A 72,089-nucleotide genomic window follows, 5' to 3' on the forward strand; every position below is an offset into this window, starting at 1 on the left:
CACTCAATAGGCTCCGAAAAGTTGTCTACTTATCCGGTGATGACTTGAAATGTGCCCGCGCCACACAAGCGTATTACGATGATGCGACGATCAAAGCAGCACAGACGTCTGTGGCGTAGCACGGTTAGCGTAAGTGGCAGGGACGGCTGGAAACTAGCCATGGCAGCAGTCGTAAAATGGTAGCGTGCCAGAAGTTCCGGGTCGCTCAGCCGATGATTTAGAGAAAGGTTCGGTGCATCCTCGTCGTATCCGCTTTCGTGAAAAGTTTTGTATACCGGTTGAACGAAGTACACACAGCGAGTGAGAGATGCGATGTCCGCCATGTTTGCAAGTGGAGTGGCGGTCATGGAGTGGCGGTCAAGGAGCGGCCAAGGTAGCGTCGTCGCCGACTCAAGATTCTGGTGCAAACTAGTTTTCTACGCCGCCGGAGGAACGATTCGAGTGGAGGTTGCTTTCCGAAACGAAAACCAGGCCTCGAGGGCCGCTTGGATTAGAAGTAGGAGTGAAGGCGTGTTTGTGAATACGGCGGTTTGTTTCGAGCCGACACCTCGCACTATTCCTTTATAACATGCCAAGTGTGGGGGATTAAAAGCGCTCACCGAACGAATTACAAATGTGGAATAGTTGAGTATTCCCTTCAAACAGGTCTGGTCCGCTGATCTGCACAAAAAGACTCCTCGGCCGACCTGGCGCACATCAAAGTTGTTCGTAAATTGTAGTGATATCAGGGGTTTGCAACCTAATGGAGCCTCTATCGGAAGGCACAAGAGTAACAGGAAATCTACTGATGCCATCTCGAAAGAAAGGGTCCCGGCGAAGATCGTCTCTATAAAGGCTGGGTAATTGGGTGAAGTGCCTTGGCCAGGAGATGTCATGTGCACCAAACCACCACCAACATCCTGCAAAGAAGAAAAGAAAAATGCCCCCTTCCCCAATGCAGAGTAACAGGCCAGATTTTAAACATTCTGGCCCACCTCTATACCTTTCCTTTCAATAAATCCATCTATCTCACAATACGAAATTCTATCTTACAATACGAAATGGAAAAAAAAAATCAGTCACCGCCTGGCCACAGTGGTCTGCGTAAGGCGTTGAAAATGTATTCCTTTTGTGGCGTTGTTACTAGACTCTACTTCTCGACCAGACTCGGCGGAGTTTACATAAACCTAGTAACCAGTTTTTGATACGATAAGTCAACTGAACGCGGCCAAACGGTGTCACGTGCGTTTGACGTGCGAGTATTTCCTTCTTCAACGCAGCACTTACCTTTCTTCTTATTGAAGTATAATGCATTCTTTCTTCGCATTTTTAAAATGGTTCAATTTGGTAATTTGTTTTTGTGACTAAGAGTCGTACAGCATCCTGAACATGTAGTGTGTCGCAATTGGTGTTTAAATTCTGGAAACATAAAGAGCAGCCTTTTCGTTAACAGAACCTCTTCTTTGGTTGGGCTTAATGATAGGTAGCAAGGTAGAAAGTTGTTGAAATGAGTTGCTACCTGTATTTGACAAAATGGCTATTTTTTATTGCCAATATTAGTAATCAGTTTACAAGGAGGATATCCCTCCCCTGAAAAAGGCGCCACATGAGCCCTCTGGTGTGTCTCGACGTTGTCAGACAAAATCGAGCTACAGCGTTCAGTACGTTATTAGATTCTACATGCTCGCCAACGGCACCATATTCGCAGGATTGCATCCCTCGGCTCAGCACTTGGAGAGCATGTCGCAGATATTTGCACTCTGTTGAGCCGTGCTCAGGGCGTGCCTCGATATTGCGGAGCCAGCCGGTGCTACTCGGAACGCGCAAAGCGGATTCTGCTGTCATGGACATCATTTGCTCTGCTTTCTTTGACTCGATAGCGCTGGTCGAATGGAGGAGTTAAGTTGAGTGGACCGAGTTTACACAAACCCGCCTCGCATTGAGAAGAAGAATCAGCAGAGGGCTGTTCTGACTTTCGTTTCAGCCTTATCTTTCCAGTTTGCTCGCACGCCGCTCTCACTAACTTCCCGTTCCTCCGTTTCTCCTCACGCGCCTCAGAAATTATTTGATTTTTTTCTTCAAAAACTTTCAAACAGCGGTGTCACCATCGCGAATTTTGCAACGTGGTAATTCCTGCACGGTCGGCAAAGTAGCCGCACACCCGAAAGCAGTGTGTTTGTTTTTGTTGAAAACTTGCATCGGTCGTCGGCAGCGGCGGCGGCAGCAGCCGCAGTGACAGCGGCAGCGCGAGCCTTCTGCAGGACACAACCGAAATTCTTCTGCTTGCAGTATTGAAACCATACGCCGTAGATTGTCGGACATATGCCTAAACTATTTCCAATCGGAGCGCTCATAAAATTAAATACAAAACATTGAGCATTAAAAGCCGTGCAGCGCAGTTTTGTATCGATTTAGCGCACGACAACTAAAGCTGTTTGCACAGCAGAGATGTTGCTAGATTCATTTATACTTCATGGTTGCCATTTTAGCCTGAAGACTACAAAACACGCAATGGTACGTTTCTTTGGAGCTTGCAGCAGAACAGCATATTTAGTTTCCCTTTCGGAAATCAAAGTGAGGAAAACCAAAATTTCCTCATCTCTCCAGGCGACGGTTTGACTGGGCTGGCTGGCGCTGCCATTCTCCCGTCGACTACATGTCATGTTGAAAATATTGCTTTCTACACTCACTCCCATTGGCCCACTGTCTCCACTCCACCGCGTTTACATGCTTCCTGTAGCGGGGTCGAGCGAGTCAACTGGACGAGTTGACTGGGCTCGGCTCCCCGACCAGACTCGGTGGCTTTTACATGAACCTAATAATGGGTGTTGGACCCGATAGCTAAACGCAACGCGGCCAAACGGTGCTGCGTGTGTTTCACAGGCGAATATTTATTTCACGCAAACAGCCCCCAAGGTGGCGATAATATACATTTAGTGCACCGCCTGAAAAGTGAACAAGTATGCTGGCAGATGTAGGCGGGACAGAGATTGCCCTGTCATGCAGTCGTGTGATTCAAAGTTGATCAAAATAGCTCTTTGGGACAGTTGGTTCATACTAGCTCATAAAAATACCAGTAAACCACGGAGACAGAAACAGAAAACGACAGAACGGGCGCTGACTACCAACTGTTTATTCTCGGGAAAACCAAGCACAATATAAGCCAAAACGCAGACCATGTTACCACTGGGAGGAGCGAAAAGAAAAGAAAACACAGTAAATCATGTCATGTGTGTACAGCGCTATCGTTTCATAAACCGCATCAAGACACTCTCCACATTGATCTTTCTAGCACGAGCGCTAGAAAGCAAAAAACAGAGATGAAGATAGCATGGCATCACTGCACGACACATGAAGGATAACCAAGTTGAAAAAGCTAACAACGGCGTGACCTAGGGGTGGTGTCAGAAACAAATGATAAAGACGAAAAAACGAAAAAAAGGACTAATGAGCAGGTGAACGCGCCGTAAAGAACAGCGAAGCAAAGCAGAGTCACAACCTAAAAGAAAAGATACACCATTATACCATCTTTCGTGAAGCCAACGACAACCAAGGCGAAATAGGGGGATCAAAAAAGCACTAAGACAAGCCAGGTTACAGTTGATAAATAAGAGGATTGACAGGCAGAAATTTACTATGCGCTTATTCAAAGAAACTTAAAACAATGAACACAGGGGTTTAGCAATAATCCAGGTAACGCATTTCTTTGTCGTGTGATGAAATCGATGGAGTGATGACAGAAGAGTCGCCTGCCTCAGCAGTGAAATAAGCCTCGATCATCTCCATTTCATGTTTGCTTTTTGCCGTCCCCAGGAACCACGTGCTCGCTATTATCGGTTCGCATTTGTGGCCAGCCTGGTTGCAGTGATCTGAAAGGTTCCACCGCATCTGTTTATTACATTGAGGAAGTGCTCCCTGGCCCTAACATTAAAACACCGTCCCGTCGGCCCTATGTACGCTCTACCACATGTGAGGGGTATACCTGATAAACAACTCCGGTACGGCAGTTGATGTATCGTTCTGCATGCTTAGTAGTGGATGACGCCTGTCTAGCCTTGTCATTCAATGCACATATCTTCGAGAACGTGCATCTTTTTAAAATTGTGGGACACCTTGTGAAGGTAGGGGATTTATGTCACGCGGTTCTTCTTCGTTTTCTTATCCCTTTCTTTTAATCTTTGCTGCATTGCCTCGCACAGATTCACTTACCATCGACGGCCGCTCGTATTGAAAAGCTATGTGTTTTACTGACTAGTATTTCTTTCACGCAAACAGCCCCCTGGGTGGCGACAATATACATTTAGTGCACCTGATAAGAGTTCTTAAAATACAAGGCCATTAAATATCCAAAGGCCATGAAATACCCAGAGTAGCAGAATACAAATATCTGGGGGTATGGGTAAACGAAGGATTGGCATACATTGAAAAGCATAGGCAATCAATTAGGGAAAAAAGGCGAATAAATGCCGGGATAATGAAACAAATTCATTGTGGGGATACAACAGGTATGAGGTGTTGAGGGGTATTTGGAAAGGAATTATGGTGCCCGGGCTTACTTTCAGAAATGCGGTTTTGTGCCTAAAAGCAGAGATACAGTCAACATTAAATATAAATCAGAGAACCGTCGGACGATTAGCACTGGGTGCCCACGGCAAAACAACAATTAGGTGGTACAGGGAGATATCGGCTTGGTGACTTTCGAAGTACGGGAAGCTCAGAGTAAAGTATTATATCAGGAATGCCTGAGTAAATTGGACAGTAACAGATGGGCAGCTAAAATATTTAAATACCTGCACCTAAAAAGTGTTGACTCACAATGGAGGAAAAGAATTAAGAAACTAACCAGTAAGTATATGCTGGTAACACGGACAAAGAAATAAAGAGCGTTAAGTAATGGGTGAAAAATACAAAAGGTAAAAATTGGATAAATTCAATGAAAAAGAACCAGAGTGTGAAGCTATACCGAAAGTAGAAAAGGCGGATCAGGAAGGAAGCTTTCTTTGATAACTCAAGAGGAAGGGCGCAACGTTTTGAAGCTAGATCAGGGTGCCTTAGAACACGCAGCTACAAAAAGAAATTTAACCATGAAGATGACACATGTGCAGTATGTGGTAAATCCGCAGAAACAATTAACCATCTTATACTCGAAATTTATGGTCTCCCTCCGGAAGTCGATGTAGGTGCAGTCACTCTTCCTGAGGCACTGGGGTCTAGAGATACCAGCGGCCGGGTGAATAAACCTGCGGTGGAAGCTAGCAAAAAACGATTGGAAGATTGGTGGCTTAAAAGCAGAAAAGTAACATAATGTCAGTAATGGAGAAACAAAAATTCAATAAATAATATGATAATATAGTTACTTGATCTAAAACAATAATTAAGATATAAAGAAAAAAAAATGAGATGATAGCAACTGCTACCACACCGTTTCAAAGGGAATGCTCCTATATTTCATCCATCTATCCATTCAGGCACCTACTGAAAAGTGGAGGTGCATGCTAGCAGATGTAGGCGGTACAGATCGCCCTGTCACGCGGCCATGTGGTTGAAATTAACCTGCCATCGACAGCTCCTGGTTTTGAAAAGGTAGATGACGCCTCTGAGAGCTGGATTGCTTCTTTGGTACTGTGAAAAATTTGTGCATTCCCCCTCCCCCCCCTCTGTTTTTTTCAAATCGATCGACTGAAAAACCGCCCTGCCCTGGTCGCAGCTAAACCCTCATGTAATTCCCAAGTGTGTGGTGATATCCGAACTCTAGGCCCAAATCCAACCAAGCTACCTGTCTGTAGAAGCTGTCTGTCCGTGCCCTGCCCCAAATACCTTAAAGATTTCAAGTGCGCGAGAACAGCCTTCGACGTTCTCGATGACATGTAGTCCTGAAATATCAGTTAGATTTCAGCGTGATTACGCCGTGAATATTATTGACGAGCATATTAGAGAAACCTAAGAAATAAAAGCTTCAAGACTAGCCTGCCTCCTCCTGGGTTAAGGATTGACAAACCCTCTTGGGTTGTTTCTGTTGTTTGAAGACCTCCGAAAAGAAAACAAAACAAAGTAAAACAGCGCTGGCGGTATTCCTCACCTAATAGTCATCGAAGGCTTCATTCAATAAACGATTAAAAATTAGGGTTCAAAACTGGCTAAATACAAATTTTTGAAAGGGTTAATAAGAAAGCACAATCGAGGGAAACTCACACTCCACCATACAAGGTATGACTCGATAGCGTTAACAGAGATTTGGTTTAGCGCGGCTGCCCACCGCTACCACGCACCGACAGCATAGCACGCGTTGATTGGTTCCTGCGCGTAGAGTCCGCCGGTATTTGACGGGAACTTTGCTTGATCTGTCGCCCTCCGGGTGATCAGCGCATGCGTATTGACGCTCACGTGGTAGCGGTAGCGCTAAACTAAATGTCTCTAATGGCTCCCGTTTGCGGTTTACGTTGAGGATCTTTGGTCGTTCGCGTATATTTCCGCAACTTTTCAAGTGTTTATTTGTACTTTTTGACAGCCGCCGACATGCAGTCTTAGCAGAGTGATTCTTGCGCGAGGATCGATTCTGTCCCTTGTTTTAAAAGTTCGTGCTCGTCGTCGCGAGATGCTACTTTATCGTTTTCTTTACTGCGCAAGATGCGTCGAGAGGCATCTAGAAGATTCCTGTCGCTCGCGGGTGTTTCTGTAATGTTCCAGATTACGCTAGTGATGGTCTGCGGCTTTATCTCGATACTTATCTGCCCGCTTTAAACAGAGCAATGACCTTTGCGAAGAGCATTATTTGTTCGACGACCGCCTAGCACGATTGTTGCTTTCGTCGCCACCGAATCGCTTAGCTCTTTTGCGGGCGCAAGTAAGCTCAATAAAGTGTTTCTTTAGTACACTCCCCTAGACGTTTCATTTGTGTCATCGGTCTTGTCACCACCACGTGACATCTGGTGGAGATTCTGCCCTTTGAGATTCGCCCTACCCTTTCAAGCGAAGGACTCAGCATCGTTCCTGTCACCTGGGGGACCAGCCTGAATGTCACCGAGCCAGACACTGACTTCGAGGGCTCCAAGCCGAATACGGTCTGCTGCCGGATCCCGTTCGACCCCGCAAGAAGGCTCCAACAGTGACAATGGCCGAGTCTAGAGCACCGGTTCTTTTCGTGCAGCCCCAGGTGCCCTCGTTTTCCAAGGAGTACCTACTGAAAATGAGGAAGACTGGATGGACCTTTTCGGCCGCGTGGTAGCATCCAGTAGCTGGAACTACACTTCGAAACTCAGGAAAGTGTACTTTGCTTTTCACGCACCTGCACGAACCTGGTTCGAAAATAATGATACTTCATTGAAGGACTGGGAGACATTAAAAGCGAAATTTGTGATGGCCTTTGCTAGTTCCTTAAAAAAAAAGAGAGCTCAGGCCCTTCTCCAATAAAAAATTCAGCTCCCAAATAAGCCTGTCTTGCCTTATGTTCAAGTTAAGCTTCTCTTCGGCCTCTCAGATCCCGGCATAACCGAGGAAACGGAGGTAAACCTAATGATGAGCAGTATGAAAGATAAGCTACTTGCAGGGCTACTTCGCCAGACGCCAACGACTGTTGCCAAGCTCTGCAAGGAGGCAGCAAATATCGAAAAACCCTTAGAAGCAAGGACGCGACTCTACTACCGGCCTCTTGAAACGCTATCTGCAAGCCACTACGACACCACATCTACAAGCGGAGATAACCTCCGTGAGATAATCCGTCAAGTCGTCCGTGAAGAACTGCGCCGACTCCTGCGGCCGCAAGCGCAGCTACAGGTTGCGTCGCTCATGGACATCATCTGTAAGGATGTCCATCAGGCGCTGGGTGTTGCTCAAGCGCCGGCTCCGACTGCTCCAACACAAGAAGCAACAGCGATAAATTACGTTGCTGCATTACGTCGTCCTGCGCCTGACGTGACTTTCCAAGCCCTCACCGCTACCGTCCTATTCCTGAAAGCCATCCCTTGGTCCCCACCCGCTAAGCCTACCAATGATCTCCAAGCCCAAGGAAGCGCGACGCCTGGAGGACTGCGAACAACCGGCCATTATGCTTCTACTTTGGGGAGTCCGGCCACATTCTACGCCACTGCCCGTACCGACGAATTGGCCTCTGCGTATTTGCAGCCCACGCCTCACAGCCCCGCCCCGGTCAACCACCGCAAGAAATCGAGAACTATCTGCATAGCGGTGAGTGCGCCACCAGGCCGTCGATTCAGGTCCCCTCACTGTACAAGGCCCACTTTGCATCGCCAGGCCACAACTAGGATGGCAGTACGAGGAAGGTCCTCAAGCCCCCGTAGAGGAAACTAAAGGTAGCAACCTTTGGAGGTGAGGTCGCTTCACAGTGAACTAATGAAGATCCTTTGCCACCGACGAGTAACGAAAGCGCCACGGTTACGCTGGCGTTTGTTATGAAGACGCCCTCGACGAGCCCATACTTGAAACTGATACCACCGTTATGCACGACGTCAACATCCACGACTACGCGACCAGACTAAGCTGACACCGCCGCCCAGCGAATTGACGACGATGTCCCCCGGCCGCGACCTCAGCTCAAGACGAAGCAGAGATCGAACACCGAACGCAACATGCAATACGAGGTCACGAACATGTAACCTCAAAATTCTTGTCGACGGTCGCACGGGGACCGCCTTAGTGGACACCACAGCCGACTATTCTGTCATCAGTAGAGCCTTCGCCGCCGAGCTCAAGAAAGTGATGACCCTTTGGGATGGCCTGCTGATTCGTACCGCTGGTGGTAACCCTATTACGCCGTCGGGGCGATGCACCGCCAGGGTTAGAACAACTGGACGTACTTTCCTGGTACGTCCTACCAGCTTCGTCGTCCTACAGCAATGCTCGCACGACATGATCTTGAGTATGAATTTTCTGAAGAACATCGGGCGATCATCGACCTTTGCTCAAAACTCAAGCTACCGATGGACGAGGCCATGCCTGCTGCGAGAACTTCGACGCATCACGTCGCTCGCAACATTCTCGACGGAGACTTGACCATACCACCCCGATCAAGCGTCTCGTCCCTTTGGGTACAAAATAAGTCGAAATCGCTGAAGGAGCCTTCGAAGGAAGCATCCAGTTGTTACTGGATAGCGGACTGGGCATCGCAAGAGGCATCGGCCATTTCCGGAATGGACAAACTTAGGTGCTGGTAACCAACTTCACCGAAGAATAAAGGCATCTCAACAAGGAGACAACGCTTGCCTTTCTGGACGAATTAGCAGACATAAGCGATGCACTCGCCCTCCCCGACAAGCTCACAAGTGACCAAACTGACCAAGCCACCATCTCAGGTTCAATATCAATCCAGTACTACCCCGAAGCAGGCGAGACCAAATAAAGGTCATTTTTCAAAATTACAGCGAAGGCATTTCGTCAGCTTCGAAAGCGCGACAAACTCCTTTGGACAAGCACCACATCGTCACAGATGAACACGCCAGACCTCTGCGCCATAGACCCTACCGTGTATCCTCGCGAGTACCCCAGGCCATACGTGATCAAGTACAAGAAAGGCTTCAGGACGACGTTATCCAGCCATCAATGAGCTCCTGGGCGGCGCCAGTGGTTTTCGTAAAGAAGAAAGATCGGCACCCTTCGCTTCTACGTCGATTACCTACGCCTGAATAGCATAATGAAAAAAGACGTCTACCCCGTCCCTCGCATCGACGACACACTGGACCGGTTATGCAACGCTAAATACTTCACATCGATGGACCTGAAGAGCGGCTATTGGCAAACTGAGGTCTACGAAAGAGATCGCGAGAAAACTGCATTAATCACACAGGATGGCCTTTTTGAGTTCAAGGTGATGTCATTCGGCCTCTGGTCCGCACCAGCGACGTTTAAACGAGTAATGAACACTGTGCTGGCGGGCTAAAAGTGGCAGATTTGTCTGGTATATTTGAATGATGAGATCATCTTCTCCTGAAGCTTTGAAGACCACATGAAAGGCTTCGGACAGTGCTCGAAGAAATCAAGACATCAGGCCTAATGTTGAAACCAGAGAAATGCCACATCGCTTAAGAGGAACTACGGTTACTAGGTCACATCGTTAGCAAGGATGGTATTCGCCCTGACCCGGAGAAAACAGCTGCGATCGCATAGTTTCTACAGCCAACCGACAATAAAGTTGTACGCAGGTTAATTGGGCTGTGCGCTTACTATCGGCGAATTTTCAGGAATGTTTTGTGCATCGCCTAACCATTGACGCAGCTTACAAAGGCCGACGTACTTTGTAAACAGGAAGCGCCTCAATATGACCTTTTCAAGGAACTTGCACCACTTACAGTCCCCTCCTATACTCGGACACTTCGATGAAAATACGGAGACAGAAATTCATACCGACACAAGCAGCTTTGGCCTAATCGCCATTCCTGCTCAGAAAATGGACGGACAGGAAAAAGTTATTGCGTACGCTAGCCGTTCCCTGTCGAAAGCCCAAGCCAACTATTCGACTACGAAAAAGAACGCCTGCCTTCATTTGGGTCACATCCAAATTTCGCCCCCATTTGGACGAACGACCATTCAGTGTTGTGAGCGCCCACCACGCTCTGCGCTGGCTTGCCAACCTAAAAGATCCCTCCGGCCGCCTTACGCGACGGAGCCTACGTTTTAATGAATTCGACATCACAGTCGTCCACAAATCTGGCCGAAAGCGTTCCGATGCAGACTGTTTGTCACGAACCCTCGTTGACGCGCCACCGAAAGACGACGACGAAGACGCCTTTCTTGGGACCGGTAAGCGTCAGCAGTTTTGCACAGCAGCAGCGTTCAGCCCCTGACTTTAAAGCCCCAGCTGATTGCCCAGATGGCAAGACCGCTTCTCCTGACTGTGTTCAGGTGTCAGTTGGCGTCCTTGTTGCACAACAATGTCCAAGTGAAGATCTTCGCACCCAGCAGAACGCATATGTCCTTATCGAGCCGAGCGAACTACGAAAAGAAATTTGGCAGGCTCTGCACGATGAGCCCACGACAGGATATCTCGGAATGGCACGTACGTTGCATCGAGTTCAAGAGAAGTATTATGGCCGCGGTTACCTGGCGACGTCGCACTATACGTGAAAACGTGCCATGAGTGTCAGAGACACAAGAAGCCTCCAATTAGACCGGCTAGACTACTGAACCCCATACCACCCCCGACCAAGCCATTTCAGCAAATTGGAAGGGGTCTCCTCGGCCCCTACCCAACTTCATCTACAGGTAACAAGTCGGTCATCATGGCCACCGATTACCTTACCCATTACGCTGGAGCAAAAGCACTGCCTAATGGTACGGCAGAAGTACCCAAGTTTTTCGTCGAGCGCATTCTCCTCTGACATGGCGCCCCCCAATCGCTCATCACGGACAGGGAACAGCATTTACAGGTGAGCTTACTCAAGCCAGCTTGCAGTACCGCCAGACAAGGCCCCGGAAGACCACCGCCTACCATCCGCAGGCGAACGGATTCACGGAACGTCTGAATAAAACTGTAGCGGACATGCTCGCTATGTACGTCGACGCCGAACACAAGACCTGGGACACCATCTTGCCCTACGTGATCTTCGCGTATAAGACGGCCATCCAGGAGACAACCGGAGCGACCCCGTTGACGCTTGTGTATGGAAGGAAGCCCGAGACAACGCTTGACGCGATGCTGCCGCACGTAATAGAAGAAGACATCCTCAACGTCGCCGCCTACCCGCAGCGTGCAGAGGGAGACAGACGACTTCACATCTGCGCATTAAAGACCAATAGCGCATCGATACCTGATGATACAACTTACGACGACGACGCCACGCAGAGTACGAGCTAGGATACCAAGTATAGTTTTCGACTCCAATTTGACGTCATGGACTAAGTTAAACGTTACTACGCCGTAACTTGGGACCATACAAACTCCTTCAGCGCATATGACAACTTGTTTACGAAGTCATCCTCGATGGCATGACCACATCCAAGTGGCGCTGGGCGCGTCTAGAAATCGCCCATGTGGTGTGCCTGAAGTCTAATTTTGTGCGCTAAAGGACAGTAATTTTAATTTCTTGTTTTTTGTTTACCTTTTTGTCTTTGTTTTGTAAGCATCGAGGCAGCGCCTTTTTACGGGGGGGGGGGGGGGTGGAGTGATGCCGGAACGATTCAAGTCTTTATTTGTTCTTTTTTGTCAGCCGCCTGCATGAGGGCCTTGTCCCAATAATTCTAGCGCGAGGATCGATTCTCTCTTGTTTTTGACCATTCTCGTTATCGCGAGATGCTGCTTTATTATTTTTGTAGCACAAGATGGGGGGGATTGAGAGGAATCTAGAAGATTCCCGACACTCGCGTGTGTTTCTGCAATGTTCCAAATTACGCTAGTCACGATCTGCGGCTTTCTCTCGATATTTCCTTGCCGCCTTTAAATTGAGCGTTGGTGCGTGTGAAGAGCCTTCTTCGTTCGACGACCACCGAGCACAATTGTTGCTATCTCCACCACCGAATCGCAGAGTTCTTTCGTGGGCGCAAGTCACCCCAATAAAATATTTGTTCAGTGCACTCCTAGACTCTTCTTTTGTGTCATCGGCCTTGTCACCTCCACGTGACAATATGTAGCTTGCTCCTCTGTTAATGATTATCCCTTTAATTTCTGCCGCTATATGCGTCAAGCACGTCGATTAGCATACAAGCGTCAGCTACCATGTTACGGGAAGGCCACCCGGCATAGTTTTCAAGAACCTCTTGAGCCATTCCGGATGGCTGAGTGGCCTAGGCATAGCTTTCCTTACTTGGGATCTCACCCTCCCATTATAAGAGACAAGTCTTAAGTGCAGCTCATGTGTACTCATTTGCGTCTATGCGCTCTTGACGGAACAACCCACCAACCACTCAGGCCGATCATGTTGCCTGCTGGCTGGCGCCTGTCACAGCCATGCCTGTAATTGTTCGCTCACACCGCAGACAAGCCCAGACCTTCTACGGGAAAGGGCTTTCACGCTATCGCATTAAAAATGAGGCACAGTAGAGAACTTCATAACACGATGGCAGTCCGAAAGAACCTAGGGAGCTCTGTATGATAACAAGAAAAAAACAAAGAAAATGGAAAAGGCGACTGATTCTCCAGATACTGAACCAATCCAGCAAAAATACTTATTCCAAGGTGAAATATGCAACCTGCAAAAAAAGAAAAGATACTACGTGAAGGGAAAAAAAGAAGGTGCAATAGAAGAAGAGATTAGGAAATGACCCTCTCTGAGAAAAGGGAGTCTATGTCGGAGTGATGATCTCCTCGACGCAAGCTCCTGTGAGGATGAGCATGCATCAAACCTGCGCGCCCTTTTCCAATGAATTGACGAATACGGCCTCGTTATCAGTCCGGACAGCTGTCTTTTCGGCGTCGCTTCAACTGAGTTTCTAGGCCACCTTGTCACTTCACAAGGTATTCCGGCCTCTCGACAGCAAAAAAAAAAAGCCGTTCAAGATTTTTCATCCCCTACATCCCTAAAGAAGCTCAGAGAATTCTTGGGCCTTATGAACTTTCATCACCGCTTTCTTTCCAAGTGTGCCAATTTTCTGAAGCCTCTAACCGACCTTTTGGCTACCAAAAAGATTCAACTGCGCTACTTCAGTGGACTGACGACACTTCAGCTGCATTCGCTGCTGCGAAGAAGGCGTTCGCTGACGCCACTTTGCTAATACATCCCGTTCCTGACGCTCCCCTGTGTACTGTCACTGATGCATCAAGCATTGCAGTCGCCACAGCACTTTAGCAGCCCGTCTCTAGCTGGCAGCCTCTCGATGTTTTTCTTACAAACGATAAAGCCACCAGAGGCTAAATACAGCACCTTCAGTCGAGAACTCCTCACGGTGTACCCACTTCTTGAAGGTACGGGCTTTCACGTTGTCACAGACCACAAGTCCTTGATGTTTACATTACAAAGGAATCACAGCGCCAACACTGAACGCAAGGTACGCCAACTATCCTTTATCTCAGAGTTTAAATTGGATCTCCGTCATGCCCATGAACCGGAAAATGCTGCTGCTGATGCACTTTTACCATGTCAGTGCCATGACATCCGACTCACCAGTGGACATAAGAGAGTTAGCAGCCGCACAGCGCAACGACATAAAGCTGTATCACCTTCGTTCCTCGTCCACGTGCCTGTCCTTCGCTGAATGTCCGCTGCCGTTTTTCTCCATGTTGATTACGTGGGAGATATCCACTGGTGTTCCGCGCCCTTACGTACCTTTCGCTTTCCGTCGCGCCATATTTGACAAACTGCACCACATGAGCCACCCTCATATTCATGTCACGCAGAAGCTGGTGACATAGCGCTTCCTTTGGCTGAGCATGAATGCCGATGTCCGTCGCTGGACACGAAACTGACTTCAATGTCAGCGTGTGAAAGTTCAACGGCATACTGTCCCGCCTGCCTCGACCTTTCGATGCGAGGTTCTCTCACGTCCACATAGACATTGTGGAACCTCTTCCGTCGTCACGTGGGGTCTCGTACCTGCTCACATGTGTGGATCATTTCACCCGCTGGCCCGAGGCTATACCCAGTGCTGACACTACGGCCGAGACAGTTGCTACGGCCTTCATGGCCGGCTGGGTGTCTCGTTTCGGCTGCCCGTTGGTCGTCACCACCATCCGCGGCCGTCAGTTTCAGTTGGCCTTGTTCACCGACATCCAGGGCGTCCGCCACATTCATACTACCGCCTAACATCCTTCGGAAAATGGCATGGTGGAACGTCTTCATCGCCAACTCTAGGCTGCCCTTACCATTTATCAACCGAGGGAATGCTGGTCCGACCACTTTCCCCTCGTCCTTCTGGGCATACGCTCAGCACTGAAGGCTAACCTTGGCTGCTGTTCTGCTGAGCTGGTTTATGGAGTTCGCCTGCGACTTCCTGGAGAATTCTCTCCTTCGCCCTCTTCGGTCATTCATGATGCTTCACCCTACCCCCGGGACTTCGGAACACATTTCGACACACCCCTCCGGTCATCCCTGCTAATCGTCACCCTAAATCCGTGTTTGTGAGCCAGGATTTCGACTCTTGCAGCCATGTTATCGTTACGCGTGACCACGTCCGTCCTCCCCTAACACCAGCCTACGACGGACCGTTCCGCGTTCTCCACCGTGCGACGAAGACAATCACCCTAGACATCAACGATCATGAAGATGTGTCTGCTGACAGGCTGAAACCTGCCTCTATTTCCAGTCCTCCAACCGTGACCCCTCCACTCACTCTCGCTTCGGCTCTGCGGACTCCACCACCAAACTCGTCCGTTGCATGAGAAGAGCCCGTGGCTTCCGCTCCACGGGTGGAGCCCTGTAGAGCCCCTCGCGCCACGCTCTTATCGCACACCACGCAACGGCGGTGGACAAAGAAGAAGAGGTGGGCACTAGGCTTCTCAGTGCGAGCAGCGCAATAAAAAACAGTTCGAACCCGAAGGCTGTTGGATCTGGTTATTCATCGTCTTAGCTCAGACATCTAAAAGGTGCGCACGAGGTTAGGCGAATATAAAAAATAAAATAGCAGAAAACCAAGTATTAGGAAAAAAAAATATGAAATAGATGCCACCTGCATGCATGCATCATCACTGAGCCGTCCAGTGCCTTGACCACAGGCGCAGAAGAAACTCTCACCAGTATATTAGCCATCCGGCCTTCAGAGAGCAACGGACATCAAAAATTTGAAGCGGTAAAGTGCATTCCACGTTTTAAGGTGCAGCAGACCGAGGATCGGACCATACTGCCTCTAGTACGACAACTTCGACTACACGAACGAGAAAAAGCTCGCGTTAGGGGCGACGTCGGCTGGAGGCAAGTATTCCGAGATTGCGATGAGACCAACTCCGAGGTCGTTACAATGGCGGCTGTGAAGTGACAAGAAAAAGCAGTTAAAAACGTCATAAATTGGCATACCACATGGATAGGCAGGTTGGCACCGTGGTCGAAACTCCAGAAATAAGCTTGAAACTGCCATGATCGATACGATGAGAGATCAGTGAGCATGGTGGTGGAATGGGCAGTTTCAGTTCCGTGTTTCAGGATCAGCGCGTCAGCAGCGCCAGATATAGATTTTTCAATCCAGCCTTGTCATCAGCTCGACGGTTGCCGTTGGTCTCGCAGTTTTTCAATTTTCGTGCCTTGCGAGATTGTGGACAACAACGCTGGCAGTCATTTTAATGGAATTTCTGAAGTCCTCCGACAGTGAGTATGAGGAACCAACATCGGGCTTTCCTTCGTGGCAACACAGTTCTTACACCGTGGTACAGACCATAATCGACTGGTTCGGCCAGACCGCAATTAACAGAGTTCCAATACTACGGAAGCGCTTTGCTATAGATATTTCAACTTTGAATTTAGGAGGCTATTCAGGTTGGTATGAGAGACGTCAGAGGAAATCGCCGTTTTCAAGGAAATGACGCCGAATCGGTCGACGAAAGTGATGATGTCCTTAAATTGACCATCGATGGATACAAGCATTTGATGGGCAGTGCCCGTCATCTGCTAACGCCGTAAACATGGGCATAATATTTGTGCATGTCCTCTTCCGAGTGTGCCGCCATACGGTTGTGCAGGGGACGTTGTGAATTGAGCGCTTTGGCGCAGCGCACCATGAACCGGTGCCTGTGGTGCAGAAAACCATGGCTGAATCGAACACAGCTATAAATTTCCTCACACTAGATGTTTGCAGCACTGCGAAAGGCAGGGGTATCCTGGTACATTCTGGATCACGCACATTATAATAGGTAATTGTGCTTCTAAGAGCATCTTGCCCTTGCGTACTGCAATAGGCTGTTATGCTTCTACTGTCACCCCCACCAATTCGGCGCGTAGGAATACAATTCCCTATTGTAGTCGACATGATCCTGAATGGACCAGGTCCTCCTACCCTTTTGTATTGCTACAAACAGCTTGTGAGACGCAGTACAGATCTTTTGAAAAACTGGTGCCACCCTTGCGCTGGCGGAGCGTGTTCCCGCCATGTTGGAGGATTCTGGATACCACCCCACTATTCGCAAGTTTCATGGATGGTAACGCCGCTCTACGACAACGGAAGGAACCAGTACTAGGTGGATTGGAGTCTGCCTCACAGTTGACAAAGCCAGCTCTTAGCAGTTGTTCCCTGTGTCGGGCGTAAGGCGTTATAGTGTGTTCAGCATCGATTCTTTCGGTCGAAATAGCCATCGGAGTAGTAGTAGTTGCAGTAGTCGGCACAGCCTGTGGGAAATAATCGGGGGCTGCGTAAAAAATATCGCATCGTGGGATTTTGCGGTTGTAGTGAATGATGATTGGTGTGTGATAAATAATAAGCGATAGCTATGGTTTCCGTGACTACAGAGAACTGTTTTATTTATTTGTGTTTTCTGATACCCTTATGGTCCACGGGTCATTACTGAGGGCAGTGGTTTATGGTGTAAAATGAAACTTAATAAAAAGGAGGTAATTCATACACACACATGCCTGCAAAAAAAAGATACGCATGATTGCGACAAAAACCAATTAGCTGAAAGAAATTACATCTTTCGAAAACGCGAAATAACACAATAATCAAAAAGAATACTAATGCTAAAACGAAGGAATCCACAGAAATAGTAAAAACAATATGAATGATACATTCACTTAGCAGCAGGCTGCTCGCACTTCACATTCCGCGTGGAAGTTCCATGCCACACAGGCCGTTTTTCCGCGTTTACACAATCGTGATCCCCCCCCCCCCCCCCCCGTGTACGGAAGACGCTTGCACGTGCAATTATAACGTTCAATGATGGCTAACGGTTACAGATCTAGCCCCGAGTTTTGTTAACGACGAGCATAAATCCCTGCTTTATGTTTGCGATTTACGGCAGGACGGAGTAAATGCCATTCCCGATAATAAATAAACAGAAGATGATTAGCTCCAAAAGGAGCTCACAAGCAAATGGTTTTACCGTAGCAAGAAGTGCAGGTGTTCCACGGCGTATGCAGATGTAAACATGCATCGAAGAGCATCGAAATATGCAATGATCCTCCTGTAACAACAAACTGTTCTACTTCAGCGTCTTTCTCTTTAAGGACAATTAAGCGTCAAACATGCAGTCAAAGAAGTATTCTATCAATCCAAATTGAGTAGGTTTGTTTTCGCGGCGACAGATACATTGTCGCGGAAGGCAACAGACACAAATAGCGCGGTGACGAGTACAATGTCGGAGAAGGCGACAAATACAAGCGACTTGAATACATACCTTGATAGTGCCGTCTATACAATACGTGAACTTGACTTCATGAGGTGTCTGTGTAATGTGCGATGTTTGCACGCAAAATCCTAGCAACGTCACAGACGTCGGAGTCCTGGCTCTAAAACCGCAGCAAATCAAGTTCCCAGCCTTTAAGGCCATCTCTCTTTCGATGAGGCATCATAAATAAAAAGACTAGCGCAAATAACACAGATACAGACATAGGAGAAGACAGGACGACCGCTAATTAGCGCTCGTCCTGTCTTCTCCTATGTCTGTGTCTGTGTTATTTGCGCTAGTCATTTTTATTTATGATGGCACACCAACTAGCCCAGCTTTATGCTTTGACTGCTTCGATGAGGCGCATTTTCCTTGCTTCTCAACTGTCAATATGCTTCATAATTCCTGACAAAAAGGGCGGCTGTTCAAAGCAGGCCATCATTTGACGAAGCACGACTGACGGAATCTCCGATCATTCCAGGGGCAGCCCTGTTGAATCTAACTGCGCGCCATCTATAGGTCATGAAACTTCCGAATATGGCAGTGCAGGATTAGCGATGCACAAGTCAGCATTTATCGTCGCCTAATGTACCAAATATTGCCATGCACTTTGATGTGAGCAAAAAGGAGCTAAGGACAACCAGGGAAATAACGTGAGGGTGCCACTTTTTACAGTTTATAATTAATGCGCTTATTTACTTGCCTCATGTGCGCTATGTATGGAACGTGGGTACATATAGTGTCTGCAGTGACTATGCAGCCTATGTTCAATATAATAATCACAAGTGTTATATACTTGGTTAGCTTATGTCGCAAATAACTGCACTTTACTAATTTCAGGTCTCTATTAACTGCCGGTAATTAATTATTCGGGACTAAGTTGAAATTTATGCTACACCATTAGGTCTTATATCGTTTGATAGCTTATGTCAAGTACAACTGCGCTGATCTGATTGTGCATCTTAATGAATGACTAATTAGTTCAATATAACTAAATTGAGCTTCTTCTTAGGATATCAAACCATATATCGCTGGATAGTTTATATCGAGTAAGACTACACACTAAATTAATTGTAATTTTTGGTTCGCAACCGGTAAGTAGTTAAGTGTGATTAACTCTTGAGTAAAACGTCGAACTATACAGCGTTGAAAAGGCTTCGACGAGTAGGAACCAAAGTCGACCGCTAAACCCCGTGAAAACCATGTCAAACTGATAAAACCGCGCGTTAGCCGAGTTAACTTTTACCAAACATGGTTAAAAAGCATGCAGCGGAATTGAGGCAGTATAGAACTTAATGGTTAATATTAGCAGCGTGTACTCCACTGTCCCAGCAATTTTTTCTGGCTGGGATCACGATACCAGCTCAGCGGGAAGCCGCTACACGATAATTAGTTCTTTTTTGCATTAAAATTGAATCACAGAAGTTAGATCGTAGAAAAAGGTCAATATTTGTGAGCTCATTGCTTATCTTGCCAAGAAATTTGCATGCCAACAGTTATGGCGCACTGCGTTAGCAAGCTTTACTAGTTTCTCATGGGGACTAGTTTTGCGCCTGGCGCTTCGTCTTCATGTGCCACTTTGTTATCCTTAACGCTCAGTCTGCTTTATGGGTCTTACTCATTATTGTTTGCGAAGTGTCCCAGACGAACGGATTCAAAGCAAACCTTCAGGTAGCCTGGCGCACGCAGTAGGCCACGTAAATCCGTCTTTCACCTCTCGCTGTCGGCTGTTCGGTTTTCCCGCTTATTTTGCGAAGATCGAATCTTATAAGTAGAACTGTCCATGCTGCGGTGTGCTCCCACAATGCAGCATTAGCAGTATGGTTAGGCTGTCATTCTGTTGATCACCTGCTATCGTGGTACCGGAATGCGCGCCGCAATACAAATTATCGAGCTATTCTTGTTTAACCGCGTGCAAGCTACATCAGGGATGCGAAGAACGCAGTATAGTAGAGGGCTGCGGATTAATAGGATTTTTAACGGGCACCGAAATCTCGACGGACAGTCGTTCTAGTTTTTCACTTCCATAATAAAATGATAAACACCTGCTGTTCCTAGAATCACTCATGCATCATCTAGATCAGCAGCGCAAGGTATTTCGTCAGCCTTGAACGCAAATCAGCAAGTTTCTCGACGGTTTACTCGTGATCGAGTGTGTTATCGTGGTATGGCGTTGCAAGCGCAATTCGGGAACGGAGCATACCTGAAGATCAAAGATATGGTCATCGACGCAAAAAGAAAATAAACAGAGGCCTAAGGTTGAACAGGTTGAACATCTCAAAACGAAAAGATATTCTTGCTCAGTGCACTTGCTCGTCTTGAACATACGACATGGTTGTGAATTTCTTCGCTGTCGTGGTGCCTTCCCGATTGCATTTTCGACGCATAATATGTACCTGCAAAGCCGGTCGGAAACATAAAATACACGTAAACGTCTACAGATTTACTTGTCGCTCAGTATGTCTCTCTTAAACTTTGAAATAAAAAGATCGCCAAACCGAGAATGTCGCTCATACATTCCGCGTCAGGCAATCCTATGACCGCAATCCTCCAACATAGCGTCGTTTATTCGCTTCGCTTTTCCTCCGGTAGATGACTGCACTTTTGCATAAGGTCTATAGTGTCTGGCCATCACGCTCATTTTGAACACATATAAGGGACACATATGATCCACAGAGAGGAGTTTCCAGTAACCCCCGACCCCAGGCTAGAGTGGGTTCCAGGCTCCCGTGCTGCATTCTCATTTGACGTCATTTGCAGGAGGAAGTTTCAAAAAAAAAAAAAAAAAAAAAAGAAACAGGAAGAGAAGCAGTCAGGCCGTTCGGAAAGGGTACCGCAGTCGCCATAATCATAATGAGCCTTGTATACAGCCTTTGAAGGACAAATGCCTCTTTTAAATGTCTAAAAAAGTAAGCAGTGCATGTGCCAACTGCGACCCAATTGACTGTGCGGCATCCAATGAACCATGGACAAAGTAACGTTTATTCATGCTTTTTGCAAGGCCTAGCACAAAGATTCAGCGAGGTTTTAATTCCGAGCAGTTTTTAATTATGTCCATCTTTCGAGCCCGTTGACGGCGCATCACACGTTGCTCATGCAGTATCCAAGGACGTTGCACTTTCCAGGCCTCCCACTGTTCTGCGAACGATACAGGTGGACAAAAGTCACGCAAACTTCGTTTGGGGGGAGTCAACTATAAAATATGCGAATGGAAAAAAGTATAATGAAATTTCGCGGATCGGAAAGGTACACTAAGAACATGCATATGTTTTTATTAGTTACGCACAGGCGTCTTTATCCGCGTTAGTAGATTTATTACCAAGTAACTCCTGTAGGCCCCATTGTCGAACAGTGCGCATTCAGCACAGCCTGACTCAAGTTCTCTATAAGGCCACGAAACGATAAGTTTAACTCGGCCACTTTGAAGAGCAGAATGTGTAGAGGAAACATTTTTGTCCTCATAATAATCATGTGGAGTGTATTGCAACCTATACTGCGCTGCACAGAACACAAAAATTATTAAAGAAAATGTCGTAGTAAATTTCTACCGCGCACTGATGACACAGCAGATATTGTGGAAGGGAAATCCGGCAACATCAGTACGTGCTTTCAGTCTAAGGAAAGCAAAAAAAAAAATTACGGCGATGAATTCAATGCGCGCGGAGGCAATGCGAAATACATCCTTTAGACTCCGCTTATGGAGCAACGAGGAGCCTATTAAATACTTTCGTTATTCCCCATTTTTCATTCTACTATACGTATGCACTATATGCGAGTACTTCACCTTGCCAGTTGTTACCGGAATACACTCGCAGTCTTTGATGAAATGAAAAGAAGCAGTCATATCCTCGGCATTCACAATTGAGAGTCGCGAACGTGTCTCAGGGAGGGAGCGCGATGAATGGGTCGAACGCACGCACGCTCGAGGAGCAAGGTGCTGAACGATCCCGACACCATTCGTCCTCTATTGCACATGTAAAGAGATGGCATTGAAATATTGTTCTTTACGGAGCACCAGTTGACTTCAAAATGCCTCAGGGGGATGTATCCCTGAGTCATTTTGAAGTACTCTGAAGGCATTCCCGAATTTACTTGAAAAGGACAACTCCCCCAGCTCGTTTCTTGGAATAATGTGGGAGTGGCATCTAGGAACGAGACATTTTGGTTGGAAAACAAATCTTGCAGAGAGCCTGTCCTGCCGAGTTCCGCAAGTTGTACGCTAGCAGAGGTGTCAGGCCCACAGCGGGCACTTTTCGCGTGGAAATAAGTTACGGCAACCGGCAGATGAGAGGAGGAAGAAACAACTCGAATGCTTTTATTCCGTCAATTATAAATGAGTTCGGAAATGAAACGAGTGGGGTCCTGAAAAGCAATCGAACCTGACATAAGTGCCTTCTTCTGATGCCTAGACTAAAGAGGTCGTGTAACCGACCGAGGGGGAAACGACAAAGTCGTGCCAGTGGCTTGGAGGAACTAATAACGATTTGCTAAGGAAATTATTTGAAGAATTTTCAAGCAGTGAACTGTGCCGTGTTTACCAAAACTACTTTTTGTTTAGTTTAGGACCAACTTCAAACTTGACCTAAAACTCCTTCAAATTCAGTCAAAACTTATTTTTCAAGTGTGGATGCTCTTATGAACACACATAAATGAACTGTCTGAAAGTCATTTCTCCATAACCCTTCTCCTTGTTTTATGCTACAAATTTCTCAGCCCTCAGAAATATGCAGAAATCTGTCTGAGTATGTTTAGTTCCATGTCTATGCGGTGGATTATTTACTTAAATGAAAATCATAGAATGTGAAGCGCACTTTGTTGATATAAATAGGAAACGAGCCCAGAACGCTGCTGATAACACCCCGAAGCTTATATTTCTTCGAAGTGTGAACAAAGTACGCTCAGACGTTCGAGGGCTTATACTACATAATTAACATTTTCAATGTGCATAGATATTTCCATGCACACAGGGTGCACCCTGTTCCACTCGTGTCCCACAAAGGCTGTAATGCCCTGTGAGTGTCGAGATCTGTAAGGGTGTCCCCAGAGAGCTACGTATAACTGTATAGTCTTTCTTGTCAGAATAAAAATCCCACAGGTACCTAGTGTCACTCCTTCGCAAAAACTGTGCCCCACAAAACCTAAAGCAAAAAACATCTGCGACCATGTGACAGGAGGCAACAAAGCAAGACTGGGAAAGGGGCCCGCCTAGTGAGATCGAGATATTTAGGATTCACAGTGAAATAGTGCGGGGTGCACCTGCCCGCCCGCGCTTATTCATTCGAATAATTGGCCGCTCGCTCGTCTACTTCAAGGCATTTTTGGACAGCAGTATTCTCAACGCTTTGTGAAAATTATAAATACTTGGCTTCCAGATTCTGAAAGTAAAGCTAATATTGCATATCTCTCACTAATTTTGAATTTTAGTTTTCCCCCTATTCAAGCCCACAGCTTCACAAACCTCAGATTCGGCAATGAAACATTTGCCGTGTATACTAGACAACGAAGCGAATTGCGTTAAAGCCCCTCAAAGGGTGCTTTAACGTATGTGCTCTATGCACTCCTTTCCAAAAAAGAAAGCCAGATATAAGGATGCGGACCCGGTGACTCCAATAGTGCTAGGTCCCTAAGGGTGTGACGTCCTTCTTAAGTGCGTAGGTTACGTTCACACTTCATGCTATCAGAGATAAAGCTCGCGGAGGAAGGCGCGCTTGCCTCTAATACCTTGGTGCAGGCGGTACCTGGAGGTCGGCAGTACCGGTACGGGGCCTCCTTGTTCTTCACGTAGCACAGGAACTGGCACTCGTCGTAGCCCTGAAAAGCGTAGGGCGTTCAGGCGTCTTATTTGATTGCTGCGGTTCGCCTTGGTGCGATATATTTGAGGGCTCAGTGCCGTAGTAGTAGCAGCAGTGTGGGGCTATTGTACTGTAGCAACAATATTGTAGCAATAAAAGGAAGTAAAAATTAGATTTTAGCCAACCGCTTTATCTGCTATCGCAAGCAATGAAAATGCCTGAACTAGGGCGGCGGAAATAAAGAGAGAGCGAGGGAGCAGGTAGATGAAAGCAAAAATAGAGGTAGAGGATGAAAAGACTGGCCGTGCACCGATTTGGTGCGTGCTAATCATAGACGGTACAGGCATGCAGCCTCAAGCTTTTTTTAATAAATCCAAGTTTGCCAGAGTTATTTGCCGGTACTTTTTCTCCCATTAGATACTTGGGATGGTGATCGCAAAGATTCACAAATCATGTGAGACATATTCAGTGCAATTAACGTCAGTAGTTTACATGTTCCAACCCAGCGGACATGTTCTGGTGTGTTTATCAAATAAAGTTGTTTAGAGAGATCTGGAAGAATCCAAAAGGGCTTTATCAAAGCCTCATCGAAAGGGCACATGGCGCTTAAGAACCAGTGCTCGTGACGAGAAGCGTGACTTCTACACGTGCCTGACCAGCTACATAAACTGATTAACATTTTTTTCATACCAAAATCAGATTTCTGTGGCTCGACACGTGTTCTCTCTGCGTTTTGATGGCTGTTTAATTAATGTGAGCCCGAACCATAGATGTGGTTGCGTATAAAGACTTCTCTGGTATTTGCCAGAGAATTGCGAGCACGGGTTGTAGACGCCCGCACCTTGCATGCTTGCTCGAGTCGAGGTCTGGAAGGAGTCCTGCGCCTGCTTGTGCGGTGCCGACTGTCCTGACTCGGAAGGGCCTGATTTGGCACGGTACTCCGTCACCGTCGGCTATAGTGCCGGGGGCGACGCGCGATGTGCCATCTACGTGCGGCCTGTGTCGTCAAGATGAGCTCTGCGTTTTCCTCAACTTTCCCTGTGATGTGTCGCACGTGCTTTAATCATTTGGTTGGCCGTGCGGCCTGCTAGCGCTCTTAGCTCCGCTGCGAATGAGTAAGTAGGTTTTATGGGGCCCCGTGGCCCCACTTTTGGGTGCTGCGGTCAGACAGTGGGTTTGTATGAGGCCTGGGCATTTCTGCAGTGTTTTATAATGCACGTTTTCTGTTTATAAACACTTGTGCTCATAGCCTGCACTTTCCTTCGTAAGGAGTGAGAGCGCAGTAGCCCAGTGAATGCTGGCTATTCGATATGCTTGCTCCGATTAAACTATTTGCCCAAATCCGCGGTATAGGTGAGTGAGTCAACATGAACCACAAGAAGTGGATGTCAGATGTTGGGAGCTTTAGCTTCCCGTAACAGGTGGCGTATTTTCCTAATATCCCAAAACATTACACAGCTCAAATGTCAGTGTTGAGAATGTTAATAGTTGTCAGAGTTGGCAATGTTTAATAATTGGAGAGTTCGGAATGCGGAAGTGAAGTAAGTATGATATTACGAGAATATTATAGTTTTTTTTTTCTGAAATTAGAGAAGTTCTGGCATATAAACCATTAGTCTGCCAAGGAATACCCTTGAAAGGCGAAATTTTCGGCAAATTTCTTAGAACATGACATGATATCAGACTCCCTTGTATTAGAGTGGAATAAATACTATCTTAATATTATTATTGCTCTTTTTCGCTTTTTTTCTGTTCAGAACAGTCACTTTCGTGCTGGACTGAATAATTGTACTTAAAAATGAAACCCTTTTTGGCAATTGCTTCGTGCATCTTCAAAAACGCAATTGTGCTGAAGAAGATTTTGGGAAGTGTTGTATACAGTTGCACGGCTATAGAGATTATGTATCCCTATCTGAAATCGTTGGTATGCCTTCTTTTCGTCTTATACTTCTGCAGATTATCATCTCGCTCTACGTCTTAGGCAGTTTTTTTTAAGAATGTCAATGCTCCATGCCGTACATTAAGAAAATTCTCACAATATCTTGTAAAGCGTCACTCTACGCATTTTGCTAAAGGAAGCCGGGCAGTACAGTTTTCAATCGACATCCAGAAGAATATATACGGCAAAGTCGATTATATGCTCACGCGATACGTCGAAAAACTTAAAACACTCAATTTCGCAATAGTCTAGTACAGCTAACCAAACTGCAAAAATGAAATTTTTTTCTTATAGGCACTAGCACTTTATTTTTCCTTTTTCTTCGATATGTCGTGTGCTTTACGTTTCGTACTTCCTTTCTCTTTCTTTTCTGTTCGTCTTCTACGTCTCGTTAGTAAATCTCCTAAACCTTTGTGTTTTGTTGATATGTATATTGTCACGTTGTGGCGACAAGGTCGTAAACACAAAAAGAGAAAACAGGCGTAGTCGCACTGGAATCAACACTTTATTGGGCTGACTTGCGCCCGCAAACGAACTAAATAACTCGGCGGTGGCGATAGTAACGTCGTCGAACTGAGAATGCCTGTTTCACTTGTCAGTGCTGAATTTAAAGGCGGCGAGGCAAGATCTATAGATAAAGCCGCAATCGGTGACTAGCATGACCTGGAACATTGTAGAAACACACGCCAGCGGCTGGAATCTTCGAGATACATCCCCACGCATCATGCGCGACAAGAAAAAGATAAAGCGTCGTCTGGCGATAACGAGCATGAAAGACACAGCAGAAAATCGATCCGCGCGCTGGAATCACAATGATTAGGCCACGTGCACGCGGCTGCCAAGAGCAAATAAAGATTTAAGTAGTTCGCGTCATTAGTCCCCCCTTAAAAAGGCATCGCCTCGATACTTTCAAAATAAGCAGAGCAAGGCAAACAAAATACGAGAAATTAAAATAATTAGTGCCTTAGCGCGCGTAATAAGGCTTTAGGCGTTCAACATGGACGATTTCTGGACGCGCACGGCGCCGGTGGTATGGGGTAGTGCCGTCTGGGACGACCTCATAGTTAAGCTGTTTGATGCCCCGAAGGACTTTGTATGGACCGAAGTACCGATGTAAGAGCATCTCACTTAGTCCGTGACGGCGTAGCGGCATCCAAACCCACACTTGGTCTCCCGGCTTGTACTCTGCGTCGCTTCGCCGCAAGTTGTGTATGTAATAGGGCGTCGATGCATTCCTGGTCTTTTATACGCAGCCGGGCGAGTCGTCGTACTTCCTCTGCACGCTGAAGGTAGGCGGCGACGTCGAGGTGATCTTCTGTCACGTGCGGCAGAATCGCATCGAGCGTCGTAGTGGGCTCCCTGTCGTACACAAGCATGAACGGAGTCGCTCTGGTTGTCTCCTGGATGGAAGTGTTATACGGGAAGATCACGTATGGCAACATGGCATCCTAGCTCTTGCATTCGGTGTTGATGTACATGGCGAGCATGTCCGCGATAGTTTTATGCAGATGCTCTTTAAATCCGTTTATCTGCGGGTGGTAGGCGGTCGTCCTCCGGTGGCTTGTCTTGCTGTACTCCAAGATGGCTTGAGTGAGCTCCGCCGTAAATGCTATTTTCTTGTCCGTGATGAGCACTTCGGCGGCGCTGTGTCGCAGGAGAATGCGCTCGATGAAAAACTTCGCGACTTCTGCCGCGGTATCCTTTGGTAGTGCTTTTGCTTCAGCGTAGTGGGTGGGGTACACAGTGGCCACGACGATCCACATGTTACCGGCAGATGAAGTCGGAAAGGGGCCGAGCTGATCCATCTCAAAATCTTTACATTATCAGGGTCAACTTCTAATCGACTTCACTTGATCATCATCTCATCATCAATCTCAACTACATCTTGAACCACCTTTGCAGGCTGGCGTGTTCGAAACTGATTGTGCCCCGGAGGGTGCAGTGGGGTTAGCGGAGCTTCTTCCAAGCTCACCCCAGAGGAAGCTGGGCGCCAGGCCGAGGGTCTGCTTGTACCCATTTTTACCGGTGATTAAGTTCATCCCAATTTGTTGAAAGGGTTTGGTTGGGGCGATATGGGGTTCAGTAAACCAGCTAGTCTGATTGGGGGTGTCTTGCGTCGCTGGTACTCATGCCATCTTTTCATGTAATGGGCAACGTCGGCAGGTAACCGTAGCCAGTAATATCTCCCTTGGATCCGATGGCTACCTCGGGATGGAACCATCCCGAAGTAGCCTGCTGTCAGCTCATTGTGAAACGCCTGAAAAATTTTCTTTCGGAGTTTCCTAGGTACAACAAGAAGGTATGTGGTCTTGGGCGCGAAGTTCTTCATGAGGACATCGATGCGCAGTGCGAAGAACGGCAAGTTACGTCTGAACACAGCAGGATGGGAAGCGATCTTTCCTTCTAAGTAGTCCGCCTGGTCCAACGCATGGTCCCAGCGCTGCTGTTGAGTGAAAATGCTGGCGCTTACTAGACCCAAGAGGGCGTCGTTTTCGTCTTGTGGGGGCGCGTCCACGGGGGCCCGGGACAAGCAGTCTGCGTCAGAATGCTTGCGACTAGACTTGTAGACCACTGCAATGTCAAATTCCTGGAGACGTAAGCTCCATCTAGTAAGGCTGCCGGAGGGGAGTCAAATTGGCGAGCCAAACGGGCGCATGATAATCGCTTATTACCTTGAATGGTCGACCACATAGGTACGGACGGAACTTTGACGTGGCCCAAATGATCGCAAGGAACTCGTTTTCGGTCGTGAAGTAATTGGCTTCAGCTTTTCAGAGGGACCTGCTAACGTTACTTTCTCCTGTCCGGCATTCTCAAGGAGGACGGCACCTAGGTCTATATTGCTCGCGTCGGTGTGTATCTCGGTCTTGGTGTTCTCATCAAAGTGGCCTAGGACAAGAATGGATTGTAGGCAGCGTTTAACTTCTTCGAAGGAAACCGCTTGCGCTGCTTCCCAGTGAAATGACATGGCTGTTTTTGTAAGGTGCAATAAAAGTTTGGCGAGGCGCGAAAATTCCTTGACAAATCGTCAATAATACGTGCACGATCCTAAGAATCGGCGTACAGCTTTCTTGTCAACGAACAGTGGACGATCGCAGCTGTTTTTGTGGGTCGGACCGAATCCCCTCCTTGCTGACAATATCACACTGAAACAATATGTCTTCGAAGGCGAAGTGACGCTTCTCTGCTTTCAACGGCAAAGCTAAAAAACTAGTTGTGGTTTAACTCTGGTTAATCCTGGTTGAATTGCGATAGTAACGCCGGGATCTTCTTTTGCCTGGTGCATTATTTCCCTATCATGCCATGTCAGTGTAAAGCGCTACATTATTTGGGACACTTAAACTCATCCTTTAAGAGTATGACGCGAGAGCGTAAGCTACCAACCCACATATTAATGAGAACGGTTCAATGCTGTTGAACTGAATGTGGAGCGAAAGCATTAGCTGCCGATGACCGAGCGTTCTTCTTTTTCTCGCGGCTGTTCAAGGTCAGGTTCACGGACGTGACCTCTGCCGGGAGTACGCGACGACTCGAAACCTGCTGCAGTATTGCTATCGCAATAAAGCATATTGCGTTCAGCACCATTCAAAGCGTTTTCAAATGATCCTCAAAGTTCGAAGAGAAGAAAGCAACGTCATATGAGTACACCAGGCAAATTTGCCAGATCAGTCCAGCCAGTAGGGCATCCTTTACTCGCTGGAATGTTGCTGGTGCGGAGCAGAGGCCGAATGGCATTACCTTTAGCTCGAAAATGTCGTCTGGCGTGCTGAAAGCGGTTTTCTCGCGGTTTCTTTCGTCGACCTCAATTTGCCTGTACCCGGTCTTTAGGTACATCGGCGAGAAGTACTTAGCATTACAGAGCCAATCCAGTGTGTCATCGATACGGTAAAGCGGGTAAACATCCTTCTTCGTTATGCTATTAAAACGTCGGTAATCGACGCAGAAACGAAGTATTCCGTCTTTCTTCCTCACCAGGATGACAAGTGCTGCCCAGGGGCTTTGAGATGGCCGGATGACGTCGTCCCGAAGCATTTCAATGACTTGCTTTCGTATGGCTTGGCGTTCTGGGGGTGATTCGGTAGGGGCTCTGACGATGAGGTCGGGTGTGTTCATCAGTGATAATGCGGTGATTTGCCAAAGAAGTTTGTCGCACTTTCGACGCTGACGAAAAGCACTCATTGTAGCTTTTAAGACTGCGAATCTGGTATTGTCTGCACCGGGGTAGTGCTGAGTTGATGTCGAACGTAACCAGATTTCTACGGGGGGGTGGGGGGGATGCATCGCCTTCGGGCTGGTCGAATAGGGCGAATACATCTCGGGTATCTGTTAGTACATCGAGGAAAGCGATCATTGTGCCCTTGTTAAGGTGCCGGTATGCTTTGGTGAAGGGCGTCACCAGCACCTGAGCTAGTCTTCCCCGAAAACTGTCGATGCCTCTTGCGATACCGAGACCTTGTTCCAAGAGCAACAGTGTGCTTCCTTCAATGACGCCTTCGGTGTTTTCGATGTCCACTCATACCCACGCAGACTACGACGCTTGATCGGGCCGGCATGGTCAATTCTTCGTCGAGAACATTCAGAGCGAAATATTGTGTCGAAGTCGTCGTAGTAAGTATGGTGTTTTCCGTTGCAAGCTTTATGAGCATTGAGCGAAGGTCAAAGATCACCCGATGTTCGTTCAGAAAGTTCATGCCCAGAATCACATCGTGGGAACACTGCTGCAGGCCAATGAAGCTGGTAGAGAAGGTACGTCCATTAATGGTAACAATTACAGTGAATAGCCCCGACGGCGTTATAAGGTTACCACGGATTAGCGGGCCATTCCAAGTTGTCACCACTTTCTCGTGCTGGGCGGTGGAAGTTCCACACATGACAGAAAAGTCGGCTCCGGTGTCCACTAGGGCGAAAACCATGCGATCGTCGACAGCAACGGCGAAGTCACTTGTTCGTGTCCTCGTAATGCATGCTTGCTTCGTTGTTCAATCTCTACTGCGTCTTTTGCTCAGGTCGCGGCCAGGGCACACCGTTTTGACTTCACTAGGCGGTGGCGTTAACATGTGGTCATGTGGTCGTCGATGTCCTCGTCGTGCGTAGCGGCAGGGTATTAGTTGAAGCGTCATCGCTCGTCGTCGGTGGTGGAGGATCTTCGTCAGTTCACCGTTTAGCAACCTCAACTTCAAAGGTTGCTGCTTTTAGTTTCTCCTAATGAGGCTTGGGGAACTTCCTCGCACACTGTCATTGTAGTTACGGTCTGGCGACGGAAAGCGGGCCCTGTACGGCGATGGGGAGCGGTACCGACGGCTTGATGACTCTGTCCTTCGCAAGTAGTTCTCGATTTTTTTGTGGTCCTTCACCAAGATGGGGTGGGCGTCAATGGCGAAGCCGCATAGGCCAATGCGTCTGCAAGCGCAGTGGCGTAGGGTGTGGCCGGGGAAGCATAGTGCTTATTAGACGTCCTCCTGGCATCGCATTTGCTGGAGCTTGCAAGTAGTTGAGAGGCTTGGCGGGTAAGGCCAAGGGGTGGTTTTCGGGAACCGGATGGTAGCGAAGAGGGCCTCGAAGGTCACGCTGGGGTACAGTACGACGTAATAGAGCAGCATAGTTCATGGCTGTTGCTTCTTGCACTGGAGTAGTCGGAGCCGTTGCTTGAGGAACACCCATGCTTGCTTGACTTCTTCATGGATGACGTCCCCGAGCATCGTCACCGGCGATGGAATGGTGATAACAACCGGCGGATTTTTCCTCGGACGATCTCCCGGATAAGGTCCTGAAGGCTGTCTTCACTCGCAAATGCGTTGCTGTAGTGACTTGCGAAGGCTGGTGTGTGTGGTTGTTCATAGTGGCGCATCCGAGTGTCAATCATCTTCTCGATGGTAGACGCTTCGATTTAAAATTCCTTCACAGTTTTTGGCAGATTTCTTACAAGCTTTGCAAAAAAGACTAGTGCCTCGCATTAAAAATTTCACTCCATCACTTTCTTCGGTGATGTTAGCGTCGACGCGGCAAAAGAGGCGCTTCCTCTCGTCAACGTAAACCAGGACAGCCTCATTTGAGAGTTGAAGGCTTGATTGAAGTAGGGCCTGGGGTCGTTCCTTGCGGATGACACTTGCAAAGGTCGTCAAAAGCTCAGTCATAAAAATCTCCCAAAATTGCAAAGCCGCCTCGTGATTTTCGAACCATACACGGGCAAATCCTTCAAGAGTAAAGTAGACTTGCCTAACTTCATTTGGTTGTTTCAGGCATTGAACGTTGCCACGCGTTAGAACAGGTCGAGTCAGTCTTCTGCATCCTCGTCCGGTCGTCACTGGAAGCAGGGGGCTCACGGGGTTGGAAGAAAGCCAAGGGTGCGTTCAGCTTGACAGGCGCCATTTTGGGGGTAAGTAACGGTGTCGGGATTCAGCACCTCCACCAGATGTTACGTGGTAACAAGGTCGCAGAATATAAAAAGAGAAGACAGGCGTAATTGCCCTGGAATCAATTCTTAATTGGGCTGACTTGAGCCCGGAAAAGAACTAAACAACTCGGTGGAGGCTATAGCAACAAACGTGCTCTCTGGTCGTCGAACTGATAATGGCATTTTCACTTGTCAGCACTGAATTTAAAGGCGGCGAGGAAAGATATGGATGAAACCACAATCGGTAAATAGTATGACTTAGAACATTGTAGAAACACATGCAAGCGGCTGGAATCTTCGAGATACATCCCGACGCATCTTGCGTGTTAAAATAAATTATAAACCTTTGTCTAGCGATAACGAGCATGAAATAAACTAATACAAAAGCGATCCGCGCGTTAGAATCACAATGATAATGCCGCATGCAAGCTGCTCTCCAAAAAGAAGAAATAAAGATTTAGGTAGTGCGCGTCAATTTCTTAACTACCACATGGATAAACTTTTATTTATGCTGAATTTGATACGATATCTGAATACCAGACTGCACTCGATATATTTTCTTTTAACGCTCAGTTCAAATATTCTCATGCTGGCTATGACGGGCCCGCCTCTTTGTGAACTTGTGGGCGAATTTTGTGCAAAAAAATTTTGTCAAACGCACTTATAACAACACCGGTTTTAACAATATATCGTATATAACAATGGGCAGCTGCTGCGCCGTCAGTTATACCGTGTGTTATAATCGAAAATAAACCGCTTATTACTAGGGTGTCACGTTATATTATCGGTTATAACAATCAAATGTGGTCATTCAGAATCAACAAAAACAAGAAACGCTGCAACCACAAAAGCACGCGCTTAGATGGAGACACCGACAAAGCCGATGCAGCCACAATAAAAAAATTAATATAAAGAAATTGGGACAGAGCGCGTCGAGCCAGTGCTTTGGAGGGTGCGCCGAGAACCTTGCATGCCATCGAGACGCGGGGAAGGACGGAACGCTTCTTCACGCGGAGGAGGAGGGAAGGCGTAAGGCACTGCTGGACACGACTGTTCTGAGAAAGACCTTTGAGCGCTCCCCCTTGAGACCGCCAGTGGCGCAGGGAACTCGCGACCTCCTTGCCTCTGCACGGTCGAGCAGTCCATTCTGAAGGTGCGGTGACCGTGGTGCGCTGCACTATCCTCCCCTATTTACTTTGCCCAGGCCCCCGCTTCGCGGTTGCACGTTTTGTGGTAGGAGTGCAGCAGCATTTGTGCACGCGCCCTTCTAGTGAGGTTCTCCTGTGTGTGATCATTATTACCATTATCTTGATTTGCCCTGAAGTTTTCGTGAACAGCAATGGTGTATCCTTCTTCAGGAAGCCAGACACAACCGTCGCAGAAGAGGAAGTGAACGGCAATGCCCCTAGAAGTTATGCGGAACATTGTACGTGAGCACAAGGAGGGCGTAAAAGTGCAATTTGGTGCGCAAGTACGGCCTGACGCAACCGACAGTATCGACAATCATCCACAACGCGCTCAAGGTTGAGAACGAAAGTGATGCCAGTGCTGCATATGCACTGGACGATGGCCGGAAAATGGTTCGACACTGGGACTACAAAGACATAGAATAGGCGCTCTACCAGTGGTTCTTGACGCCCCTGTAGCGAACCTGCCGATTAGTGGCCCAGTTTTAGCGGAGATGGCGAAGCCCTTCGCATACCTCCCGCGCAATACCGATTTCCAGCCTGGTGGTGGTTGCATTTAACGGTTCAAGGAGAGGCATGGAATCGTGTACAAGCCAGTCGGTCGTCGGCGAGGCAGGATCACTCGATATCGACGCTAGGCAGAAGTGACTTGAGGAAACACTGCCCTCCAACCGAGAAGAATACGCGACCGGAACTTGTACAATGGGGGCGAGACTGGGCTGTGTTTCCAGATGCTACCATCACAGACGCACGCTATCAAAGGCGATCTCTGTAAGGGCGGCAAGCAAAGCGAATTGCGCGTGGTCGTTTTCTTGTGTGCCAACATGGACGGCAGCGACAAAGTGCCCCGCCTTCGTCATAGAGAAATCCAAGAATCCTCGCTGCTTTCGTAGTGCTGCACTTTAAGATCTCGCTCCTGATGGCAGTGCAGTTCATTTTTGGAGCATGGGCAGAAGTAAGCTCCTCCACTTTCATGAAATGCTTTAGTAAGGCGCGCTTCGCTGGGGATGCTGGCGACGCAGAATTTCGCGAATCTCCTGCCGACACAGCGATGACCGAACTTTGGTCCACAGTGAGCCGCAGTACGGCGACGCGTCGGGACTTGAGAAATTTTTGCACGCCGTCGATACAGTCGCAACAAATGAAGAGCTGACAGACGGTGCTATCGTCGCAGCAGTTCCTGGCGCGGAGGACGGTGACAGTAGCGACGACGGCGATGAACCGGAACCTGTGCATATTGCGTCTCGCCAAGAGGCTTCAAGAATGACTGACTCCCTGCGGTACTTCGTTTTTGCTAAGAGACTTAAACTGCACTATGTTCAGCAGTTGGATGTCCTGAAGGAAGATGTCGGCCAGATTGCCGTGAAACAGACAATGCTTACGGATTACAGATTTCTTCCCGCTACGAAAAAAAAGTGTAAGCTCACTCGTTCTTATTAAATGTGTAGTTTGTATTGTTTTCTTTGCTTTTTCATCCTGACCAGACTATAACCATTACCAGTTATAAAAATGATATTTCCATTGTACTTGAATATTATTACAAGTATAACTTTGACTGCATTATTATTAATATGCTTTTGTTGCTTTCGCGTTGTGTTGACCGCGGTCGTTTTTTTTTGTTTATCATGAGAGTGCACATGATTTTGTTTTGAGGTATACGTTTCTTTTAAGCTTATACTCCAGGCTCTATATTGGTGCCCTATTTGTGAATTCTGCTATAATTGTGCTTTGTTTGTACTTTGTAGCCTTTATTGTTTTCCGTTGATGATTTCCTGCCATTTGGTCGCTTTGCTTTGAATGCCGGGCCCAGTCACTCAAGCCTCTTGTTGCCCTGGACGAGACTGAATCTTTTTTCTACAGTATTAAAAATGGCCGTGATTATTAATAATAATGATACTATTATTGTTATTACTATATTATTATTCTTATTACTCGTTATCATTGGAGGTTCGTAGCCTCCTATTGTGAACAGCCCTTTTTATCACATATTACTTCCCCTTTCAAGCATTCTGCACTTACTTGTGCTTTTCCTCCGTTTGATTTTCTCAACATTTTCCGCATTGTTTTACCTGCCTTTATTGGTATTTTAACCTCAAAACCGCGTGTACGCAAATGATCCTTTGTATCACTTTCAGTGATTGATTTGTTTATTGCACTTGATTGTATTATGACAATTTTCTGTTTTGAATATTTTTTTTTGTGTGATATGTTCTTTAGGACATTATAATTATTGATTTCATTAAGTCACTCATTTTCTCTAAATTTCATTTCATGTATTATCTGTTGCTTTTATCTTCTATCTTTGTGTAAAGCTTGGGTATGAATTTTTAAATCTTTATTTGTGTTGCGGTACTACGACCATATGGTTGTTGCCATGCTCATTAAACTAAATAATAATTGATTGGCTGATTGAATAATTATTGTGGAAAAGCGCAGGTTGCAGCAGAAAGAAGAAAATGAGAGACGACAGTGTTTCGTGCCGTATTCACTTTTTTTTTTGTCCGCAGTGAGCGCCAAATTCGCCCACAAATGAAAGCTTATTTGTTGATTTGGGCGCAGTAAAGAGCCCTAAAGGTTTTGTTCACGGTGCTTTTGCCATATGGCGACGGGGGTGCTTCGAAGGGTAGAGGTTTCAATCTCCGTGGCTGCATACAGATACCAGCATTCTCGCTATGTGGCACTGGCACATCATTCTATTTCACTCACCAATGAAACCGGAACTCCGGCCACTCAATAATACTGTGCGCCCGTCTAAATTAGCTGCTGGTAATGGTCGCTAAAATTACCTCGCTTTTTATCGTGCCTGATTTATATGGACTACTTTAAAACTTCAACGAAGGCAAATAATAGAAGCGGTAAAAATGTATATTGCACAGGAAGAATACGCACACACTTGGCGCCGACATGAATCCGTTATCTACACAAGGGGGTTCTCGCGATAATTTATTAAATGAAAGCTTGGACCAGCAGACCAAGAGGGAAGTAAACAGTGCGGTAACCTCGATATAACGGAACTGAAGTAACACATAGCATCATATGCTAATACAAAATGAAATGCAGAGGCGCCATTGTCTAAAAAACATTTCTGCAGTATTCAAAAACATTGGGATAAACGTCTAGTTATTAATAAATATGTAGGACTAAGACAAGAGGCTAGGATGCAAAAGACGAAGCGGTAAAAAAACTTCAATAAAAAAACCAATAATTAGATTTTTTTTACCAAAATTATCGAAAGAAGACGAACACAGGAATCGTGCGATCCTGCGCTACACCGGAAGTGGGTCATGCGCTCGGATTGGCACCCTGCCGCCACATCGCGACGGCGGGAGACCTCCTGGTCCGATATCATAGGGGATCGCGTGTACAGACTGACTTTTCGAGTATGGAGCATTTATTTTGTTGTTTTTTTTTGTTAGGCAGAAAAACCGGTGGTGGCTATTGCACTTATATATATGAGAAAGAGCGAACTCTGACGTTCAGTGGGGTTGCGGAATAATTTGAACAAGCCTGAGGTTCTTTAACCTGCACTGACGTCACACGGCCCACGGGCGTTCTTTTTTTGTATTTCGCCTCTATTGAGATGCGGCTACCGCAGCCGGGATCAATCCGGTGACCTCGGTGCCAGCAGGGAAAGGCCAAAGTCACTGACTGACCTACCGCGGTGTGACGTGATATAGTCAAGGTCATGTGACCTTTTCAAGGCGATAATGCAATCAGACGCCTGGTACTTGTAATTATTAGTTAGTCGCACCATGGGGGATATCAAGGGTAGAACTACAGCCTAACAGAAAAACACACACAAGGAAGACAACAGGCTGTAGTTCCACCTTTGATATGAACCATATAGCGGAGACCCACATCGTCCATCCGTGTAATATGATCTTAAAAACAGAAACAGTACTGTTTGCGAAATGTTATTGCTGCTGTGCTGGAAGTGGCTTCAGTGGCTGTTGGGAAACGATGATCGGCTATAACGAAGCTTCACTTCAAGCGTTTTCTGACAATTTTCTATCTCCCGCCGCTGGTTGCATCGCTTAATTATGCGTGTGCACTGTTCAAGCAGAGAGCATTAAGAACTCTGTCGCATGGCTAAATATCATGCGATCGCGAATGCCGTGGATGGCGCATACAAATAAGGAAAGCCTAAAGCAGTTTCTAGTGCGATGGAAGTTTCATACGACAGCCATGCTACCGACCCCCACGTAAGTTTTGCAAAAACTGCACAATTGTTCCTCTATTGGTTGCATGCTCTCGCGATGTGAAGCGAGAGTACAAAACCCAGCCTCCAGCTGAACAGCTCTTTACGATTTACGTTGTACGCTCTATTTGTGCTCAGAAATCGGAAGCAGCTGGTGTTGATAACAACCCATCTTTAAAAAAAAAAAAAGAAACTTCTGGGCAGGCACCATGGCATATATAGCGGTTTTCGACATCCCCTTCATAAAAGGGAGGCGCGGGGTTCGACTACCAAAGCCGTCGCCTGTTCGCTGGTCTATAGTGGATACAAGCCGGTCGTGGTACAAGCATTGTTCATTGAAGGACTCTGGTGCAAACCTTACTCACGCCACGAGCACAAAACAGTTGAACATACGTCTCTTTTGACGATCCTAAAGAGAACATGATTAGGAACAGCAAAGACGTGGACACCGATAGCGCCCATACGCTGCATACTGGAAGCAAAACATGCTCAACCGTACCGAGGCCTGCGATGCTTGGTTCGGGTGAACGCTCTTGCAGAGGTCCGACTCGGTAACTGAGGGCTGGCGTCGGCACTCCGTTCGAATGCACACCTGCGGACAGATATAAGCACTGAGTGTTGGGAGCGAGTGCACAAGCACCTAATGAAAAGCACTCAAGTGAAAAAGTCAGGTTCCTGAAAGGATGAAGCGCTACACACTTGATTAAAGTATTTTTGATACATGCTATCGCGCTTTAGGCAAAAATCAAGAACAAAGCGGCCCATAAAGGAGGCTTTCCAGTCAATGCATGGCGTCGACCTTGCCGCTTAGTTCTTGACGTCTATCTGGTTATTCAGGATCTAGAATTGTGTGCGCCTCCAGAATACATGAGCGCAAAATCTTTGTGTTTCGTAGGAGCTATAGAATTTCCCAGAAAACTATGCTGTTTAGGGGTGACTGAGAAAGGGCACGCGGCATCCTAATTTATAACCTTTGCTTTCATCCCCATGATACCTTGCACTATAGTAATCTCAGTCAGTTGCTAAGAAAATTCTGAGCACGAAATAGTGAAGTTTTCCGTTCAGTAACGATTTCTACACCGCTTTTCTAATATTTGCAAAACGAAGGTTGCGCGCAGGATAGCAAGCGCATCAACCAGTTGCTGTCTTCTCGTGATGACAGGGTACAAAAGATCTGATTTCCCCATAACACCGAACACCGGGTCCGCATTCGTGACTCGATATGGGACCTTCCGCGGATTAAATAAAGGTTTGAAGAGTACGACAAGATAGAGTCGTTTGTAAGTCCCCACGCTCGCCCATTTCCAGATATCGACAGGCTTTTTGCCGTCCCCATCTCACGCTGCATTTTGTAACCCTCTCAAACAAGCCTGCCAAAAAGCGCCGTCAGGCAATAAAGAAAAAATAACTCAGTGACGTAGGTGTAGTGTGTTTGACACGGGACCCATCTGTCGGAGGTTCAAAACCACCACAAAATCATCACATATATCCCCTTTTGGGCGGCTTCACTACATGTAACTAGATGGCTGCGTCACGAGCTCTCTCGGCCAATTTAATAACTCCGACAAACGCAGGGTTTTCTATTGAAAATGCAGGGCCATTAACTCTGACGCACTTAAATGTGAAGAAATACCTGTGGGCATTGCTAAAGGAAAGCAAAGCATATGTTGGATTAATAGACGGATAGATATTCTCCAGGAGTGGATGTTTAAATTTATGATTAGCAGTCCAGTTCGAGCACTCATCAGATCAGCTCACCAAAAATGGGCACAGAAAGCCATTTGATCATTCAGTCGGTGATGCCAAATCTAAATGGTGACCTAAAATATTTCCGGGCTTTCAGTATGTAAAACATTGTCAGTGCTTCTAACCCCTGCCCTTCTTATTTCGCTCGTCTTCATTGTGTTTATATAGTTTTGAGAAGAACAAGAACGTGTGCTATAGGGAAATATGTATCTATTATCTAAAAGGTATTATTTAGAAAGCGCTGCAATGTAGCTGGTAGGACCAATAACTCTCCCCCCCTCCCCCCTCCACCTCCCCTCGTCTACTGTCATGTTCGTTTTCACTCTACGAACTGTGCGGATTTTTTGTTTGTTTCATTATATGCCACCTCTTCACTTGTCCTATATTTCTCCCATGAAGAGCTAAGGAATGAACTGGACATGCATGGCCTTTCATCAGCTGTGTTGAAGGTGGATTTACCAGAAGTGATACTATGTTCAGCGGACCAGGCTACACTCAAGCCTCAGAATGAATGGTTAGGGGGTACGGTCTGGACATGGAAGCCCAGCGCATAAGCAATGACGCCGCATTTCACGCGCGTGCAGCATTACTTTATGACCGCGTGACCCACCTTTTCGACGCCACAGGAAAGTCCATCGGTGATGTTAACGTGGTAGGCGCTCCCATGTGCGGGTGTGCAAAGTACGTTGCAGCTGTTCTCCACCTGAAAAGCGCAGGGAGTGTGCGTTAGACTCTCGAAAACTCTCCGCAGAGGAACCATCTTCGTCAAGTTGCATGACCTGTTTATAAATGTCGAGTAAAAAAACGGCACATTTTCTCCTGGATCACGTGGGAGGTCCAGTCTACGCCAGCCCCCCTCGCCCCCCCCCCCCCCCCCCGCCTCCCCCTTGGTGCTCCCATTTCGGTGAGTGCGAATGACACGTATGCCTTCGCATCAAGGTTTTGATGCACGCTAATCAGTAAAAAATTAACTCTATCCTATCATCATACTCCCTATACCAGCTATGTCTTCACATTACCCGCGTTTCTTTCCACATCACTCTCCACTCTCAGTATACACTATCTCTGACACGCTGCTGCAATAGAGCCTACCTCTCTCTAAGGCTCCAAGACCGTCGATACCGGGCCACGCACCCATTCTGAGCATGGTGCCAAAAGTGTGGTGCACTGTTGTGGGTGAATTTGGTCGCAAAATATGCGGGGATTGCCGGACAAGGAGAATCGCAGCGCTACAAGGCGCGCGGGAAAGCGACACTTAGTCAATAGCCGCGAGCATGTTTGACAGACTCCAGCAAAAAAATGAAGCATCTGCCAACACGAATAGCCGCACGTGCGTGAGCAACGACGCTCTTCGGTTGCAGTCGCGTGCCCCGAGTTATCTTGGCAACTATATAGCATGCTCGGACCTAGCAAGGGCCTACTGCGCTGTAGAGGGCAGTAATGAGATCTAAAAACTCGTCATAAAATAAGGGCTCGTGACGTACTGGTGCGTGCATGCGACGTCTTGGGCCTCACATTCACCCAGAGAGCAGAAAGCCGGAGAGCCTAACCGAAAAAAAAAGTGAGGAGCTTGAAATTGTCTTCGTACTTTTAAGCGCGAAAAGGAGTCCAGTTGTACAGTGCAGATATTCGTATCGAATGTCATCACAGTGTGGTGAGGGAAACGTGCTCATGTATTCTTTTAACTGTAATTCATTTTCTCCAAGGTACAGTTTCACTTTTGCCTTCAAGGAGTCGCATTTTGTATCGTGCTCTGAAGTGTGCTCTTCCCCCTTCCCCTCTTGAAAGGAAGTGAGAAAGTGATAGTAAAGCATAAATAAAATAAATAAATGAATTGTTTGTCAATACGACCTTTTGGCAGAAACTCATTTCCAATTAGATTTTTTCTTTCTGTAAGATGTGGTTTATTTAAAGGTGCTGGGACCTGAAGAGCAGCTCGAACACAGCCCGTAGTCAGTCAGTTCAAACACGCGTAGCGATAGGAGTGCCACTGACTGAAATGTTCAACATGTACTTCTTTCTCTTCATACTTTCCTTTTTTCATTCTTGTCATGTTTAAAATATTTATGTACTTCTCACAAAAACCAAATAATATGTACTGCCAGGGGTAAGGAGAGATTGAGGAATTTTTGGTTATATATATATATATATATATATATCAAGGAAAGAAGCCAACAGTCGGCGAGGCCAAGGAAAGCGTTGGGGATGGTACCTTTATGTCTTTTTCTTTTTAATGTTTGCTTATATATATATATATATATATATATATATATATATATATATATATATATATACCAGGTGTCCCAGCTAACTTGAACCAAGCGTTACAAAATAATATATTTGAGATAGGCCAGTGAAACCAATTGCATACAACTGCCAGCCTGTTTGCGCACTATATGCAATTTTTTGTTTTGCAATTACTTAATTAGCTAATTATGTTAATTTCTCTAATTTATTAAATATCGACTTTAGACCAAAAATGTGAATTGGAAAGTTGTAGAACGCCTTCAGAAACCCCCATTTCATTAATTGCGATAAAGAAAGTCTCACGTGTATCTTTTTTTCCGGGCTCAGAAGAAAGCCCGCGAAATACAAATAATACCACGTGACTAGCGCATTTGTGCGCCGCGATTGTGGTGCTCTCAGTCGTGGTTTGAGCGAACGAAACCAGCTGCGGCCGTGACCCGATGGTCGCGTTGCAGCGGCAGGCAGAAATGTTGACGCTGGTTCGAGCGAGCTCGAGCTCGCGCGTCGCCACCGCAATTTTGGCCAGGCCTGCGCACCGCAGCAGCCTACATCAGGACAGGCGGATGACGATAAAGAACCGGCAAATGAAGGCGCAGCGCTAATTTTAGTCGAGTCACCCAAGCATGTATGCGCAGATTCAGTGGCTGATACCTTATCGCTCATCCGTTTGTCGTGACGTTCGCTGATGGGAGAGAAGGAGGCCTTGTTAGAATCTCGGTGGTGTCGGCTCGCCGCTCTCGCTGGTACTGCACCGTCATGTGGGCCGGCTGTCTGAAGCGGGCGAAGAAGCCATCGCAGGCATATCGGCCTGCCGCTTTAACGGGCCAAGAAGACACTGCCGCAGCTAATTTCGTTCGCTCAAACCACGATTGAGAGCACCACAATCGCGGCGCACAAATGCGCTAGTCACGTGGTATTATTTGTATTTCGCGGGCTTTCTTCTGAGCCCGGAAAAAAAGATACACGTGAGACTTTCTTTATCGCAATTAATGGAATGGGGGTTTCTGAAGGTGCTCTACAACTTTCCAATTCACATGTTTGGTCTAAGGTCGATATTTAATAAATTAGAGAAATTACCATAATTAGCCAATTACGTAATTGCAAAACAAAAAATTCCCTGTAGTGCGCAAACAGACTGGCAGTTGTATGCAATTGGTTTCACTGACCTACCTCAAGTATATTATTTTGTAACCCTTGGTTCAAGTTAGCTGGGACACCCGGTATATATATATATATATATATATATATATATATATATATATATATATATATATAGCCACATTTTCTCATAACAGAGGCTGAAGACATTAGGCGAAAACGCGAAAAGACACCACGTGTCTGCAAACCATTTTCTAAACAATATACAATGACAACAATAAAGGTACTGATCAGTCAAAAATGGTTCCTGCATAATATTGCTGCACGGGCTTAACCACTGGAAAGTAGTCGCCTCTGGTACACTTAATAAAAAGGATTTTTAAATTTCACACATCAGAAAAAATTAAAAAAATATGCATCCTAAACCAAGAAGGGCCAGCAACAATCACAAAATGTTGAAATGAGGTAAAATTTAGGTGTAAAGAATAAATCTATCCGTGCACTTCAAGCCAGGAATAGGAAACAGTGAAAACGTTTTCTGAATACGTCAGAGCGGTAGTAGACAATAGCAGTAACGCCTGTCCACTCAATGTTTTACTTGGCTGATTTAAGTGCAAAAATAGGGCAGAAGCGGACAGGCGAGAATGAAATGAGACAGTGGGGTCCAGGAACGTTCGAAAAGAAATACTGTATTGCTAAATATTACGCATAGGAAGCCTATGACTTAAGCACACTATTTCAAACAAAAAGTGGATCACATATAAAAACCTGGAAAGAGAGTACAAAATTAAAACAGTTAGCAATGAGCACCACTTTTAGGGTCACGCACAAGATGTAGAGATATTATACATCATAACTGTACTGACATCTTCCAAATGTGAGCTTGAAATTAGTTTACATTTGAAAACAGGACACGAGAAAGTTATGGAAAAGTGAGATGACAAACCAGCAACCAGCTCTCAGGAAAAAGGTGTGACAATTGATGAATTTACTTTTAAATTAATAGTACTCTTTAGTCGAGGAAGGCTAGCATAATGTGAAGGCAGCGAACAGAACATGTTCAATAAAAGGATACGGTTAATTCTCAAAGGAAACAAAGGTCTAAATAATGAGTCCACTTGGGAAGGCTTTTTCCGGAAGTGGACTAAGCGGGGCCGTAGAAGCTTCACTGTGTGCCATGGTTACGTAACGCCACGGAAGTTTCACCGTAGCGCTCCAGAACCACGGACCAGAACTGCCGGCTAGTATAGGCAACGTGTGCTGCGGGTGAGCCCAGGAGCCAGTGGTTTCCCTGATTTTCCCGAACCTGGTAAGGCCAGCACCTGGACAGCTCTGATGAGCAAACGAGCCACATGGTGTCCGAGGCAGAGCGCCGCCATGGTGGCCTCGTCCAGCACGTGCTCGTTGGTGCCCTTCTCGCTCCAGGGGGACGCCTTTCCCGATGCCGCCAGGAGGGTTGGTAGGGGCCGGCACCCACTGCTGACCGCCCCAGCTGCATTTGAAGCCGCTGCTTACTACTGTGCTAACTTAATGATCACAGAGAAATTGCAGTAATTGAGGATTGTCCCTAACTTCCTGGCTAAATGTTTCAAAAGTAATCGATGCTAGCTGCTCATACACTTTAAAAAGCATTCATTATCCCTAAGTCTCGCATGATATTTCAGGATTTTTCAGGAACAAGCATGCTGCCATAGTCGGGTACAGCTAATGAAAGCCGCAGATGCCCTTTAAAGGATGCTCTTCAGGCAGTGTTGTCGACTGATTCGAACACTGTGCATCTTCACGAGGTCTAGAAGGGCATTATTCATGACATTGTGAGAATTGGTCGACAACTGTTCTTTGCAGGGGGGATTGCTTTGAGGAGCAAAAGCCGTTTTTTTCTTGAATTGTATTTGACTATAGCTCAGGCACGAGACGCAGGCCCATGTGAAAGCAATTAGATACATAATGTTATTACATGCACGCCGGTCTTTTGAACGTCGATGGAATCTCCGTGTGTTGCCTCTCTGCGGTGTAATTTTACAGAAAGAAACGACCGTCTGGAAAAGGACTGACAGGTTCGACTCCGTCTCGTACAGCTCATTGCACAGCTCGCAGCCTAAGTAGAAATTTGCTAAATTCCCTTCGCGGCAGTTTCAGATCGGTGTGAAAATCTTTAAAGATAATCCATCCAGACAGGGCTCACCTGATGTGCAGCCAGAGCCTAGCAGCATGGACAACACGAGAGCGACGCACGCCCTCGCCTTCATGGCAACCGCATGTCTCCTTCCTGGGAGGCTGACCTGCACAGACCGTACATGCGAAGACACTGAAACCGGTCAATGATGGGGAGACAGAGAAAATCTTAGGAATATATCTATACAACCATGCCTATTTTGGTGTCCCACACATGGGGAGCGCAATAGGAGGAAGTGTCAGAGTCAAGTATGCCTTGTCAGTGGACTTCTAATTAAATCAATACAGACAAAAATCGTGTTTAAGGATACGGGGATCTTATCAGATTGATGAACTGGCGTTTCGGCCTCCCAAAATACAGACGAAAGCCTTCAAGAGTTTGTTGATTTCACAATGAATTTGCGATGTCGTCTGTTGTGTGGGCATTCCCGTGCTGGCGCGTCGGGACGCGACCACCAGCCACGAACGCCGGGAGAGGGCACAGCGTATGCAGCAAATTCATGTGAAGAAAAGAGCGGATCATTGTCTGACTTTACCTGTTGCGTTATCCCATGACGGCCAAACAGGCTTTTGAGCACATCAATGACAATTGGAGCTGTTGTATGTTTGAGTGACACCACCTCCGGGAAATAAGAGTAGTAGTCCACTACCATCAAGAAGGTTTGACGGTTGTCGTGAAAAAGGTCCATGCCCAGAATTTCTCAGGGACGACCTAGGAGTTTTATAGGAAGGAATGGTTTAGTTGAATTCACTAGAGTAAGAGCGCACTTTTCACAGCTGTTCACTAGAGAGGTAATCTCCGCTGTTTTGCCCCGCCACCATACAGATTCACCAGCGACGGTCTTGGTGCGACTGATGCCCTGATGTCCTTTATGTAGAAGCGTTAAGACTGCTGGCCTCATTGCTAAGGGGATCAAGAGGCGATACCCTTTGAGGAGAAGACCATCACAAACAGAAAGTTCATCCTTCACTGATTCATACTTGATACGTGAAGAGTTATCTAACTGCTTTGGCCAGCTGAGTTGACAGAAAATGAGCGTTCTGCATTCTCCGTCCCAACTTTGGGCATTCCTGATATCCTGCATGTTCACAGGAAGCTCATCAGGAGTGGAAGCCGCAGCTTTGGTCCGCCGAGGTGCACTAAGTGAGAACGGTACGTTTTGTTTCAAGCAAATGGTGTACTCATCTCTGAGCTGCCTAAGCCACGAACTAGTTTTGCATGAAGCGTTAGCGCAGGAGTGTTGACAGAACCCAAAAATTTGAAGACTTCAGGATCTCGGATGGCCGGTAGACCCAGTAAAGGTACTGAACGGGACTCAATTACGTAAAGACGCTGGAAGCTTGTCTTCTCTTTCCAAAACAGATGTGCCAAATACGAGTACCGTGCACGCAGAGGTTGGCCACCGGGCCCTGTCAAATTGGCATCAACTTAAAAAACTCGTCCGGTGCTCCAGAGAAGTCACTTTGGACTACAGAAACCTCAGCTCTTTAGTCTACTTTGAACTGAGCTGTGTAGTTGTCGATTATGACATCCACAAGCTGGCTTTAGCTGGAGACTCGAGATTGCAATTGGATAGCATTACATTTCGCCTGCCTCCATTCCTGGAGCAGCAAACGTTAGCAAAATTACCTTTCTTACCGCAGAAGTTGCAGATAGAGCTCTTTGCCGGGCACTCTGAGCGTGCACGAAATGTGCGACCGCAGAAGGAAAACCCGGAGTGACACGATAGCGTTCCGACTTCACGACCGTTGAGCGCATTCTGCCATCGACCAGGCGCCGCGAAAATTTTTGAGTTGCAGCGTCATTGTTGACTACGCCTTGCGAGGTAGCCTGTGCGAGTAAGCGATCTTTGTCCGCGCCCTCAGACTGACGAGTTGCGTCCAAGCTTCTTGAGAGTTAGCTTCGGAGAGCTGCAGTTTTTCGTAGAGACGAGTGTCTAGCAATCCAACAACAAACCTTTCGCGGAGCAAGCGTTCTACCATTGCCGGTGACGGGTACTTGCAAGATTGGAATAACTTGATGAGTTCGGCATAAAATACGTCGACGCTCTTGCCAGGTCGTTGAAAGCGCTTGTGAAAGCGAGACGACTCGCGAAATTCATTACAGGGGTGCAAGAAGTGTTCGGAGAAGTGTTTGACATCTGTGTCGTAGGAGGCTAACGCGGCACCGTTGAGTGAAAAAGTGTCGAGCAGAGAGCGAGCTTCCGGGCCCATAGAGTACATAAGCGTACGTATTTTCATGTCTTGCGGAGCGTTCCGTAACGTAGTCCGGAGACGGCGGCATAGTCTCCGAAGCGAGACTACTACAATGACCAACTTTCTGGGTTGCAGAAGTCGAACGCATCTGGCGGCTGCAGAGTGAGACATAGCCACTGGGCCCGCTGGGCGCTTGCTTTCGGGGGCATCTTTCTGCCGTTGATGTAGATGAGAGCTGCTTCAAGACGAGTTTTCCATGCTGTTGTCCTTTCTGACACCATAATGTGCGGGAGTTCCCGTGCTGGTGTGCCGGGAAGTGACCACCAGCTACGAAAACCGAGGGAGAGAGCGAGGCAGCCACGGCTTTCCAGAACAGAACACACAATGCTTTGTTCCGAGAAGTGTGTTCCTGCTAAAGTGGCTTCACGTCGCACTTCTGAAAAATCTCGCTATCCACGTAAATACATGCCCTCTCTACAGAGAAGTGGATCCTCGCATTCCGAGGAAGCTGCAAACGTCCTCTCGCCGTCAGGTTGTGAGGCCTCCAGCGCATAGTAACGATGTATATTTGTAAATGAGTTGGCACTGAGGCTAGGCTTAGGGCCTCCGCTGCCGCGCTGGCAGAGGTAGGTTCGCAAGCGTTGCTCGCGGCTACGCCTGCCCCGCAATCGACATCTCAACCTGAACCTTGGCCCCAAGTCCTTGGTACTCCCGGTACATCAGCAACAGCGCCCATCCCGCCTTCCAAAAGTGCCCAACAGCCCGCAAGTGATATGTCCCCTGGGCAGAGCACGGCAATGACCACCTAGTCAACACGCCGAGATGGCCATCCAACCGTACGACAGGAGGAGACGTGCTCTCCAATGGACATATCGGCACCACCATCCGTGTCAACAGGCCCCGTGCCTCCCACAAGCGTCCTTCGGAAGATAATCAACCGAATTTGTCTTTGGCAAGTGATGGATGTCAAAGAAACCACTCCTGTTTAACATTCAAGAACTAGGTTGCACCTACATCCCGATCAACATCTTATAAAGTGACGATTAAATCTCCAGCCAACAAAAGCTGACAAATATACCGAACAGAATCCTACAGGATAGCTTGGACTTGTGTCTCGGAACCAGAGGTTTTCAGGGCTTCAAGGCCAGGAAGTCAAACACTATACCTGTGTGGCTTCGGACACTCACTGCGGTGGAACGTATGCAAATGCTTATGCGTATTTCCGTCACAAGTGAGACCAGTACCTGTCCAGGTGCCTCTAGTTTAAGGCTGCGACTTGCAGCGTTGCGTCATTTACAACGTCGACATAAATGAAGATCAAACCTCACTTCAACGTGAACTGTATTGCCCGACGCAACGGGTCATCCAGGCACGACACATGGGAAAGGGGCGTTCTTGCATGGTCATCTTGCAAGGCCCTCCTACTCCTCCAACCTGTCTACTACTACGGCTACATTCTAAGGCCTCGGCCATATAAACCGAGTGTGGTTTATTGTCACAACTGTTTCGGGGAAGGGCACATGCGCAAACCTAGCCCTTTCGATAATGCCGATGAAGCTGCGTCTGAAGGAAAAGTTACGTACCGCTGCAGCCTTTGCAAATCGGACGACCACGAGATAACATGTCCAAGTTTTCCGACAAACCAAAAGGCAACACAGAAGGCTCGTCTTCGGAACACTAAGCATTGGTCAATGCAAGACATGACACCGTGCAGACATCCCATTGCTTCGCTGCTCTGCAGTGGAATGACGATGAGTGGCCAGAGCTTCCTGAGCCCACTTCGAATGCACCTCCAGCTAAGACGAAGTGTAGTGATACAGTGCTCAAGGAACGCCATCGAGAACAGCTAATACAGAAGTGCACTGAACCACCGGAGGACGCTATGCCTGCTATGGACGAGCAAACCACTCGTCTCTTAGCAGAGGTCTCCAAGCTCCGACAACACCGCGAAATGCTTGCTCGACATCTACGAGCTGCGAAATTAACCGCCAATTCTATCAATGACACAGCACAGTCATCTTCTTCCCGAAGAGTGCAATTTTCCGCCTCTTCCCAGTGTACCACAATGCCCACGTATAACTCTACAACATCGCTGCTCCGCTATATAGACAACAAGTTGTCCAACATGACGTCTGTGATACTGCAATGCTTGGACTAGTACCCGAAAATTGCGAATACCGCTCGTCCTGGTGTGCTACAGTGGGACTGTAGAGGCATTTCTACAAAGGTGGGCGAGATCAAGACTCGACTAAGAAATAACAAGCTTCGGGTAGGGCTACGTTACTACTGGAAACAAACGCCTTGCCAACAATTCCGAGCGTCAGTGGCAACGTGCCTCCTTCATGACCGGCCGTCGCGTGCAGACTAATGCTCTCCCGGGAAAGGCGGCGGTGTATGTTGATACGCGGTTCCTCCTGTACGCCTTTCTCTCGACACCTGGTGCACATTATATCAAGAGGTAGTAGCAGCTGGTGTAAAATTTCCAAAATGAACCGTTGTGATTGTTTCATATTACACCGGACCAGCCAAAGGCGCCCCATCCGTATTAATCTTAGCTGGTTATTAAGTGTGTCTGCAATACCCCGGGTGTCCGATTTAAGTCGGAGGCGACTTCAACGCCCCTCACCCGGGTGAGGGGTATCCCACTTCAAGCCCTCGTGATAGGCGTGTGCGGGACGCCTTAACGGATGCGCTGTTTGGTCTGCTCAATCACCCTGGGACAGCAAGAGGGCCTGTGCTGCATATACGTAGTGCTGCCTATGCTGCGGATTCGACGTGGTGGTCGCGCGCAAGAACTCCCTCGTGACATATGGAGTCAGACTGCTGGGAAAGTGATCAGCACCCTATCATCATTGGTCTTCATCCCTCACGACTTCGCCCTTTACGCCGCAAACGTTCTATGATCAACTAGGACAGCTTTCGCTCATGTCTTGACAGGTGATTTTCAGATTCGTGGTCCCTCCTTGTTGAGCCCGTACAAAGTTCACTAAAGAGCGCTACAGCTACTACCTGGATTTATGTCGGTCTACTGGCACCAGATCTCGACCTGCTTAACTTAGTGGCTGCCTGCCATCAAGCCGAGCTGACTGCAAGGCGAGACTCTACTTCGGCGCAGGCGCCTACACGACTGCATTATCTTACTCCTAAAGCTCGGAGATATGAACGCGATCTCTCGCGACGCCGGTGGCATGCATGGTGTAAACAATTTTCTGCAAAATCCTGGAATATCTCACTCTGGCGAACGTTTCGTTAAGTGAAACATCACCACCGTTCAACTGACGCAGCAGCAGCTGCATGCTTTGCGGCTAATTTGTCACCGGATGGTTTCGCCAAAGAAGCAGAAAAAATGTTTCCCGAAGTATGATGCATTGCCTCCTTCAGCCGCTAATTTTAATTTGGCAGGGATCCCTGCAGTGCATACAAACTACCATCTGCTGCTGGCACAGATGAAATTGCGAGTCCTTTTTCTATTCCTCAGCTCGTGGCTGCAATTGATGAGGCGAAACAAAAAACAGCACTCGGTCCGGACAAACACAAGATCCTGAGTGCCGTTGCACTCCCTCAACCACTAGATACTAGAAACAATGTATTGCTGCATGGTCACACCCGAGACCTGGAAATTCGCTGTCGTAATCCGTATTACTAAACCAGGAAAGCCTCCAACCGACCTTTGCAACTTGCGACCAATCTCCTTAACATCAATGCTGTGGAAGCTTGCTGAGAAAATGCCGGCTATACAACTTTTTCGGTGGCTGGAACAGCATGATTTTTATCACCCAGCTCAAATTGGATTTCGTCCATACGTAGGTAGAGGACAGGTTGGCGGTCATGACATCAGTAGTTCTGTCATCCAACCGCCGCCGCAATGTGCGTATATTAGCAATAGACGTTGAAAAAGCATACAACATCAGTCATGCTGCAATCTTGAACGCCATTGACATGCTCCAGTTACGCAGAGTACGCAGTTTTGTTGCATCAATTTTGGACGGAAGAAAAACTTGCAATACGCCTCAGTGGTGACGCAGTTGGTTCATTTTGTTTCGCTACGCGGCGTGCCGCAGGGATCAGTATTATCACCGACGTTGTTTAGTATTGCTTTCATCCCACTGGCATGGCGCTTACAGGACTTCCCTGAAATCAAGTTTTTGCAATACGCTGATGACATTATGATATGAAGCACTCACGAAGATCCGCTCACCCTTCAATAAGCTTTAGATATTACCTCTGAGTACGCTTCGCCCATTGGTCTTCGGCTTTCCGTGTGTAAAACTACAGACACGCCCGTCGCCAACCGCTGGGGACGCCGTGAACTTACTGCAAATCCAGTTCGTCTCCGCCTGTCAGGCACCTCACTTCAAGACATTTCGAGTGTAAAAATTTTGCCCCTAACAAATAATTAATCAGGATCAGCGACTGCTTGGCTTTCTCAGGCAAAAAGCAAGCTATTCAGACTATGGGTTTGATTAGAAGAATCGCTCCTAAAACGGGTTGCGCTAGCGCGTCTTTTGCACGCCAGTTGGTGAAGTCGGTTCTGCAACCACGTATTGCTTGTCAAGCTCAGTTCCAGCATCTCTACCCCTCGAACCAGAAATTTTGTGCAGGCCAGGTGGGAAGGAATGAAGCAGCTTACTGGTTGAGATAGAAATGAAGAGCAGTTCAGTATATAATTTACCCATGCCAGGTCAGGTGAACGACACAGAATCCCGCCGCTACTAAATTGGCGTAACTCAGTAATTTCTTCGAGGAAAAAAGTGGCTTCCTAAAGAGCAGCTCGAACAGCCCCTTGGTTGATCATTTTTATTGTGCCACCGTTCTACAGGAATGCTGCGGACGCCGGAGCTCTGACCAACGTCCAGAGGCAGATCATTAGACAGACGAGGAGTTGACCAAGGGAAGCACCAATGGCCGGGAGAGTGACCGATATTACTTTAAATTTCCAATCTCATCGCGTGCGTTAGCCACACAAAACAAAGCATAAAAGGCGCAGTGAGGAAAAACAAAACCAGACTAGCAACCCAAAACTTGGCCGATCCGATCTGAAATTAGAACAGCAGCTCAGCTCAGCATCGCTGTGCTGTCACGAAGGAAAACGTCGTCATTTTCTTCGCAAGATGGCACATGCATGCGGAATGTCAGGTGCGGTGCGTAGCAGGCAAACCAGCTGCCCTGCGGATCAGCGAAAAATATTAAATCTTGCTGCATGGTATGGAGATGTAACAAACTTTATCCTGATTTCGCTCATGTGTCGCCCGAAAACAACACGTACAACGTTGACAAAAACGAAATGATTAAGGCCTATGTGGAAGCGACCGTTCGCTAGTAAATGTTTTGACGAGATGACTCCGTCCGCCTTTCAATAATAAACGAGCTATAGTTGCGTGCATTCACTGAATGGAGTCAAGGAAGAGTGCGGGGCATGTTTTCTATTAACATCCGAGCAAAGTCCCGGTACAGTGATGCCCGCTATAATATCTTTGCATCGTACAAACATCAGTGTCTCCCTGAATGACGTGCGTTCTTCAGCAGTCATGTAGAAAGACGCACACAATCCGTGAAGCAACAAAGAAAATAGACGAGGAAGGAGGGGGGGGTGGGGGAGCAGACTTTAGCTTCGCTTCTGAACGAATGACGTGATAGCGTCAATGGCTCCTGTCGGCGCTCCCTTCACTGACCCTCGTTTACTGCATGAGTCTTCCTACTTTCTTAATTCCTTTATTTGTACCTGTATTATCCCAACCATACTTATTAGCATAGAGTCGTAAGTGAAAAGGATACCTGGAAGAGATATCCGGCATGTAAAAAAACAAAAGTTCACCCTCGTCATGCGCGGCCGCGACACCTCTTTCCCACACCTCCAGTGAAGTTCTAGTGACTGTGGCCTCCACAAGAGTTACTATATAGACTTGGCCGGAGTTGCGCGAAGTTGTCGCATAAGCAACCAAGTTGTGCAGCGAAGCCATACGTCATCATTGCAAGAGCCATACAGCCAGACTGAATTACGGCATTCAATTGGAGGTACACATGTCGCATCTTGGAACCCTTATCACGGACTATAGCAGATGCACGTAATGCAAAAATGTATCACACCACCTGTAACGCTCCAAAAAAACAAACAAACAAAAAACGGCTACGTCATAACTTTGATACTAAAGAAAAGTAAATCAGGCGCCACATGGAGGTTCAGTAGCGATGGTGACGCGGTACGAGCAAATGGCGGCCTGAAGGTGACAGGGAGGGGTGGGGTCCTCCCGTAGGGGAGACTGTCTTTATTTATGTCCTCTTCCCCCCTCCCCCCTTTTTTTAATAACCTCGGAGATTCCCGGTGTAATTCTTTAACGTGAAGTCAGACTGCGCTTGTAAATTAACATTGGACAACGTAAAAATATTGTTTTCTCAAAATTCAAGGGCACAAAACGTTGATGCCATATATCCGGTGGCTCATGCGACCAAACAAATTAACTGAAGGCGAGCGCCCCCGTGCGTAATTTATCTAGATTCTATACCTCGCAGGTCATTCCATGCCAAACGTGCCAGACTTTGCACTCTACCCTCTCCGGTCTTGTCGATAAAATTTGTGGCTCATTATTGAACTGGCTAAAGTGACTACCCTTAATAACTATGGAAAAAAAATATGATCATATGACAGCCTTCGAATTTCTCAGAGTGCAGAGGTTGGTCGCATTAAATCATTTACAAAAATCAAATATTTTACTGTAGTGTTTGAAATTTTCTTTGTAGATAATAAATAACATATCGGTTGACTGCGCAACAAACAAATTTCTAGCGGAGAGTTTTTGTGCTGTTTTATTTCATTATGTTTTCGAGAGAAACAGCCTTTTTGCAGTTTCTTCACATACCCTTCCGCGACATTAGCGAGCAACACTCCATGTTTCACAGCTTCTCCATAGCATGTGCAATTTTATTAGGTGCTATGAACTATACTACAGCACAATGTATTTCAGAAAAACATGCACAAAATAAAAAAGCTGTGCCATGCGGCGTTTTCGGGCATAAATTTCTTAAAACGACCCGCCAAGTTAAAGGTAAATTATAGCTTAGTCAATAGCTAGCTTCACTGAAATTTTATTCAACGATTTCTGTCGGAGCCATTTTGTTTTAGCCCCGCCAGGGTGGCGCAGTGGTTAGGGCGCTTCACTACTATTCCCAAGGGTGCGGTATCGAATCCCTGCCTGGGCGGCCGCTTTTCGGTGGAGGCGAAAAACCAGGCGCCCGTGTGCTGTGCCATGTCAGTGCACATTAAAGAATCCCAGGAGGTCGAGATTTCCGGAGTTCTCCACGACGGCACGACGGCGAATCTCATAGCCTGAGTCACCGTGGCACGTTAAACCTCCAAACAAGCAAACAAACAAACAAGCAAACAAGCAAACAAGCAAACAAACAAGCAAACAAACAAGCAAACAAACAAACAAACAAGCAAACAAACAAGCAAACAAGCAAACAAACAAACAAACAAGCAAACAAGCAAACAAACAAACAAACAAGCAAACAAGCAAACAAACAAACAAACAAGCAAACAAGCAAACAAACAAGCAAACAAGCAAACAAACAAGCAAACAAGCAAACAAACAAACAAACAAGCAAACAAACAAACAAGCAAACAAACAAACAAGCAAACAAACAAACAAACAAACAAACAAACAAGCAAACAAACAAACAAACAAACAAACAAACAAACAAACAAACAAACATGGTAATGGTGGTGGTGTCCCACCCTTTATAGTATGTCGCCGGCTTAACTTCAAAAAGCTAAAGGCGCGGCCAAAAATACTCATCAAAGAAAGCGAAAATAAGAAAATAGTCACTGTAGTTTCGGCCGCGTCACCCTGAAGTCCTCTCCCTGCCGCTAGCAATCATTTAAACTCCAAACGTCTCATTGTAGCTTCGATTGTATCAACCGAGGCTGCCTCTATACTTGCAAGCCTAAAACCGAGGGGCGACGCAAATATCACAGCATTCTAAACCGGTCCCTCGCTGCGTTTACGTGCCTCTACGTCACCGTTTGACCAAGCGCGCGGTCGGTCGGCGGCATAGGGGAAGAATCGTGGTCGGCGGCGGGGCTGCACGCTGCAACGCAGTGTAGGAGGAAGCTCAAGCTCAACTTTTTTTTTAGAGTGCAGCTCTTTAGCGCCCGTTTCTGTATTTCGCAGCGTCGCCATCGGCGTCGCCATTGTCCCTCGTAACCAGCTCGCAGCCGGGGTGCCGGATCTACGCGCTGCTCTAGCTGCGCATGCTCCTGGCGCTATTTCTCTCGCACGCAAATTCTTATTAGGTTTGCCAGAGCTTCCTAAACAGTTCACACGGATTGGCCCAACATCCCATACTACTGTCCTTCCAATCTTCGTTTGAATATATTACCGCTATAAATGTTCGTACGGTGTGACATAGGAACTGCCGGTGATTCAGCTATGATATTTTCTGACAAGCAGAGTGGCCAAGTAAAATGAGCGACATTACGTCATATTACGTGAGATTTCTCGAACACGACCACTAACACCAAGCCAGGTACTCAGTATGAAGTTATGCAGTTTTGTAAGCAAGGCGAAGTAGCAGTCAGTAAAGCAGAAATTTGGGAGAGTTAAGTATTCATTTCGCTCGCAGTGCACCAAGACTGTTTTTTTTTGTTTTTGTTGAGTACTGAGCGCAACAAATTCAATCGTGGTGGCATCGTGGCGTTATGTAATTTACAAATTATTTATGTTCGCTTGATCGTTGCATTCAATTTTATTTTGGTTCCCTGCACTTTCTAAAACTTTTTGAGTGGAAAGATTGTATTAGTTTCTTTTAGTTGTTTTTGACATAGACATTTTTGTCTCATTTTTCATGCCTTGTATAGCTGAGATGTGTATTGGAAACGCGAAAAAGTTCATGGGAATTGCTTAAAAGGGTTACTCGCGCTAGTAACTAAAAATCCCGTGGTTACACAAAAAAAAGTTTGTTCGGGGCCTTTTTTCTGCAATAGTTTGAAACGAGCGAGTCAACAGCGGTTCATAAATGTTCTGTGAGGTTCATAAACGATCTATCAGAACCTTTTAGCGATATACTACTGCTAAAATATTCTAAGAGAAAATTTTGTGTTTGGAGAACGTATCACTGTGTGCACCGGCATGTGTAGTATGTGCAAGTGTATACTTAATAAATGAGTGTGAATTATACCTCACTAGCCATGTGATTATATAAATTTTCCATACCTATTTCGCACATGTATTTCTTGCATATGATATGAAAGAAAATAAAGGAAAGCCACCATGCGGTCCTGGCTTCATGTGGTCGCTGGAGCTTTTGAGAAGCGGGAGTTTCGAGCCCTTACCCGCTCGTCTCCGCTGCACCATTGTGGAGAGCGGCCTGAGAAGCGCTTCATTTAGTCTGATTCTACGACCTTAACTTTGGATCGATGACCTGAACAATGACATGGCTGGAAACAAAAAAAAAAAAACGAAAGGTAGGTTGGTTGGCCATTTCACCCAACACGTCACGTGTGGTGATTCTTCGAGGCACCCAGATAGATGAGAGAAAAATGGTAAATGCAAAGCCTGCGAAGCGAGGGGGACCTCGACCATATACTTTGGGAATGCCCTAAGTCTCCGGGCGCTAGGGACAACATTAAATGTAGAGAAGCCTGGGTAACCTTGCTGCGAAGCGACGTCCCCGCTGACCAGCAAAAATCCGTCCGCCTGGCGGCTGGGGCCGTGAATAACCAATGTATATTCGCCAGTCCTTAGTCGCGGAGGTTCCAGCCCCTGTTTCTCAGGCCTGCTTGCCAGGAGCGGGGAGTAGAGGGCCTCCTAAATCGGTGGAAATTAAAGCTTTAATCAATCAATCCTCAAGGCGCCGGAACAGAGAGCGATGCGCACAATCCAGACATGTTCGCACTGCTCGAAAAACGCCGTAGAGGCCCACAAGCTGCAACATACAATTTCTCAAAAGAGCAGTTGAAGGATCCTCAAACATGTGCGGAAGAAGGCTAATGAGCTTTGTCCCTCATCGCCTCTCCTTTTCTCCCTGAAGAGAAAGAAAATTGGAGGACTACCTTGGTTCCAACGTCTAAGGTCAGGTAGCTGGCGCTCATGCTCTCTGTTCTTTTTGAAATCGTGCGTTCACCGACAATCACAGACCTTCTCGCGTTGCATCTTATTCGTCATGGAGTGCGTGGCCTCGGCGACTGATCGAACAATGAGTGTGACTAGCCTGGTCAACGACAACCATCCAAAAGTGCCTTCAAGACTAGCATATCAAATGCGGGTATTTTAGAGGGTACATGCAAACCAAAGACAATATCTAAAGAATTTTGGAAGATCACAGGTCGCTTCAAATGTAATGTACGCTGTAGAAATTTCAAGAAATGCATCGCCGAAAGGTAAGAGCATTTTTCAACTTTTCAGATCGATGGGATAAAGGGCCAAAAGCAAACCTTTCCGGAGAGCATCGTACAGGTTCTGCCCTTATCACCCAAAAGCATTAAAATGTGAAAGGTGTAGGACCTATGGGCATCGCATCATGAATTGCCTCCAAGTTCCGACTTTCTGGAGATGTCCTACGTGTGCTACTCCTTTGCATCAAGATCAGGCAACACATGAATGCACTCCCTGTGTTATCAGTGCGGCGGTCAACATCCCTCTTTCGATCCTACATGTTCACTGCAACAAAAAGACAAAGCCAGTATCAAGGCAGCCTACAACCAGCGAGTACACCTCCGCAACAACCTGCTAAAAGCCATTACACAGATATCATCACTCGCCAAGCGCGACAAACGCAATCAACAGAGCCGCTGCGAAAAGAACCAGCAACGAAGAGATCCTCGAACCAGCAGGCACCGCACCATCAGCGACTTGACATATCATGCCGCACAATTCTGCACCAAGCATCTACGCCCGTGCAAATATCAACCCTACCACAAACATCACAAACATCGATATGGGGACGTGTGTCTCTGCCTCCTGCAACACTTATTGAACCGCCACAGCAGTGCACCTAACAACGACCAATTATCCAGCCGGCCAGTCTAGAGCCTCCAGTCGGAAGTGTTCCGAAGCCCACTTCAGATAACAATGCTTCCAACGCTAACCCCACCGAGGACGCACCATCGTCGTCCACTCACCACCCGCAAACCCGCCAGGACTTTCTCCGCCAACGAATCTGCCAGGTACTCCTAACCCCTATCCAGCATCCCTTACTCATTCCTTCCCCATAGCCCAAGCTCCCTTTTACTAATCAGCACATTAACCAGCAACTCACATTGCTTAAAAAAAGTTTGACTCCATGTGTACAAGACATAGCGGAACGCACCGAACGCATGAGAAACTTAGAGAAAATGTTGTCCAATATTCCTAATATGGTTAACCCCTTTGTCTGCCGCATAGAAGAGCTTACCAAGATTGTAGTTTCATTAGAAAATACTTCGTCCGCTCTCTCATTATCACAAACACCTATAGAAGCAGAAATCTCAATCTCTCAAAAGACCTTGATCGCCTGAGTCCGCACAACCGGGCATTCCTTCTTCACAGCCGCCCCCCCCCCCCCCACTTTCCCCCACGACCGGATCCTTGTATATTTCATAATGGATGCTACATCAGCATTCAGTGTCATCCAGTGAAACTTTAGAAGCTTCAATCCAACCGCACACCACTTTATCAGTGGACTCTCACCCTGCCGTTCCTTTCTCAGGTTATCTTACTTCAGGAAACTTGTCCTGCGATGAATATTCCTGGGTATCGCGTCCTTCATGCTCAACCAAACGAGACGCCACTCGTGTCCACGTTCATTCGACGGGATCTCCAGCATAAACCTTACGAACATCGCGCAGCTCTTACAAATCACCTGACTGCATTCGCTTTCTACTCCTTCAAAACATAAACCTTTTTGTTTTCTAAATTTTTACTATTCTCCTAAAGAACCCAAACTCTTCAAGGCCCTTTTCAGTTTAACTGCAGAGCTCGCCAATAAATATGAGGTCCTTTTGGGCGGCGATTTCAATGCCCCCCACGTCAGCTGGGGATATCGGAGCACCCGACTTCCAGGCAGGCTTCTGCACTCGTATATCACGCCGCAGCATATCACTAAAATTAATAATCCTGACACCCTAACCAGGGAAGGTGTAGGTCGTCAGCTATCTACTTACCCTGACCTCACTTTCTTTCCCGGATCTGCACATGTATCCTGGATCCACATTCAGGAACAACGTTTTAGTGATCACTACATTACCCTTATTTCTTTAGACACGTGCTCTCCAAAACGTAAACCTCAAATCAAGCACATCAATTGGAATGAGTTCCGCAAACTTGTGAATTTAAATAGCTCCACTGACTCGTATGATGAGTGGGCTCAATCTGTAAAGCGGGCACAGGCACAAGCAACTAAAGAGGAGGTCACCACGGCCCCTGCCCAGCACCCAGACCTGCATCTGATCGGCCTGTGGAAGCGCCGAAAACATACCCTGACACGGATCAGGGAGCAGCTCCAAAATTAGCAGCTTAGGGAGCAAATAGAATCTAGACTTTTAAGTCCGTCAGCACTGTGCTTCCATTGAGAACTCAAACAGGACAAAAATATGTGATCAGATTAACGGCAGCTTACATGGAAAATCTGCATGACACCTACTACGTGCTTTACTTGGCCCGCAGCCGCCCATATTACCAACTAGATAAGCACCTGACCGTTCATGGCCCAGCACAGCTTACTAAAACACTGCAGGATCTTTATATACCCCACCACTGCTCTGCTTGTAGCCCTCGTACTCAAGGCCAGATAACCTCGACGAGGAATTCACGCTGGCAGATCTGGACTGGGTTCTCGCTAGAAACTCCTAAACATCTTCCCTGGGAGATAATAAAATCACTTACACATTACTCCGGAACCTTCCCGATTACGACAAGGAGCAACTACTTTCTTTCGTCAATACCCTTCGGTCGGAGGGAGCTTTCACCATGAATGGCCTTCCTCTATCAATGTCATCATCCCAAAATCTGGCAAACCGCCGGCAATGCAACACCTCCATCCCATTTTGCTTACTTCTTATGTGGGTAAGACGGTGGAAATGATGGTGTTGGACTGATTTAAACGTCATCTAGAAATCATATCATTTCTCCCACCTGACCAGATTGGCTTTCACCACGACGTATCTACTCAAAATCTTTTTTTTTTTGCTTCTCCAGCATACCTTCCTATCCCCGCCCTCCTTTCGAGTCCATGCCATAGTCACGGTATATGTGCGAAAAGCGTTCGATAATATCTGCCACGATCATATACTTCTCTGTGTTTAAGAAACTAAGTGTGGGTCCACTCTCTACTCATACATACGCAGCTTCCTCAAAGATCGCGCTGCATGTTTCCGCATAGCAGGCGACAATTCCCTTTCCTTTGCTCTCACCCGTGGCACCCCTCACGGCGCTGTTCTTTCACCCACCCTCTTTCATTTGGTATGGCCCAACTGTCACGCCAACTTCAACAATTCCAAATCTTTCTCACATATTTTATGCTGACGAACCCGTGCTTTGGTGCCCACAAGGCTCCCCAGTGGAGGTCGAGGCAACACTTCAACAAGGCCTCGATATTATATCCCAGTTTCTGATTTCAGCTGGGCTCCAGCCAGCACCAGAAAAGTCCGAGCTCCTCCGCTCATCGCATACACGCTATCAAAGATCCGTCAATAATCACATATCTCTTCATTTAGCCAACCATCCAATCCCACAGGTTTCTTCATGCAGGATTCTAGGCATTATTATTCATGAAAGGTCCAATCAATTCAGTGTCAAATCGGTGATTAGCACGTGCCGATCCATTACTCACCTGGCCAGGAATGTGGTTAAACGCCAAGTCGGATTGCAAGAAAAACGAGCCAGTCAGTACACGCCCTAGCACTAAGTAAAATTTTATATGCTCTTCTGTATTTTGAACTCACACAACAGTCTCTATAAAGCATCCCTTAACCACCCTGTACACACTTCAAACAAGAGATTCTACGACACGGGCCTTTTTATTCCCCTGCCCACATTACTCGTTCTCCACAGAGACAGGCAGCTGGCTCCACTATCTGGCACTCTGCAGGGTCGTTGGCTCCTAGAGAAAGCCAATCTGTCTCCTATCAAGCTGCCTATCGAAGAATCATCTGCACCCCTTCTGCCAACATGTGCTTCGCCCCTCTATCACGTCATATGGCCCCTGGTATGAATAAATGGTCGCAGGGAAGCTCTGGCAGCTCACCGCAGTCGTCCCTTATCAACACAGACTGTAGCATACACAGACGCCACCATATTGGACACAGGTTCTGCGGCATATGTAATCTTCACCCCTTTGGGGGCGGACCCTTCCCTTCATACATGCGGCCCATACAGCAATCCTCCCCTCATTGCTACTCTAGAGGTTGTGCCTATCATTCGTGCCATCTTATCCTGCTCTGAACTTCCTCGCACTTCTTCGTACACCATTTACACTGACTCTGGCAGCTATTAGCTTGCTGCAGCGTCGGCTAATTTCTTCTGACCTAGAAACAGCCTTACACCACGCCTTACGTTCCTTAGCTCCATCGTCAGTCACTACACGGTGGGCTCCTAGACATGCAGGGATCACAGGAAATGAGCTGGCTCATCAGCTAGCCCGCGATATTCAGATCCGGGCGCCTGTGATGCCTTGGTCAATCCCTCCGACGTGGGACGATGCGTTGGCCTATAAATTCACAATTAAGGAACACTAACGAACTACAAACGTCATATAGGCACGTACTCAACCCCCATCGGCATATCAGCGTTGAGCAAACACATATACTTCGTACGATTCAAACGAACATTCTTATTACACCTTCCCGACAATTCCACTTCCATCTTCATTCAGACCCTTCCTTTTCCAGCTGTCATGCGCTGTATGCCAATCTCGAACACTGCTTCTACTCCTGTCCAATCGCCCAGTCCAGTCACTCATCCCCTTCCCTTCACCCCCCTCCTAGAATGCCTGGCTGTCATCGACCCAGATGGAAGATCAGCTTGCCTTGGTTAACCAGGCGAAGGATATTTTTAGTGCTTAATTTGCGCTGCTAAATAAAGTATTTTTCTCTCTCTCACACTACTATGGTGGCTAGAAGAGGTATAGAGCACTATAGAAGAGGTGAGAGCAGCCGCCGGTGCGGAGTGAAGGAAGCTGTCACGGAGGAAGAAAAACTAAGGAGGGAGCGCGCGGCAATAGCCGTAAAGCCTAGTCATAAAAAATAAAATGGAGCAAGTTCGTCCCTACGTGATTAGACCACTTGATAACGTGCGGTGATATCTACTATCACTGCGTGCCGCAACGCGCGCAGCATCGGGGAATCGGCGCGGTCCCGTGCCCGCCACAGCAAATAGCCGCGCACCTGCGCCGAGACAAACGCGCGGACTAAAGGCTACCGACATCAAAACATAGGGACTGACTCGGAGAGCGAAAAAACGGGGCAGGGAACGGCTTCCTCGGCTCTCGATTGGCGAAGGTTGGCCGCGTGACGACTTAGTTTAGTTTTTTTACCTCCATGAAAGCGATCATGCCAGCAAACGTGCACGGTGCGGCTGTTGCCACTTAGATCGTGCTCGCCGGGCAGCGCTGCACATGTGCGCGTGCAGCGCGAACCGCGAGCGAGGTAGTTTTGATTTTGTTGGCAATGAAGAAACGGCTGAATATGTGATGCTAGCACATGACACAGATACAAAATACTAGTCGCAGACGAGAGCAATAAATCTAACCAAAAGGATAACAAGCGGAGCAATATTGCCGACGCGCGAGCCGGCCTTTATAATACACTCATGATTTGAGATTCTTGTAAAGTATTGGCTCTTCATTTTTAGCTATTTTTGCCCGTGGGAAGTCGCACCACGTTGTTTCAGGCGAACGCACTTGGTTTGATGCCGTGTTCCGCTGTTTTTTTTGTTTTTTTTTTAGTGTTTAACACCCAACGGTGACTCCAGATCAGGCCGTAGCAGAGGATTCAGTAAATTTCGATCTGTCTTCACCTCCTGTTCTTTAACATGCACTGACAGCGCACAGTGCACGGGCGCATTGCGCCTATCAAAAAAACGGCCGCCGTAGTCAGGATTTAACCCGTACGAGTATTTGGCCGGCCGGGTGTCTCATACGTAAGTCACGAACGCACCTCAAATTGGTTGCCACGCATAGATCCTTTGCGTGTTTGCATATACAGTACTGCTTTCACTCCCCTCCTCCCCCTCCAAGGAAAGAAAATTAGGTGGCCCCATAAAAGCACAGAACTTCAAATAGCAGTTAATGCCGTGCTTCTCACTCCTAATCATGCTGATATCATTCCTTAAAGGAGCGATGACAGAGGCGTTCGGTGTATTGCCGTTTTATACTTCTCTGAATAATATACAGGTGTGTGATTCTACTCGCAAAGTTTTCGAGTATAGCGCGCAGCGCATATTACAAAAAATACGCGACAGAAATCGAAATTCGAAAACTCCTCCCACCGAGAGCGACCAAAATTTTGAAATGCTCATGTGACGTCACAAAGTATACACGGTGGAGCGCCGTCTGCAATGCAGGCTGCAATATCAAAGGACACGTCTTTTTTTTTTGTCACAGTGGTCGTCCCTCATGCAGAAGTGCTCGATGAAGATGTTACCGCACGAAAGCGATATAGAGTAAGGCATGTTTTCTACAGCATAAGGCACGATCGCACTCAGTGGGCTGTACGGTTAGGTTCCTTAGCTTATCGATGCACACCGGCGACGACTCCAGCACGGCCAACGGCCGCCTATAACCGTTGTGTGAGGTTTTCGGCCTCGTGACACCGACGGAACTGATCTGCGGACGGTCGCCCGATTTGTTTTGGTCGGATCGGAGGCCGAGCGAGAACTTGACATCCGATACTCGAGTGAAAGGTCTGAACAGCTGCGCTTGTCTGTAGCTTAACCGAGTTAGAAAAAGAAAAACAAGAAGCTACACTTCATATGTTCCCCATTGTTATCGGCAATGACCTTGGCCAGAAATGTTAGTCGCAGCGAACTGCCGGCTCGTTCAGCGACGAGTAGGCACAGCTCGAGTACGCGAGTTCGGTTCTAGAGCTTCGGCAATTATGGAGCGCGTATTCACAAGCTTCAGCGGTCGCATGTGGTTCTCGAGTTTAGTTCTAACAGTAGCGACCCCAAATCAAAGACTGCTTACATCACAAAGCGAGTGCACATTGAGCGAAAAGCGTCGATATATGTGACCCTGTCTAGCGAGCGCAGCCGGCAGCTGCTGGAGCCGCATGTGTCGCATGCAGGGATGCAGCATCCACGGCGCTTCTTGCAGCGCAATTGTAGTTTGTGAACAAATAAAGGTGCAACTGATGCGAAAAGAAATGAATAGGTTTGGTATTGCTAGCTCAGCTTGCATTTTATGCCGTGCGAACGAGCAGCATACATGCAGTCATTGTAAAAGCTATGTAAACAAACACGCTGGGGGCAGTCGTAATCAGCGAATCGGCGCATTCCTGCGGGAGTTTAGGGTTCACACATTAAATACTAAATGGTGTATGCTTACGTTGAAGCACTCACGAGTCATTTGCTGGAGAAGCACTAGAAAAACAGAAGGTGAGGCTTCTGAGTCCGTCGCAATCACGCGCGCGGTTGCGATGGAGGCGAGACGGTGACGGCGGCGACTGAGAGGCTCTTGTTCGGTGCGGGCATGCAGTGAAAAGCAATCAAATTGCGGTGGATTTTGCGATAACTGAAGCGGTGGCGCCGGCACTTTCTTTCGTGCACTGGCCGTGGCCAGGCTGAACATAGTTTTGTAAAAATGCTTTACCAGCCGAAAATACGTATGACTAACATGCGCATATCAAGTGACGAGGTAGCGATTCGTTCAAATGTTTTGGCTGCTCCTCTAATGTCGCAAGGTATGCTCTCGCGTCAGGGTATGCTTGTTTGAGATTTACTGTTAGTTTTTAGACCCCAAAAGCGACGGCAATAGCTCAACAATCAGGAACATAACGCTATCCCCTCTCTACTTTCGCGGTACATCTACACGGCCGAAGGAAACATTGGACAAGTGCCTGTTTATATGCGGGACCGCTTGTTGCTAAAACAAGCTAACCCCAATAACGTAAGAGTAATACGCTTTTGATTGCATGCCTAAATTATACAGCATGAGCCAGTTGATTTCGGCCTCCTCGGCAATCTCTAGACGAAGCCCAAAACAACTCCGATGATCTCTAAGACTACATATTATGGTGAAGGCTTTTTAAAGAAAAGAGAATATGTAAATAAAATATTTTTGCGGAAGAAAAAACTCAGTGACCACCATCCACGATGTGCATGCAAGAGTGCAGCTGACACCGCGAATAGTAGATGACATGGAGACGTCAGCGTTGACGTTGCAACGTCAGCGGCCAATGGTTGCCATACCGGAAAGCTGATTCCGATATTAATAATAAAAATTAATTTTAAAACTGTCCACTACACGGAATGAGCTCCAATTTCGAGGATTTATGATCTAACATGTGAGGAGTGAAATGTAATAATCAGATTATGCTCAGTTGATAGCTATCATGACCCCTTTAATTGGCAAAGTATTGTTACGGACGAAGGAGGAAGAAGATGAGGGCAGTGGCGTGTGCAGGAGCACTCACAGATTCATTAAACTTAATCTCACGACCATCGAGCATCTTCTCTTTCCACTGTTCTGCTGTTGTCATCGCTTGCCGCCATGTAACATTTGGTGGAGGTGCGGGATACGTCATCCCCATGCTCGCCTTCGAGTATCGACGCCATCTGTAAGCCGGTACCATCGACCGAGGGCCCAGGAACATCGCCGAGCAGTTTCGCCCCAGCCCTTCAAGCCCATACCTGACCAACTACTACCGCCCAGTCCACAGCCCGGACATGAAGACAAGGAGAACAGACAGGCCAATCAGAACCGAGACGAATGACCCGAAAGGCCCGAATGATCCGAAGGAACCGATGGACACGAACACGCAACCCCCGCCAAAGCTGCCCTACGTGACCTCGACCCATCGGTCCCATGGACTCTGGTGACGGTGAGAGCTCCAGGAGAGGCGGATCACCCACGCTTTAGACATCGTACCGGCAAGCCGTTCTATTCTTACTTCTTCGCCTTCTTCAAGCATCTAGACACGCCCATCATCATGCCATGGAATCATCATCGGTAAACTTCCTCGTCTACGATCGGGACGATCGCTCGGTGTCCCCGGGTCATGTTACGGACGAAGTAGGAAGAAGAGAGCAGTAGCGTGGGCAGGAGCGCGCGCGCTAGGCCCGCTCACAGATTCATTAAACGTCATCTCACAACCATCGAGCACATTCTCTCTGTCCTCTGTTCTCCTGTTGTCATCGCTTGCCGCCACGTAACCGTATAATCAAATCCATTGCGCGCTTTATTATCGACAATGAAGAATTTTCTTGCGAATGATTTAATTAAAGAGTTTTCTAATTTTACAATTTTCGATGCTCTTGCAGGTAATATGTAAAGCAGTAGTCCAATTATCACCCTTTTTTCACGTAAGTTTTCTTGGCATGCAAGTACACACCTAGCTGAAAAGAGTAGTGCAATCAGTCATGTGCCAGTTTGTCGTGTTTCATTTGTATCTCTAGCTAATTGCGAGCAGAACTGCGAGTCGCTCATTTTTAAGCAGTGGAATCATGCTAATGGTCGTGTGATTTAATTTTCAATTCGCGTGCTTCGCTCATCAGACACCCAACTGTACCTGTGAGCGCTGATCAAGCTTTCCCTGATTTTAAGCGTCTTTCAATCACTGTTTGCACATATATAGAGAGTCCGGCTCTTTATTAACAAATATATTTCCATCGGACAGACGCTTCGCTAGACCACCAAATGACAAACATTCTACTGATTTCTGTTAAAGTTCCGGAAGCCGGAACGTTAACGGAGTAGGGCAACTATGTCTTCCGAATATTCGTTTGCGGATACAGAACAACTTGTCTAATCAAGGTAATCGGAAAGAGTTACTGTGATATAGCAAGCGTAACGCGGTGCCCTGCCAGCGTGGTAAATATGCTACACGCTGTCAAACATTTGTCTTCCTTCGTCGCTTGAGGAGGCTACGAGATTCTTGCTCTTATTTCTGGCGAAGATGTAACCTGACGCACCCAGACGCAAATCAATACGCTTGGCAATTGAAACGTTTCTCCGTTGTCACGCATGTGCTCAGGACATGTTATATGTATAAATGACACCGGGATAAAGAAAAAAAAATAGCTGGGGTTTAGCTTGGTTAAGCTTGGTAGTTGCGAAAGCAGTGCAATACCAATACCTCTACGGTCAGTCTCTACGTTGTCGCCGAGCTGCATACTGGGCACGCCGCTTAGAAAGTCTTTCTTCACGCTCTTCTTCCGTCTCCGTAACTTGCTGTTGCTTCATCCGTTCATTCCGGCGAGCTGCCTTAGCGGTAGGTGGCATCGTTGATGAACACCGCCTCGTATGGCTGACGGCGTGAGCCAGGGCCCGATTTATCCAACAGTATGACGTCACTGCGTCTGTAGCGCTCCTCGCCGAAGGAGCGGGCGTTAGGCCGCCGTTGGTGTGCACCGCCTCGCATGGCTGACGGTGCTAGTTGGGCCCCCGGTTTTGCGGCAGATGACATGACGTCACTTTTTCTGTAGCGCTCCTGGCGGAAGGAGCGGGAGTTAGGCCGCGTTGGTGTGCACCGCCTCGCATGGCTAATGGCGCGCGTTGGGCCCCCCGTTTTTGCCTCAGATGGCATGACGTCACACCAGGGGTGAAGCTAAAGGTCAATGGTATGCACCGCCTCGCTACGCTGAAGGCTTGAAAGGGCAAGTAGTATTGCTTTCGCAATAAACCTCAGCGAGAATGCCCCGGGAAGGACAAGCATGTGCGCGTGCAGCGTTGAAGCGCGCTTGCAAGCCGCTGAGATCACGGTGGCCGAGACAAGCGCCTGCCGAGACGCATCTCAGAAGCAACGCACGCGCCAACCCTTGGCAGCATAAATGAAGGTGACACACGCTTGCATGGACGGTCCGCTGTGATGCTCTCAACTCTCCCTCTAGCCACCATACCACTACTACAAGACCTTATGCAAAAGTGCTGCCATCTGCCGGGAGAAAACCGAGACGAGTAAGCGGCGCCAGGTTGGGGGACCGCGGTCGCGGGATTGGTTGGTGCAGAAAGTATGCGCGGCTTTCTAGGTTTCGCAATCCTTTTATTTTAAGGTTTAAGAGAGAATTAATGGCCTACAACTGATACATAGGCCTTTCTATGTTGTCCATGTTTCCGAGTGGCTTTGCAGGTACAGATTATGCTTCGAAAACGCAATCAGAAAGGCTCCGCGCGGCAGCGAAGAAATTCACAACGGTGTAGAATGTACAAGGCGAGGAAGTGCACGGGGCCAGATTATCTTTGGAATATCTTTTCGTTTTGAAATGCCATATTCACTCTGTTCTTTAATCATTGGCCCGTTTTTTTTCATCGTTATGATGAATAAATTTGCGTTGTTGTTATTATTATTATTCTTTTTGAGTCGACGATCATATCACTTATGTTTAGTAATGCTCCGCGGCCACATTGCTCTGACAACGCCAGTCACGATCACGCACTCGATTGCGAGTACACCTTCTCCAAGCTTGCTGATTACTAATCTGCTTAAGGCTGACCGAATACCTTGTGCTGCTAAGCCCAAGGATGCAGCCTCAATACCGGTTGCAGTGGCCTTTTTTTATGGAAGTAAAAAATAAAACACCCATGTGTTGAGATTTCGGTGCGCGTTAAAGATCTCAGGTGCTCATAATTAATCCCCAGCCGTCTACTGCTGCGTAATTTACAGCCCTGGTGTATAGCTTGGACGCGCTAAAGAAAGAATGGCCTGATAATTAGCATTTCTGTGCACGATAGCAGGTGATCGGCAGAGTGACGGCCTTGCCATACTGTCGGTCCTGCACTGTGGGTACAAACAAAGCTGGGAAAAGTCTGCTTGAGAAGATTAGATTTTTGATGTTAAAGAACACAGTGCATGTTACTGTAAATGGTGTAAATACGTTTGCTTTAGTGGATACTTGTGCCACAATTTCCATAATGAGTCTCAGCTTTAAAAATCGCCTTGTACCGACAGTAATGTTTGCTCGGAACCAAAGTGCCAGCTTTCGCGGTGTTGGGGGAGAACAACTGCGTCCTGTGGATTTGCTGCGTGTCAGCTGTCATTGCTGCGGAAACGTTTCTAGTTGAATTTGCTGTTTTAGCAAGAGCCACACATGATGTCATCCTTGGCATTGATTTTCTGCTCGATTGTAGAGCAGGGGCGACTACGCAGTAGGCGAAATTTCTGTGCGCCGCAATATTCTGTCTGCTCTTGTAGAGGACACGTAGTGTCCGCGCATTTTATGTCTCCAACGATATAGTGTTACCTTCTATGGCTGCAATATTTATGCCGGTTCACCGCTCTACCGAGCGGGCAGGCACCCACTCTTTTTGAAGCTGACATGAACAATGTCGCGAAAAAACATTTATTAGTGCCCTGTGCCGCCGTGGAGGTCGTAGACGATTTAGCCCACTTGTGGACTGTGAACATTTTGTCAGAACTTATTTGTTTAACATCCGGCTTCACGTTGACTACATTTGTCGGCTACGAAGTCCTTAACATTCGGACTGTGTCGCCTCAACCGCACCAGCGGGTGGATCTTAACTACAGCACGAATATAACCCGGATGATAACAAATCAAACCAGTAAGAATTATGTGATGTTCTGGCCCCTTAAGCCTCTGTGTTTGACTTTGCTCAAGAAGCTGCTTTTTCTGTTCCGCCACATTCACGCATATCATAGAAGATCAACCCTGGTAATGCTATCCCGGTCAGACAGAAGCCCTAGCGATTATCACATCCAAGTGCTGAGCAAGCAACGAACAGGTCCAGGACATGTTGAAGAAAGGACTTATACGGGAGTCCTCCAGTCATTGGGCACCCCGTCATTTTGTTGATAAAGGACAACTCGTGGAGTTTTTGTGTTGAATATCGTCTGCTAAATGCTGTTACAAAGCGTTTACCCTCTTCCGCGTATCGATGATGCTTTAGATTGCCTTCCATCCGCTTCCTATTTCTCGTCAGTAGATCTACAGTCTGGCTATTGGCAAATCCTGATGCATCATTCGGACCGAGAAAATACAGCCTTTGTGACATCTGACGCATTTTATGGATTTAAAATGATGCAATTTGGACTGTGCAATGCACCAGGGACATTCGAATGATTTATGACACAATTCTGCATGGTTTAAAGTGGGATATATGCATGTGCTACCTAGATGCCGTCATCATCTATGGAAGGACATTTCTGGAACATAATCAGCGGCTTAGACTTGGGCTCGATTGTATTTGAAACGCCGGACTAATTTTGAACTCCAAAAAGTGTCACTTCGGTGAACGACAGACCTTGCAGCTGGGATATTTAGTGGAACAGGAAGGTAACCGGCTCGACCCACAAAAGATTGCTGCAGTGTGAGACTTTGCCAAAACCTCAAAATGTAAGCCATTTAGGAAGCTTTCGAGGGCTATGCTCATATTTGCGCCGTTTCATTCAGGGATTCACCTAAATTGCTCATTCGCTCACTTCCCTCCTGCACAAAGATGCTCCGTTTGTCTGGTTCGCCCACGGAATGCGAGTTGTTATTCCGACAGCTAAAGTTTCTGCTCACATCTGGTCCTGCTTTACGCCATTTCGATCGGGCGGCTGCCACCGAGGGCGCCCGCGCGGTTCTCGTCCAGCTACAGAACGGCGCCCAACATGTTATCGCATAGCAAGCCGCACTTTAACGAAAGCAGAAGGCAACTACACAGTGACTGAAATGGAATGTCTCATCGTGTCTTCACTGTTTCCAAGTTCCGTCCCTGATTGTACGGGCGCCACATCAACGTAATTGCTGACCATCACTCCATGCTTGTTGGTCTGCGCGATCCCTCCAGTCGATTAGCTCGCTGAGCATTGCGTCTACAGGAAATGACTTTTCTGTGTCCTGTGAGAGTGGCTGCCGCCACATCGATGCTGACTGTTTGTACCGATTTCCTCTTCCATGCACGGCAGTCGGTGAAGACGATCTGGAGGACTGTCTGGCGGCTATGGCCGAAACATTTTCAGACCACGTAGAGTTCCGACACGAGCAGTGTCAAGACCACGCACTTACTCCGTTGTTTGATAAGGCGCGCAAGTCTTCATCTCATTTTTGTTATTCGAGATGGTAGACTTTTCAAAAAGAACTACTCAACTGATGGGGCCCGTCTGCTGCTTGTCGTTCCGGCTTCTCTTCGCAGATTTGTTTTGTGGGGCTTAACGTCCTGAAGCAACTCAAGCTATGAGAGACGCCGTAGTAGAGGACTCCGGAAATTTCGACCACCTGGGGTTCTTTAACGTGCACTGACATCGCACAGCACACGAGCGCCTTGCTTTTCGCCTCCACCGAAAAGCGGCCGCCGAGGCCGGTAATCGATCCCGCATCCTTGGGAACAGTAGTCGAGTGCCGTAACCACTGCGCGATCCAGGCAGGGTTCTCTTCGCAGTGCCGTCCTACATGCGATGCATGACGACATCACTTCAGGTCATCTGTGCTTTTCCCGCACTCTCGCTAGGGTCGGACCACGATTTTGTTGGCCAAGGTTGTACACGACATCGAAAGATTATGCAGGAAGTTTTGTCCCGTGCCAACGATGGAAGAGAAGCACCACGCCACCGGCTGGCCTTCTTAATCCTGTCAAGCCCCTTAGATCGACTTTCCAGAAAATTGAGATTGATCTCATTACTCCTTTTCCCAAATCGTCTGACGGCCGTCGCTGGATTATGGTAGCTGTTGAATACTTGAACCAGCATGTGGAGACAGCTGTGCTCGTTTCTGCCAAAGCAGCCGACGTGTCGAACGTTTTATTACACCAAATCATTCTACACCATGGCGCGCCCCATGTGATCATCAGTGATCGCGGTCGACAGTTCACTGCAGATATTGT

General features: G+C 47.3%; 1 protein-coding gene across 1 annotated transcript; it reads right to left on the reverse strand.

The window, feature by feature from the left end:
• Positions 1 to 21,196: 21,196 nt before the first annotated feature.
• LOC146184880 (uncharacterized) lies at positions 21,197 to 45,047 on the reverse strand. Its single transcript, XM_084608847.1, has 6 exons — positions 44,956 to 45,047; positions 44,093 to 44,262; positions 40,036 to 40,128; positions 38,179 to 38,271; positions 23,891 to 23,980; positions 21,197 to 21,307 (listed from the first exon to the last, which is right to left on the reverse strand). The coding sequence occupies exons 1-6, from the start codon at positions 45,017 to 45,019 to the stop codon at positions 21,251 to 21,253; spliced, it is 567 nt and encodes a 188-aa protein (XP_084464973.1). The 5' UTR covers positions 45,020 to 45,047; the 3' UTR covers positions 21,197 to 21,250.
• Positions 45,048 to 72,089: the final 27,042 nt, after the last annotated feature.

Source organism: Amblyomma maculatum, chromosome 7 (assembly GCF_055883805.1).
Source record: "Amblyomma maculatum isolate TAMU_Amacu chromosome 7, ASM5588380v1, whole genome shotgun sequence".
In the NCBI taxonomy this organism is placed as follows: domain Eukaryota; kingdom Metazoa; phylum Arthropoda; class Arachnida; order Ixodida; family Ixodidae; genus Amblyomma; species Amblyomma maculatum.

What these genes read in the sequence shown, in the direction of transcription:
- LOC146184880 (XM_084608847.1), bottom strand. Translation starts at nt 45,019, where the DNA reads ATGAAGGCGAGGGCGTGCGTCGCTCTCGTGTTGTCCATGCTGCTAGGC. An exon ending in AGGCTCTGGCTGCACATCAG is followed by an intron (nt 44,263 to 44,955) that starts GTGAGCCCTGTC and finishes CTTCAAATGCAG; the next exon opens with CTGGGGCGGTCAGCAGTGGG. An exon ending in TTTCCTGTGGCGTCGAAAAG is followed by an intron (nt 38,272 to 40,035) that starts GTGGGTCACGCG and finishes ATCTGTCCGCAG; the next exon opens with GTGTGCATTCGAACGGAGTG.